This window comes from Chlamydotis macqueenii, chromosome 21 (assembly GCF_036417535.1).
Source record: "Chlamydotis macqueenii isolate bChlMac1 chromosome 21, bChlMac1.mat, whole genome shotgun sequence".
In the NCBI taxonomy this organism is placed as follows: Eukaryota; Metazoa; Chordata; class Aves; order Otidiformes; family Otididae; genus Chlamydotis; species Chlamydotis macqueenii.
In genome coordinates, this window is record NC_141576.1 from 8,673,926 (window position 1) to 8,734,873 (window position 60,948).

The window sequence follows — 60,948 nt, forward strand, 5'->3', positions numbered from 1 at the left end:
CCTTGCGTTAGCACTCTGCTAACTCCCCTGATCCAGGGAGTTCCTGACTCTGCTTAGCATCACTGTCTCCTGTGCTCTCCTCTGCCCCACCCCAAGCACTGCTGACCAGGCTGTGGGGGTTGACTTTATCTCGGTGGGGAATGCATATCTCTTCCCTTGTTCCCGTGTCTAGAGCAGCGGTGGAGGACTTACTGGTGCCTGTTAGGAGGCATCAGCCTCACACTGGCTCTTGCTCTGCAGGTTTCCTACTCCTGGGGTTGCCATAGGAGTGGAGCATCCAGGTGGGAGGGTGAGGAGGGGAAAGCATCAATCACTGCGAGGTTCCCTTGGAGAGTAAGAGATCAGCATACGCCTCTGCTGTCCATCCTTCTACCTCAGGGAGGAGGTAAGCAAGTCTGCCCCGAAAGAGATGTAAGGATGCAGCAATAAAGCCAAGTCGGGCTGTCTCAGAGTGTAGCAATTTTCCTATCACTGAGACATTCAAGTTCAGATGATTTATTGTGAAAAAGACACGAGGCTGGACCCAGGGTGGGGATAAACTGAGGGACAGCCTGGCCTCCACTGTGCTGGAGGGTCCTCAAATCCATCAATGGATTCTTGCTGTGATTAATCCTCTGGATGATAACATCTCTTCCTCATTTCTAGTCAGATTTTACTAGGCTTCAATTTCAAGCTGCAAGGTCCTGTTATATCCTTTCTTTTTTTTTTTCTTTTTTTTTTCCCTACAGGATTAAACAATCATCCTCCAGCAGGAATCTTTTCCCCTTGGAAGTATGACATGAATTTCAGAGACGTAGTTCTCAAACAGCTCTTGCTGCAAAAGGGCTCGTACTGCTGTTTGGAGGCCTCCTTTTGGGAGGTGGCAGTGGCACCGCTGGCACCCACAGCTCTCCCATTGGCAGAGCATACCAAAGCAGCAGCCGTCTCCTCTCCAGTTCTCTGCTTGGACCCCTGGGGCTCCTGAACCCATCTGGGGCTGCTCATCCACCCACACTTGGTGCTTCCCCAAAGACATATGAGGGGCTTCCCTATAGCAGGTCGCTGTACATGCTCTTTCTGTGGCTTGGCCATCCCTCCCTCCCTCATCAACACCCGGTCAGTCCATTTGCCTTTGGAAAAGATAAACCCTTTCTTTTCCCTTCACAGACCATCCCTACTGCTTTAACAGTTACTTTTCCAGAGATGTTGAGCAAAGCTCTGGTTAGTGGAGAACATGATCATTTTTAGGAAGGTCCCAATAATCTGCAGCAACTCTTCACTCTGTCTTCAGGCACAGGAGTGAGATCTCACTCTCATTTAGCAAGCACATGAGCTCAGCTGGCTTCTGGAGGGCTTATTCCACCCTGCTCAGTCGGGGGACATTTCTCACATCCCTGTGATTTGGCGTTTTAACAAAATCCTATTACTTTTGTCTACTCCACACTTTTCTGTTTCTCCTTATCCTACGGGTGACTGTGCTTAGGACTCCTTGGGTCTTCACATCTTCCTAGCAGGATGAAGAGGCACTGGATGCCAGGCAATGAATGGTGCCCACAGGCCACTAAATAGATCCATCCTCACCTCCCTGTCAGCTGGGACCTCAGCGGTCATGTCCAAGGACTGGGACTGGTGACTCAGTCAAGTGATCTCAAGTGTTCCCAGAGATACTCAAGTCTACTGGGCCACAGGGATGCCCTCTGTTCCCAGTTGCCCCAGGGATATTAAAATGTGTGCCAGACAGCAACAGAGGAAGCTGATGGTGGCAGCTCAGCGATTTCCACTGAAGACTTCTTTGCATTGAGATGACACCAAGCCCAGCTGTCTTCATGAGTCCTTGTAGCTGATACCTGCTCAGAATGTGATGAAACTCCTTCTAAGAAAGAGTTTGAGCCTTATATGTTGACTCTGGAGCACTGCTTCCATGGTGTAGTTCTCAGTGGGGATGAGCATGCCTAACACTCTCAACAAGAACAGCAGAAGAGAAATTACCTGAGCCCACAGATTACAACATGAGCAGGCTCACCTTGCAGAGATGAGCCAGTATTTGGGGCAGACCATGTAGGGAGGCTGGTGAGACTGTGATGGGCAGGCTGGGAGCACACCTGGGAGTTTGCATGAGTGAGACGTGCATGCACGGGGAGGGACGCAGATGTGTCCCAGGCCAGTGGGGTATACATGGCAAAGATCATGTGCATGAGATCGCACATCAGTGGGCTGCACATAAATTGTGTTAGACCACAGGGACAGACGTGCAAGAAGTGCACGGCCCCACAGTAACCTGGGTGAGCGTCGTGTGGGGCATCACATATGCCTCAGGATACAGAGGTGCGGGACACGCGTGGAGGGGCAAGTGTCCAGGAGAGTTGTGACAGTGTGCGTTTGTCAGGCAGGACGTGATCACACATGAGTGAGCTGAGTATGGGGGCACACATGTGGGGGCAGGCGGGGAGAGGAAGAGGATGCCGCACACAGATAGCGCTCGGAGACACTGTGGATTACTGCTGCTAATACCTCTAGTAAGAACAGAAGTCTGCTGGCTGGGAGCGGGAGCTGAAAGCTGAGCCCCTTGTTATGTTTCCCTGTTCCCGCCTGCACTAATCCCTTTGAGCCCCAGGAAAAAACTGCAGAGAAATCAAACGGGCTGTTCATGCCACCCCAGCATCCCTGGGATTAATTAATTTGGGATTTGTGGGGAGTCAGAAGGTCACACTCCCCCCACTGGCAGAGCTGGCTCTGCAAGGCGATGGCAGGGCTGGGCTCCAAGTCTCCCCGTCTGGGGGAAATGCCCCATCGTGCCATGGTCTGGAGCAGGTCCCTTAGACGGCCGCCCTGGGAAGATGCTGACCTGGGGTGCCAGGGCATGGAGAAACACTGGGACAGACAAGCAAGAGTGTCTCCACATCCCGCAGAGATCAGCCTCCAGCCAGAGGCAGCCACGAGGATGGGATCTTGCCTGGATCTGGCCAGGTGCTCCTTGTCTCATCACCAATATGCATGTCCTCCTGTTTGGGCCAGCACAAAAGCAGAAGCACATCAAAGAAGAACAGGCACTCCAAAGAGATGGCTTCAGCCTGGTTTTTATCCTTGACATCCTATGGGACAAGAGGATGGGGTGAGAGGGGTTGAGGACCAGGTCTGGAGTGAGGAAGGCTGTTTGCCCCGCTCATCCCTTCCAAGCAGGGAGCTCTGATTGCCTTTTGAAGATAGTGTCTCGGATGCCAGGTCTCCAGCTCCCACCATTAGTGGTTACTTAAATGATTCAGAAATTTGTTTTCAGGGAGCAGTTGAGCTTACAATGTGGGTTTTCTGAGTGTTTGCCTAGGAAAGCTCATTCTCAAGAGAGCACATTGGTGCAAATGCATTTCGAACTGTAATTGAATATTTGTGGTCTTTTGTTTTGGGCAATATCTGCCCAGCATTTGCAGGGAGACTTCGTTCATTGCCACCCAAAAGTATTTTGGGATCCAGGACCAGCATTTGTCCCAGCTATGTTGAGGATTACGCTTAGATCTGGATGCTTTGCAGCCTCTTGGTACCAGGAAGGCACAGAGATATGAGCATTGAGCCCATGGCCATGAAAGGACCATGAAGGAAGGAAAAGAATGTGATTTCTAGCACCTACAAAGAGAATTGATAAGCCTGGGGACTTCCTTTGGTCCCAGGGTTGGAGGGATCATTAACTCAGCCCTTCAACTGCTAACACCCAAATGAAGAGCACAAACGAGTATCATGAGCAGGAACTAAAACTGGTCCAGCAGCCAAACCTGGTCCTCAACCCATAGTGAACAGCTGTTGCCACAGTAGCACTGAATTTGCTTCAGCAACTTCCTCCTGAAGATTTCAAGCCCTCGAAGCAAATCACTGGCTGGTGCTGCCAGGCTGAAGAGCTCTGCAGAAACATGAACCAAACCAAGACACCCAGCCTTGCAATCACCCTGGCTCCCAGGTGTATGCTTCCTTCTGTCCCACCTCTGCTCCAAGCCTCCATGAAGCAGCTCAAAACTCATTATCAGCCATGCATAGGCAGCCTAAGTCCGGCTACGTGGACAGGATGGAAGCTTCTTGCCCAACTCCGAGGAGTTTTGAGTCAGGGATGGCTCTGGTAGCAGGGGAAAGCCCTCCTCAAACAATGACACAGTCTCTGATCAATGAGATCCTTGACCTTCAGTCCCCTTCCAGCCTGGCAGCACACCAGCCATGATGACTGTGGCCATCCGACCACTCCTTGGGGTTACTCCAAAGTAAAATGGTGCTGTATGGTGGTATTGGAAAAATCAGCCAGTACCTGGTGCAGACAGCAGCTCTTCTGTTTAGGGTCAATACAGATGGATAACCCTCTGGGACAGAGGCATATCAGCTTTCCCCTACCTGTCTCTCCCCTGCTTTGATGCAATGTGTCTTCCTAAAACCAAAGATCTTGCTTTCCAGTGGTCACAGAGATTGGTCTTCTCTCTCATCTGGTTAAGCTGGAGTCAAAGCTGAGAACATGAAGACGAACAAACTGGTGTGTCCCACACCTGGGTGGAGCTGGCGATATATACAGCCAATGCTTTCTGCTTGGCATGGGCAACTCCCATGGGAAACAGTCTGCCTGGAAGCAGAAGAGGTTGCCCAAAGCGCAGACAGAGAGACAGCAGCTCTGGAACCCAGATCTCAGTGAGCCACAAATTCAGTCCTCAGCTCCATATCAGCTTGCTTACAAGGTGTACATGGTGCACCATGGTCTGGGTCTCCAAGTCTGGGACCAGCTAGCAAAATTAATTATTTGTGCAACTTGTTCACGTGAAATGGATGAGGGGCTCAGGATATGAGGAGTGCTTGCAGGTAACTCCACCCTAGTGACCAGTCTGGGGGTGATGGGGAGTCACGGAAGTCTGAAGTAACAAAATATTCAGTTCAAGGTGCCAGGCTCCCCACGCTGGTGTCGCCTCGTGCTGCCGATCCCCATCTCTGATTATACTCAGCACATTTCTCTAGGCCTTTTCTGGTTCTCCTCCATGCTTTCTGAAACAAAACAATCAACACCATACATGGCAATAGTGGATTTTATGCAGGGCTGTAATACATCCCTTTTATTAAGTACCATTCACTGCACGATGTCATCAACCAGCTCATTCAAACCTGAAGCCATCCCTCCTGAGCTTGCCAGGACAAATGCTAAGTGTTGTATGAAGGGTCTTGTGCAGTATCTAAAGGCAAAGCGTGAGATCTGGTGGAGTTATAAGCCATGACACCACCAGGCACGCTCCCCGCTGCTCCGGCCTCGGCAGAAATCTGGGCTCACACGGGCTGCGCATTGAACGTGGCCAAACGCCTCCAGGCAGGACGCCTGGGGGGGTCACACTTACAAGACGGGGTCTTTTCCCTCGGAAAGCAGCAGCACTGAAAGGGCCTTAGGCGACTGTGGAAACAACATGAGCTGAGCATAAGCTCCCAGGACAAAAGGGGGCTTAGCTGGCAAACAGCCTTACGGGCTTTGGCGGAGGGGCAGTGAATAGAGGGGAAGCGGCCATCTCCGTCCATGGCAGGAGCAAGTCCGTCACTGCGACATGGGCATGGCTCTGCTGTCTGCCTTTCAAAGCAGTTGCTGATAAGGTGGAGGAAATGTAGGACGGGGCACAGGCACAATCCAAGGTCTAGAAAAGCTGCCTCCAAGCCAAGGGTGGCAGCGGCTTTGGGCGGTCAGAGAGATGCTCGCGGTGCAGCTCAACCTGCACAGGCGCAAGGAGGTCTTTGAGAGCAGAGGGGTTTTGGTTCCGCAGAGACCAGACAGATGGTGTGACCTGCGGACCTGGTTGCTCACTGCTTCTCTGGACTCAAGGCTGGCCATCTCGCTTTCAAAGCCCTGTTCTGGGTTTGGCCGTGGATCTGGGCTGGACACACTTCTTCAGCGAAGTTCTGGCGGGACGGGAGCCCAGAGCCTGTTTTTCCGTGCCATGCTCTCTGCCTTGCACTGCTGAGGGGAACAGAAAGCTCAGGAGGGTATGCAAGGCACACTCATTTTTTTGGACAGAGCCTTAGATAAAGAGCAGGGCCAGGATTAACGCAGCTGCTGCCCCCAGGCCAACTGCTTTACAAGCTTGTCTGCCGGAGCAGAGCGGGGTGAAGCTCTCGAACCTGCCCACCTTTGTCTGCCAACTGATCCTGGGGCTCGTCCCTCCCCAGATACGTGCCTCCCCCACCCCCCCCTCCCCGGCCTGGCCTGCTTGCATGTCTTCTCCAGCGCCTGTTTTTCAGCTGAGCATGTCTCTGACGGCTGGTTTTGGGTGTCTGGAAGCCCTGATGATATGGGCAGGGGCTGGGACTGGTATTCTGACCCTGCAGCCATCTCCCTGATCCTGTTATCAACCCAGAGTGGCCTCAGGTTTCGTGGGGGCCAGTGCTGTCCATCAGGGTTTGCTAGGGAAGGAATTGCTGGGGCAGCAGCATTGCGAGGAGCATCCATCCTCCAGGACATCCTTCCTTGCCCCCATGGGACCCCCAGACCTTTGGGGGCCGAACCACAGCATTGTCACTCTTGAGCTCTTCCAGAGGCTCTATGAGGACCACACCAGCCTGCTCCTGTCATCTCCCCATGCGCATTCCCTGCCCTGACCCACAGCCCCGCCAGTGTGCAGGACCGCTCAAGTGGCACAGGGATGCCCCTGCATCCAGCCACGGGCTTAGGCATGAGCGAAATAGGTCTTTGAGAAAGACATGCCAAGAAAAGCCCAAGGAACATCAGATTACAACTGTTGAGGTGGGGAGGACACAAAGAAAAATCAAGCTCACTTATCCCATCCCACCCCTTCACAGATGTGATACGGGTCAGCACAAATCGCAGGAATTGAAATACACGTCCCGACTGTGCTTCAGATACCTCCCAGCTGACAGAGGGTGGATGTTGGATGGATCTGTCCTCCATGGCTTTATCTGTTTGCTTTTCAGAGCCTTCAATGCACTTGGCCTTCACGAGCACTGCATGACAGTGAGGGCCACTGTTTAGCTACACACCATAGGAAAATACTTCCTTTAGCCAGATTTAAACCTGGCAGCACCTCCCCTTTGCAAAGTCTGCTTCTTCACCCTTTCCTAACACATGAAATTACATTCTTGCTCAGACTGTGACAAAATAAGACCTTTTAATGATGGAGCTTGTCAGGAGCTTTTGGAAAATCAAGCACACTTTTTCAAGAACTCTCCCTGATTTACACACTCATTTCTTCCTTCAGCTAGCTGCACTGCAGAGGCACCACCTCCACAGCAAGAATCTTCCTCTAGGCTAACGTGCACATGTCTATTCATTTGGTCTTTCATTGTAACATTGATAGTTCGCTCAGTGCAGAAGTCAGATTCATTGACCTTTAGTTTCCTAGGTCATTCTTTCAAAAACTGGTATCATATTTACCAGCTTCCAGTCTTCTGGGACAGAAATTTAGACAGCAGGTCCCACAAAACAACTGACTTGGCTGCAACCCGGCTGCATACACCTTGTACACCCCCGTACGCCCTGGTGATAGTTTCTGTCCAGTTTCTCAGTTCATTTTGCAGCTTTCCAGTTTGTCTCCTTGGCACCAGGCAAGTTCTCAGCTCTTTTTCCTGGGCAGCAATGCTGCACGCTCCAGGGGCAGGCAGGGGTTTCTCACACCACTGTGCTCACCTCTTCCAGTGGTGGTCACAGGGCACCTCCCTGCCCAGCCCGCAGGTGTCCTGCATCACTTCTGGGATGCCTAGTACCCACATTCTTGGGGACGGAGCCCCAGCCCCTCCTTAGATCTACTTTGGGACCAGGTGCCATCCCCCAGGGCAGGGGCTGGGGCACGCAACCCAGGTCCCTGCCTAGTCTCAGGGAGCAAGATAAAACCCAGCAAAGAAAAAAGGGGATTTTCCAGGTGCAGATTTCAGCATTTCCCCTGCTCGTGCCTGCAGAGGCAGTGTATGTGTTGTGTCCCTACCCCATCCCACCATGCAGCCCTCTGCTTTTCACATCTCTGCTGGCTGCGATGTTTCGGGGCAGTGAGGCAAGAGCACATCCGTGTACGCGCCTGACCCTGCAGACGCATCTGGGTGTGCAAGGTGTATGCAGGACCCATCATACATGGATTTCCTACCTCTCACTGATTCAGGCAGGGAGTTATCCAGGTAAAGCCCCTGCTCTCACCTCTCCATGGCTATTACCAAAGCAGAAGTGAGTTTCTCCCATGCCAGGACCAGCGTTAGCCTGCAGAAAGCCCTTCCTGTTCTTCCCACTGGCAGGGGTTTAGCACTGGCCCACCAGCTCCCTGGGAGTAGGGCAGGTGAAGCCAAATACTTTTGCTAATCCCAGCTCCGAAGAGCTGCTCTCAGGTTACAGACGATGTGAATAGGATCTATGTTCCAGGGTGATCAGACTTCCTGGAATTTCTGCAGGACCAGTTATCTGTTCCTGTAACCATCTGCAGCTGAATGTGCTGGTATGGCCCAAGTCCAACATGCCCCCATCTCTTCAGAGCCTGATCTAATGTCTTTGGGTGAAGGACGGCTGGCAGCAGGAAAACTACCCTGCAGCTTCACACATGGGTCTCCCATACTGAACTGCCCAGAGCACCTCAGAAACCTGATCTCCACAGCCTTCAACTGCCCAGACGAGAAGAGACAAAGAGCCCCTTGGCCACCGGACGTGCTGAATGTGACTCCCGAACCTAGATCCAGCCACAACCTGACACTGCCCTTGCGGATTCATTTAGGGTTGACTCAGCTCTCCAGCATCACCAAGAGCTTGCAGCACTCCTGAAATGTCCCCATGCCATCCCTGTCCCTGGAGGAGTGTCTCAGATGAGGAGGAATCCTCACGTTGCAGCCCCCTCCTCTCCTAGTAGGTCTGATGCCTCTTTTTGGATGTCAGTAGGTCTACATGGCTGGGCTGATGGTGGGATATTGTCCCTTGCTCAGGGCAAAGTGAGCAAAAGGCTCAGGTCACTCCAATCCAGCCAGCGAATTTCTCTCCACGCACCTTGCAGAAGATGCTACTGCCTGGCACTGCAGTGCGGAGCACAAGGTTTCCTCCCCATCGCTACCTGCATTGTCATCACTGCAGGACATGGGGGCCACGCAGACTGGCACGTACACCCTGTGCTGCCGATCAGGCAGCTTGCAAGCCTCTGAGCACCTCCCTGTTCCACGGCCATCTGCGTTACAGCCACGGACCCGAGCAGAGGTGTGGCGCATCACCCAGCTGTGCTCGCTGGAGATCAGCGGATGCAGTTCTGCCAGTTGGACGGCACCATCGCACCCACGTGAAAAATGCATCACGCAGCCCATGTGTCCAGACTTGGGCCTGACAAAAACAGCAACCCAAGGGCAGGAGGACAGAGATGAGCAGTCGCAGTTCATGGGATGACCTCATCCCTGCTCCTATTGCAGTCGCTAACACTGGTACAGCGGGCAGCACAGCACTGCTGACCCTGACCTGGGAAGGTGGTGTGCATCCTTTCTGCCACCAGTTGCTTCCATGAGAGCCCCAGTGCTACTTCATTTGCAGGTCCTCTTATTTCATTCCCTGCCCAGCTCATAGCTGGCCACTCATAGGTCTTGTAGTTACGTCCTCACTAGGGTCTCTGCTTGCTCATGAACTTGCTTCTCCCCTTTCCAGCCTGAGACACCACAAGTAGAAAGAGCTGCCAGGGAACCATGGCGCAAATGTCCTCTACCCCATTTCCCACCGTCCTACAGCCGTGATGCTGCACTTCTCCAGCCTCTGCAGCCATCATGTACGTAGTGATACGCATCCCCAGGGACACCTCTGGGTATCCACAGGTCAGCCTTAGTAGCTGCCTGACAGCACATCAAGCTAAGCAGCCTGTCCTCTCACGGCAACTGCTGCCCACAGCTTCGCACATTAATGCACAGCAATTAACCAGGTGAAAAATAACAGAGAAGTCTGCGGAGCGAGTGTTGCTTTGATCTGCACTTCCTGCTCCTTAGCAAAGCGCGTTCCTTGCCAGGCTTTGCAGGGGAGAAAACACTTCTGTGTGGGAGAAGCTGTGTCTGGCAATAGCAGCCTCAGCAGCATGAGACACACAAATCTGATGGGAGAGCATCCTTAGCCAGACCACACCTTCCTGCGAGGGCTCTGTCTGCTGCACCAGGGACAAAACCCCACGGAATGAGCTGGAAACAGCTCATCCAGAGGATCCCAAGCAGAAAAGGGGAAGATCCAGCTCAGCCACCAGGAAGCCCAAATCCTGGTGCCACTCCAGACCCTCAGTCCGGGGAAGATGGACAGAGTTGCAGCGTCCAAGCGGGGTTTCCAGGAGAGCTCCATCCTCGCCACTGCAATCCGGCTCCCTGGGAGCAGGCTGTGTCCTGAGGAATGTGGCTCTTGAACTGAACTCCAAAGGCTTTTGCAAGCCTTTCAATCCCAAACACAGAGGCTGAAAAGGCACAAGTGCCCCCGCGGAGGGGAGAGCGGTGGGGTGGGATTAGAGCCGGCACTAACGCCCGGCTCTCAGCAGTGGCGTCTGAGCAGCGCGGGGAGAGGTCAGGATTAGGGGAAATCCTTTCAGACCAAAGGGGAGTTAAGCAGCTCTCCCCTTGCACGCACAGAGGGGACACCCCCGAATCTCTCCCTGCAAAAGGCTGTGCTGGGGGCAGGAGGCAAGGGGCAGCCTTTGTCCCTTGCATTCAAAGCAGAGGGCAATTAGGTGATGGACTTAGAGCCCGGGGAGCACCACTCCCCACCTCCGCAGGGATCTCTCCCTCTTTCTCTGCTTTCTTTCATCCTCCACCCCAGCTCCTAAATCCATCTGCACTAGGCCTTTAATTGAATTAGCCCAGCACCTTTCACTGGGAACAAGTTAAGACGATTTCAATACAGTGTGATTGCTTTTTACAGCCCTGGGCGGGTTTGACAGCGACCGTGGGGCTGAGTCTAACACGAGGCCGTTTATCCCGAGTGCCTCTTGCACCTGAAGTACTGTAGGTATTCTTAAAACCCAGCCTCTGGAGCTCTGCAACAGCCTGGAATCACAGTTTTCATGAAAAAAAAAACCCAAACAAACAAACAAACATATTTCTGGACTTGGTGAGAAGACAGAGCTTGAAAATAGGAATCTCAAAGGGACAACCCGGAGCCTCTGGCCTCTGCAACTCTGAGGACTGGATCATGGCTGACTTTTGCAACACTGAACTTCATTACAGGTCACTTGGACACAGCTTTGAAGACCATGGCACCACCTTGAGCTCCAGAGGCACGGCCAAGGCAGCCCCTTGGGTGACAGGGAAGGTGCTGCTGCTGCCCCTGTAGCCTCCTCCGTTTCCCCTCCTGTGGTGGTTCCCTCACCCCCGCAGAGATGCAGGCACCAACCACTGCCAGGTCTTTCCTGCTCACCTAGCTCCTCTTTGATGTATCCACATAAGATGCTCTGGAAGTGCCTCTGTTAACACCCCATATTTTTAAGTGAAATCAATTTCCAGCAGGATAAGCCTCTCTAGATGGGTCCTTTCAGTCCACAGGTGCTTTGAAGAGGAATTTCTCTTGCATACATGTGCACATCACGAGGGAGGGAGGCCAAGGGTGTATCAGTATGTGCTACATCTCCATGTCTATGTCTGCATGCTGCCTGCCATGCAAGATGGCTAAGCTCCCACCTCTCACCCCTCTAGGAGGGACTGTCCTGAGCAAAGAGAGATGGATTTCAAACCAGCCAGACCCACACGTTGCAACAACACGCAAGACTTCTGTCTTCCTACAGGCTCGTGATTTCGGGGTATGTTACAGAGGCGTTGAGAGAGGTGTGCTAGCAATCCCTGCGGAGACAGCTGGTGAGGAGGAGGGCTGTGAATGAGGCTGTCTGGATGGGTTCGCATGAAGATCTGGGCTGTTCCAAGCCCATCCACTCAAAGACAAGCCTGAGGAGACAGCCTCTAAATCACAAACACCCCTACCCTGACCGACGTGCTGCCATGGGGGATTTGTGCAGCCACATTACCAAAGGGAAGATGATATCATCAAACCAGCCTCACACTGCCTCCTCCTCCCTATTTCCCATGTTCCTCGCCTGGCAGCATTTAATAACGAATGCATCAGAACCTGGGATGGACACGGGGTGCTCAGCCCATGGTCTCCTCAGATCCCAGTCTCTGCTCTAATTCGGTCAAGGACAGGAGGCATCCCACTGTCTGGGAATGGCCACAGACCTGCTCTGTGCCCACCTCTGATGCCAGCCCAGCTCTGAGGGGCCAGGAGCTCAGAGGGGCAGGGGAAGTCACTCCAAATGGCCCAGGAGAAGCAGTCTGGTCTTTGCCGAGAGATTTCACCCCCAGCACTGCCTTCATGCTTCAGGCATCCCATGAGCAGGTGACATGGAAGCACCCAAGGTATTTTTAACAAAAAGAGAGCAAGGAGCAGGTAGACAGAACTGTGTAATTAATCATCCTTTTCACAGGCTGAAAACAGCTCTTTCTTTATCCCAGCTCAGAGCCATTTGTTATAAAAGTCTTTCATCTCTGCTCAGGCTCAGCTGCGTGGTCCTGTGCCCCGCGCCCTCGTCCCGGCATCCCTGGGGAGGGGGCAGTGCCGGAAGGTGGGTGGCTCTAATAAGATTTGGGAGCATCTGCAAGCTGTACAGATGCTATAATGGGGAATGATGCATGGGTCGTTTGCATTTCAGGATGGAGAAGATCCCCCCCACCCAGTCCTTCCTTTTCGTACAGCTACATGAGTGCCACAAGCAAGCAGACCTTGGAGGAAATGGAGAAGACATGGCAGACTTCAAGGGATTTCACTCTCATCCTTCCAAAGGGTTGTCTCTATGTTTCCTCTGAGGCCAAGACGCGCAGTGCAACATCTGTCCTGCCACCCAGGAGAGTGCAGTGCCATCTCACCCGCCTCCTTCCAGCACCATGGTGCACTGGTGGGTTTGGCTGGAGGCTGAAGGTGAAGAGTAGAAATGCTGAAGCGCAGGAGAGGCAGCCTGACAGGCTTTCCCTTACGACAAACCAACATTTGCAGGGGTGGAGGTATAGCTGATGCACATGAAAAATCAATCACTACTTGACCAGTCTGGGGGAAAAATGTCCAGATATGCCCTCCACGGTATAGGCTGAAAGGCCGTGGAACAGGCCAGATTCATTATGGATATATTAGTCACAGGAAGGTTATAAGAGCTATAGGATCTCCATCTTACACAAAGACGAGGCATCGTTTCACTCCCTGTCCCCCTGTGCGTGTTCACAGCTGCTGTAGAATCTCACCCATGTGAAGCAGAGCACTGCTTAGGTACAACCTTCTCTCTGTACTGGAGAGATGAGGAAGATTTGTGTCTCCTGATGCTCCCACAATACTTTTTCCAGTCCCTACTGTGCAAAAAAAAAAAATCCAGGCCTCACTTTACTAGGTGCTGGAAATGCACTTACAGTCAGTGTAGGGTAAAAAGTATTATTACCTAGAAACTTCTCCAGAATCCCTCAGGGAACAAATTACAAGCTCAGGAACTGAATTAAGCTGTAGGGCACTCCTGCTTAATACCTCAGCTCCAGCCCATTTTCCCGCCCCTGCTATCTTTCATTTAATGCACACCTTGGAGCTGCACTGAGTAACTACAGATGTTCTGAAGAAACCTGCAGGTTACAGCTCTAACTGCACGGCTTGTGATTTGCAAGGCAGAATGTGTACAAGTGAAGATACCATGGAAGAAGCAATTTGCAAATCATTGTACATGATGAATTATAGAAATGAACAAAAATGTAGGTCAGATGGGACCTCTGGAGGTCTCTCACCCAACCCCCTGCTGAACACAGGGCTAAATTTGAATTGAGATCTGATCGCTCAGGACCTTGTCTAGTTGAGTGCTGAAAATCTCTAAGGATGGAGGAGTTTTTTGGCCACAGCCTCTCAATGCCCCTGTTCCAGTGCTTGGTCACTTCCAGGATGAAGAAATTTTTCCTTATGTCCCATCAGAATTTCTGATGGTGCAACATGTTCCCATTGCCATTGTCCTTTCTCTATGCACCTGAGCTGGCTTTTTCTTCTGTACAGTCGCCTTTAGGTAGCGGCATCCGCAGTCAGATCCCATCAGGCTCCTCTTCTCCGTGCCCAAGAAACTTGGTTCTTCCACCTCTGCTCAGACATCACATTCTCCAGCCTCTGAACACCTCTGTGGCTCTCAGCTGGACCTACTCCACTTTGCAGACACCTTTCTTCCATGGAAGAGCACAAAACAGGGCACAGGATCCCAATTTGTCCTTCCCAGCATCCTGTTGCATGAGGTTAATCCACCCCAGGTGCCAGGATCTGCACTTGCCCCAAACGTCAGAAATTTCCTGCCAGCCCTCTGAGCATGTTGAGGTTCCTCTGTACAACAGCTCTGGCCTTCAACATATTGACAACTTCCCTCAGCTTGGTGTCACCCTCAAACTTGCTGAGGTTGCATTCCCTCCTCTCATTTAGGACACAGCAATCAAGGGTATCTTCGTTTTATCCTCCTAAACAGAAAAACTAGATGTTTACAAAGAAAAAAGGCCTGTGATTCTGAACAGGCAGAGTGCTGGTCAGTGCGATGCCCAGCCACATCTTTGGAGAGCAGGGATGGGATGGTTTCAAAGAGCAGTGGGACCAGTCTGCCCTCCACCAACAGAAACCATGGGATTAAACTTCTCACCAAGCAGGAAGTCCACAAGCTCCTAAGAGGCTGCTGCAAAGAAAATAAATCCTCCTCCAGGGGCACAACACGGGGCATAAATTGCAGCAAGGGATATTGGCGGGCGAAATGCTCAGGGAAACGTTTAGCAGGAGAGTAGGAGTGGAAGGGCAGAAGCTTGCTGGCTGATCTTTCAGATCATGGTGACCTTCTCAGCAGGAGACCTGGATCATGCACTTCTTGACAGGTCTCAGCTTGGCTTCACCTCTGAGGAGCTGATGTTGTCCAAGGCATCCAAGAAAGTGAAGGGCTGTAGCCATCCCTGCTGGGGCAGGCTGGCCAGCTTCTCTGGTAGGAAGATCAAGGGCTGGAGGGTGGGAGGAGGACAACAGTCCATTTTGGGGATGAGCAGGAAGGGTCTTTTGGAGGAGAGAGGCTGAGCAACAGAGGACAGAGCCTGCTGGAGGAGGAGGTTTTGCAGGTGGAAAGAGCCTGCATGGTGCAATGAGAGATGCCTCGTGATGCATGGGGAATCTGGGCTCTTCTGTGCTGGGCTGGACCACTGCAGGACACATCTGCCTTCCCACAGATGCTCGGGACAGGGCAACATGAGGCACTGAAACCCTTTTGTGCCATGCCAGGATGTTGGGCAGGGCGGGACCCTAGTGAGCCCAGGGCTGGCCAGGGCTGACTCCGCAAATAACCTCAGAAACCTCAGAAAGGAGGCAGCCAAAACGTGTCTCGTAATAGAAGATAAACACATAATCTACTCAGGTTACACTGGGGGGAGACCACAAACCACAAGCAGACAGGAGAGGAGAGAAACAACAAGCAAAAAGGAGAAAGGAAAATCCACCAAGAGAGACGGAAGCAAGTCAGTAAATCACAGAGGCTGCTGCTCTTCTCTTGACCTTCTCCTTGTCTTCCCAGCCCAGGAAATTTCATCCTTGCAAATTTTGCAAGGAGGAGCTGACAAACTGGGAGTATGAAGCTCAGGCAGGAGCCTCTCCAAGAGTCTGCATCTCTGTCGGACATCTCCGCCAAGGTACATGGAGAAGTGCATGGATATTTGCCGCTGGGTCCAGGCACAGGGCAACAGGGATGGTGGCCAAGCTCTGCACTCCAGCAACAGGCTCTGCAGCTCCCTCCAGCTCCAAGAAACCAAAGATCTTGGAAATACTTTGGAAATAGCCATACTGGTGGAGAAGGTCAGTTCCTGCTGCAAAGCCCAGTTCCCACAGGAAAGAATAAGGGAGAATGCCGTGAGCCAGGCTGGATGGAGACAACCACTCTCATCCAGGGAAAACTTTTCAGAGAGCATTGGACTGAAGATGTGCAGATGGTCTGGAGTAAGAAAACTGCAGGCATTTCCTCCTTTCCTGCCAGCGCCTCCTGACCAGCCCCGCGCTGGACTGTCGGAGCAGATTCACAGATGAGTGCAGGCACAGGAATGCAGTGGGAGTAGAGGCTCCTTTGAACATCCCGGCCATGGCACGGCACGGTGGGAACGCGTAGCCAGAGAGGCAAAGCTGGGAGATAGCCACTGCTATGAGATCTGCCGTGAAATCGGTTCCCGGGAACGTTCTGCCAACCAGCCACGGCTTTCCCGGCAGTGGTAAACATCCACCAAAACAAAAGATTTTGCTTTTCTGAGATGGGGAAGTAAATGCAATCCAAAGAACATCTTCGCCCTTTGCGCTCCTGCCCCAGTCCTCCAAGGACTGGGTGAGTTTCAGCACGTCCTGGCAGGGTGGATGTTGGGCATTGCTTGCTGGTAGAGAGTCCTTCCCAAAAAAAAGAGGAGCACCTGGCATGAAAGACCCCACCAGCACTGTTGCCATGCCCTTGCCTTTGGGTTCCCTGAGCTCTTTCTGCAGTGCAGGGGTGTCTGGGATGCCCACACGTTGCATTACCCTGACAGTAACACCGAAGTGGAACCTGTCACCGTTCACCCTTCTCCAGTACCTGGCAGCATTACCGAAGTGCTGGCAAGCTGAAGGGCTAGGATTAGACTTTTAGGGACCAATCTGAGACCAAAAGGTGACAAGTAAAAACATGTGACGTTCCTTCCAGCACTTGCAGACCAACCACCTGCCCAGATGTGCCCCATCCAGCTGCAGCCCAGACACCAGCACAGGGGGCTCAGCACTGAGGACAAAGCACGCTCCCACCCTGGAAAGCCAGGCAGGGCTCTGGTCTGGCCACAGGGTCCCTCTACATGCCAGTGTGGACTGCCTCTCCATTCCAATGCTATGTCCCAGGCACTCCAGAGGAAGCCAGGACTTTCCCTGCCTCAAGGCAATGGATGGCCTGCGTAGGAGTAAGTGATGCTCTTCTGGAGCCCGGCGCCGGGGCTGTAGGAGGGGTGTCCAGACCCAGCTTCTCTGCCGTGGTAACAGGTATAAAAAAAAACCAAAAACAACAGAATACACAAAATATTCCCCAGCCATCAGCCAAACATCCCTCCTGCTAAACGCATGACCTCTCTGCATTACCAGCTTTCTGTAGAGACCACACATAATGCCCGTGGATAAATCTCCCCTCTCCGGTTTCCATCTCCATGAGGCCAAACTGCTGGCTCACACCTTCCTTCACTCTTCACGGGGCATCATGCCCTGAGCGAGAAAAAACACCTGCTGCTTCGCTTCCCTCCCAAGACACCCACAAGGGACCACAGCCCCAGCCCCCACCATGTCCCCCTGCAACCCAGGCAGTGCTTAAGAAACTCCACCAGTCCAGGCTGAGGGATACTGCGAGCAGCAGCATGGGAAGGATGCTTGTGAGAGCAGAGGCGCTTTTGCCTGCCCGTGGAGGAGACAGGAAAAGTGCAGCAGGTACAACCCACAAGTGAGGACTCCTCCTCCTTTTCCCAACGGCTCGCGTGACCTCCAGCCCAGGTGTAGCCATCCACGGGGCAGGAGATTGGACTAGACAGCAAGACCACCCCAGGTGAGTTTGAACCCTATGGGAAATGGAGCGCAATTGGTAAGGAAGGAGGATGTGGAAGGATGTCAGATACGGGGTTGAGTGAACCTGGGCAGATAACTGGGGATGGGGGCAGAGCTGTGTGGGTGGGCTGGGACTCCAGAACTCAGAGAAGGAGAGAGATGGAGTGAACATGGGAGTCCCTGGCTGGCACAGGACAGGAGGTGGCTGATGGGTTCCCTGTGCAATGGGAGGTGGTGGCGGATGGGGTGGGAGAGTGTCCCACCAGAGTCTGTGGCTAGAAGCAGGGCTGCCATGTCCCCAGTTCACGGGAGGGCAGGCAGCCCCCAACTACACGAGCAGAGGTGCAGGATGACGCTGGAATATCTCCTGAATGAAGGCCGAATGCCAGGGAGAGCCCAGCTTCCTTTCTTCACTACTGGCCTTAGCCGAGCTGCTCAGAAATGGATGCAACACACCTTCAAATAACCAGGCTAAGCATCTTTGCAGCTTAAACCCTGCCCAGAGGGGCTGCAGAGACCATGAGTCAGCTCTGTATTAATAGCCAAGCAGAAGGCAGGCAGGTGTCAGGGGCCAACAAGGGCACGACAAACACCACACTCCTCTAGCCTGAGAAGTTATTATTCCTCCAAGGAGTGAATATTTCCCGTGCTCCAGCCGTTCCCCGCCTCCCTCCTTCCTTCCCAAGGGGCTGGATGGCTCTCGCTGTCCCCACCAGCTCCTATCTGGATGGATGCACTGGATGGATGTGTTTTCCCACCAGAGGGACCCAACACTGCTGGCAGCATCCCAGGCAGCGGAGCTGTTTGAGGAGGGGTGCAGAGCTCGGTCCCAAAATGATCCCTGGGGCAGGGGAGCCCCCAGCCTGCCCCATCCATCCCGTGGCGGGGCACGTCCCTCAGCGGCTCCCGGCACGCTGTCCTGGAGGGCTGGGAAAGCCGCGGCTCACACATGCCGCCTGGAGCAGACTCCCAGCTCACTTCCACCTGTTTCCGATAAGCTCGCTAATCCATCCCCATAATGATTCTTTATTAATGGGTGCTGTTGTCTTCATTACATGCCTTAATTAGTGTTTTGTGAGCAAATTCGAGGGGATAAGAAGCGTGTCACATTTTCCAATAGGAGGTTTGCGCACAGCTACCAAAATAACTTTGTCTGTGAAGCTGGAGTTCCTGTCTCACCCTGCCCATGAGCCATCGTGGCGAGAGCTGTTTCTGCCTAATCCGGCAGGCAGGGCGAGCTGAGCTGCTGCCCGCTGCCCGGCCTCCCCTCCCTTCATCCCTGGCTGGCCTCACCGAGCTCCTGCAAGCCAAGATGAATTTCAGTCATGCACAGACTTGAAGAGATTTGTCGCTGGGAATCCAAAAATCCTGTAAAAGTCGAGACCACTTCCCCACTGCTCACTGGACTGCCCTCCCCGTGCCACGCCGTCTGTCTGGGGATGTGGGTGGAGGGCACTTGGGGCTGCTGTGGTCCCTGCTGACCGATGCTGTTCCAGCTGGTCACTCCAGCTTGAAGTATGAGGACATTTTCTAAGATAAGCCGAGAGTCCTTGGGGAAATGGCAAAATCCCATCAGAGTTTGCTTTTTCCCAGCCCAGGGGCGGGAGTGACCTGGGATGGCTCTGGCACAAGAGGATGCATGGAGCCACATCCATAGCAGGAGCGGTGCCAGCCATCACCAGCCTTCCTGGGCAGAGGGAGACCAGCAGGAGCCGGTCCTACGCAGGCAGCGCCACTGGGATGGGACCTGGCCCGGCCAGCCCACAGCTCCACCCAAAAGGGAAAAAAGCCAAGGCAGCTTGTTAATGTCACCAGCACGGCTCCTGCCCCAGGCAGGAGGTGTCCTCCCTTGGCACAGGCTGTTCTGCACCCTCCTGAAGCCAGCATGGTCCCTGGCACCCATGGGTGCTTTGGGACCAGCCCCTGCCCTTCGCACAGGTGAGACCATGAGCAGGGACACGGCAGAGGTGCTCTGGTCATTCTGACCCCTTCCATGGGGCTGGCCATCATCCCACCATCCCAGTAGAGCAGGTCTGGAGATCCACGGCTTCACGTGGCCCTAATCCAGGACTGCAAACCCTCTTTATCTCAATCCCACAGGTGCACTGATGCCAGGTCTTGGTGTCAGCAATTTCCTAAAAATCTCATTTAATCCTGCCATCATGCCCGAGCTGTTCAGAGTAGGAGCCTGAGGCTCCTCCTGGCTTGTGCCTGATCTGAGGGTCCTTATGCCAGAATAAGGAGGAGGAACCCAGCACTAAGGGAAACTCTCCTGCACGAAGCAAGCGGGGATGCCGACTCCCAGCACACACCAGCCCAGGCTTCATCACACAGAGGCTCAGCACAGTGGGCATGAAGAGGGATCATCTCCCCAGGTGCTGCAGTCGCTCCTTCCACATTAACCCCCTGACATCCCCGCCAACACATTTCGGTTTCCATTAGGGCTTTTCCCACTTTCCCCGAGAGTGAAATGAACCAAAACTTGTCCCTTCATCATGGCTCTGAGGAGAATTTAATTCCAAGGTTCAAAGCTTTCCCCATCCCTTCCCAGATAAAAGGGTGATCAGCGAAAGGGGATGAGCTGGTTAATAAAAGCCAAAGAAGAAAGCAGGACAGAAGGGCTGCGCCTACAGAGCACAACCCAGCAGGAGAGAAGCAGCTTTTCCGCACAAGCCTTTCCCCGGTTAATAATTACAAGCCAGGTCCGCCAGTTCCAACCCACTGCTCCGCAAGAAAAGGCAATTAATTTAAGACTAATAGGATTTTAAATTCAAAACAATCCCGAGCAGGTTTGTATGGTGGGCTGTGAATGCGCCGGAGAGCCAGCCAGCAGCAGGCGGGGTGGAGGCTGGGTTTGGCAGAGCGGCTGGAGGAATTAAGGGCGAGGAGATGAAATCTCGTCTCCTGCAGCCGCCAAGCTGGTGATGGCAGCTCCTCATTCACCAGGCAGCTCGGCGGGGAGCTCTCCTCAATGGGAGGATGGCGAGCAGGCATTTCATTGAGCTCACGCCAGTGGCAGCGGCTGGACACAAAGAGGAGCCGCTAGCCCATGCCGAGCCCAGACCACCTCTGACGCTGGGGCCAAGAATGTCCACAGCCCATTCCCACCAGAGATAGTCCTGCATTCACCCAGCAACCATAACCATCCCCCAGCTCCTCAGAGCAGGTCCTCCGTGAAGTGTAAACATGCCCATCCTGCCTCTGACCTGGCATGGAGACCTGCAGTCCTGTGAAGGTGAAGGTGGGCCTGGGGCTCTCCAAGGACCTGTGTTTCAGCCCAAAATGGCAGAGATGCTCTCAGCTCCTGCAGACAACTCATGGCTGCCTTTCCACCTCCCATCCCAGATGGGCCGGTACAAAATTTCCTCCCAGTCCCTGGAGGACTCTCCATCAGCACCCAGACAGGCTGAGCTCAGAAAAAGGGAGCGATGCCAGCCCATGTCCTAGGAGAGGACTGGGAGGGCAGGGGACTCATCTGTCATGGGAGTTGGATGGTGACGGCGGGGAGGGGACAGTCACAGGGGCCCTACCCTCATTCCCTCCTTGGCAGCCAGAGCCCCGCCGACTCACCAGCATCTGCTGGGAGATGCCGCAGCGGGAGTCCATGTGGAGCCACCCAGCACCGGAAGAGTGTGCAGAAACAAGAGAGCAAAGAAAATAATAAAGTGCTCTGCTGTGCTGACAGGGATCTGCAGACTCGCTGACCACAGTTGTGAACAGGGCTTGAGCCCGTGCTTCCTCCCTCTTCGCACTGCAACCCTGCAAGGTCTGGATTTACCATTGCTGCAAGGAAAGGGTCCTCTATGACTGACTCAAACTGCCTCTCACAAAGTATTTTAACATGAAGGCATCTTCATTTCGCTCCAGAGCAGTTGGAGATGTGGGCTCAGACTCACATGGGGACCCAAATACCCTCATGAATCTGAGTTTTTGGTAGTTGGTGTCACTCGAGCAATTTCCTGCTGTGTCTGCAGGGACCCCCGAGGACACAGGGACCATCCCGTGCATCTTTGGTGCCATGAGTCATCATGGAAGCATCTGCCCCTCACAACACATGGGCAAGGCAGGAAAAGGGAGGCCACATTTAGGAACATACAGCTCTTACACGAATGCTTGAAGAGCATTTTATGAAGGTCCCCATGCAAGACAAAGGGATTGGTGTTAAGCCCTTTCAAGATCCCAGGGAGCTCAGCCTGGTAAAAAAGGGACTCTTGGTGTCTGTGCAGCATCTTGCACCAACCTCAGTCCCTCTGGGCTATGGAGAACCACTCGTGCTGAACCACAGCGACCCTGTCCTCTGCCAGGTCCCCGAGGAAGCACTGTGCAGACTAGGGGCTGAGGTCACGTCTCACACATCGTATCTGTCTCCAAGGCAAGACAGACGGTAAAGATGGCCCTTGGCCAGGCACGGGAAACGTTCAAGAGGGTGAAGAAAAGTTTCCCAACACCAGACTGTTCCTCCACCAAACTTTCCACACCCAGAGGCACCAAGCCTATTCATAACCTGGGCCACACAGTGCATTTCTCCTGGCCTTATTTTGAGAGATCATTTTTACCAAATTTACCACTTTCTATAGCAAAACAAACCCCAAACACCAGCCTGGAGGACAACTCCAGCTTCGGCTATGAGAGTTGGCAGAGTTGTGAAGCACTCAACATTGAGTCTTTCATTGTGTGAAACACTGAGCGACCTACGTATAATGGGTGGAGTTTCTCCAGGCAAACAGGAGGAACTTATGGACCTGGCAACAGGCTGGGGGAAAACTCCCATGAAATGTTTTTGTCACTCGCCACAGGAAGGACATGGCCTGTAGTGCTGCCCTCATGGGCCAAGGATCTGCATGAAGCAGGGGGCTGGTCCTCCATAGGGATCCCACATGTATGAGATGAAAAGTCAGGGAGGTCCATCCAGCTGCTAACATCAAATGAGTTCCATCTGGACGCACTTAACAGGGAGATGTAGGGGTGGAGAAGAGTGAGACCCCAAACACACAAGACTGTGATTATGGATGGAGGAAGATGAAGGTAGGCTGGTATTTTCCTTCACTGTAAAAAGTTGCTTGTTCTTGCAAAGCTGAAAAAGGAAGCTGTCAAGAAAGTAGGGCAGCAGATGAGGAGGCACGGTGGAGGAACAAATGAAGAGAGATGCCAGAGGCCTGAGAACAGTCATTGCCAAGGCTCCCCAAAATCTTGCTACATCCTCCCATGTGAAAGTGGGATGATAAAAATCCAATGGCTTGCGAGATGGTCAAGAGGTCCTAGAAAAATGGCAATGTCATTCTAGCATAGGAAGGAAAATAAAGTGTTTCTTTGCTGCAGGTATTGGTGAAGAGAGAGTGGAGCACCGTTCCATTAATCCAACATCAAGAGCCAAACAAGGGACCTCTGATTTGGTTGGACATTGATGGGACAACAACCAGCTGCTTTTCCTCCACAAGTGAAGCTTTGTCCTGGCTGGACATCATGGTGAGAGAGACACCACCCAAAGACAAGCAGGGTCTTGCTCTGCTCAAACGATGGCATGCAGAGGGTAGGGAAGCCGCACAAGCCTGGGCCTGGATGCAAAGGAAGCCAGAGGAAAACACAGATGCAACATTTATTGGAGCAGGAGGAGGACCTCACACCCCTGGTGCAGAGACAGGCCAAAGCATTATTAGAAAGCATCACCCAGCAGAGAACAGCCACTCTGTGGAGAAGGAGTTCTTCCTAGCTGTGGCTTATGCCACTGTAGGGAAAACTAAAAGCTAGCAAGAAAGGCAGAAGGAAAACACATGGTTGTTCCAAGAGCAAAAGCAGCGAAGGCTCATGGCTGGTGGAGGAGAAGCCTGTCAGGACGTGAGGCAGAGCTCTGCCACTGACGTGGGGTCAGCCCAGCTGAGAAGCAGCCTGTTCTCCTGGGTCAATAATGTCGATTGGGTTTGGGATGCTCAGAGGACCACTGACAAATGCTGGCCACCAGCCATTCAAATAAACAGTAGGCAGCCAGCTGGCCAGTGGCCACTCAAATAACCAGCCCCAAGCTAAAAAAATACAGTAAGCTAGTAAATTTAGTAACCTAAAGAGAAACATTCCTCTAACAACCAGCATGCAAATAAGGCAGAAGGGGATATAGAGCTGACACAGTCCCCTGTTCGGCTTTTGATATTTGGTGGCCCTTATCCAACTGGCTGCCAGTTGGTTATTTGCATTGGAACAGGAAACAAATTTTTCTCCTATTTATACTGCTTACCTCAGGAATAAACTAATTACTGTTATAAAATCCCATTCCCACAGTGTCCAGCACACATCTGTAACCTCTGGAAGGGACAAACGTGCACAACTTGCCAGCTGGACTGTCCCATCGAAACAGCCAAATCGCAACTTGCTTTTTCACTGGCTCTCCCCACTGGGTGATGAAGCAAAGCCTTCACTGCAAATACCCCTGCTGCATCAGCTGTTTACCTTGCTCGTAAACAGATCGCTGCTACAAAACGCTCTTCCAAAACTGCCCAGCGCATGGCAAGACAGCCTGGGAATGGGGAAGAGGAGCAGGAGGAGGTTCCTGTGGCCAAGGACAGGCCAGCTGGTTGCTCCAAGTGTCCAGGCTGTGGAGCGGCTGGGATGGAGGCGGTCTGGCCATGCCGAGGCCCAGACATGCCACTAGATGGAGTTCAACAGCGAAAAGGCCCTGCATCCCTGTCCAGATGCGAAGATGGTCTCCAGTGGAGATGGTCTCTGGCTGCGCTGGGAGAAGAGCATTTCTGAGGTCCAGCACCGGCAAAGGACTCCAAGCCCCACCACGGTGGAAGCCATCCCATCCTCATGCACACATGCTTTTGGTGGGGAGACCTTGCAATGCCTGACGCCTTTCCTCGCGTGGAAATCCCACCTGGTACCTTCCCACAAGTTCAAACACAAAAGGAAGCTCCAACATCAAACCACTGCCCCGTGTGAGACCCAACAGCCGTGGCCATGCTGAGACCCTAGTCTGGATGGGCCATGCCACGCCCAGCATTGTAGCAAGAGACCAGGCTTCCAAGGACACTGCGGTCTGGGCAACTCTCAGCACACATTTTGCAAGATTCACTGTTTCCTTCAAGACTCAGCTGCTGGAGTCAGGGGATTAATGAAGAAAGGCTGCGTTCCTCCTCTTCGTCCTCGTCTGTAAAGACTTCCTTGTAGCGTGCCACTTGCAGATGGCATCTAAGGAGCAGAGTGCATGCTTTGCGTTCATCTCGTTTTTAAAGCCAGAATTGTGACTTGCCAGGTCCTGACCCATGAACACTTTGCAAACTCATTTTAGAGCGACTTGCCTCGCTGAAAATTCCCTGCTGCCTTCGGCTCCCTCCCCACACGGGCTCTGCTCCGCTTGGCGGAGGGAAGACGCGCTGTGGTCCCCTCTTGCCAGAGCCCCGCTCACCTGAGCCAGCAGACTCCCTGATCTTTGCACAGTGCCATGCCATGGCATCCCCTCCGCAGAGCCCGGCTGGGCTGCACTTGGCTTCCTGGATTTGGAGGCCAGAAAGAAGTGATGGGTGATACCCAGTCCCCTGCCTGAGCTGCCTGCAGGTTCGGGCAGATGTGGCCATGTGCACCAGACACGGGTTGAAGAGTCACTCCACAGGGCTGAGAACTGGTGTAACGAAGTGCAAGCAGCAGGGAGGCAGGCTCACAAGGCATCCTTAGCTGTATCTTACCTGGGATGCAGGAGTGTTTGTCTGTCTGCCTGCTGTCTGCACATCCCAATCCCAAGTACATTCACCCTCCTGCTCCCATTGCTCAGAATCAGAGAAACTCGTCCAGTTTGGATGAAATACCAGTTATGACCCATACCAGTGACCCTGGTCTGGATAAACCCCGAGTTCTTCTGTGACTCTGTCATAACAGTCCACAGTCAGCCCAGGAAGGTGGTCTTTGCTGTGGACTTCAGATCCAGAAGAAGTCTTGGGCAATGTATTTCTGAAGGATCTTTCCTGCTTCACCTAAGGAGGGTTTAGGACCCATGAAGGGTCCTGGAGAGCAGCTTTAAGTGTCAGGGGCCTTGTGAGAAGGGAAGATGCCACACGGGTGCAGCTCATCACCCAGCCCTTGCTGAAGGTCCCATGAAGATTGTTGCCCACTAAAGCCCAGCATCTACCCAGGGAGAGACTCCAAGGGCAGGGTGCTGGAAGGGCTTGGAGCTAGTCTCCCACATTTCTGATCTGCATTTAGACTGGCCAGCCCCCAGGGAGAAACCATTATCTTGAACATCACTGGGGCTTGTGACAAGGGCCAGACTTGTCTCTAGGACCAGCCCAAGCCATCCCTGCATGGGACAGCTCAGGCAAAGAGCGTCTCTGCTGGAGCAGCATCATTAACCCAGGAAAACAGCCGTAGAACATTCAGGGGGCCATGAGGCCCTGCTGGCTGCCGTAATTGGGCCACAACGCCTGTTCAGGTACCAGGCATCCAGACAGAAGTAGTAAAAGGAGCTGTAAAGAGACTCAGACAGAGAAATCCAGCCCAAACGGCTTGCTGAGCTGACAGGCAGGCCCTGGCAGAAAGCAAGGCTGACAAGGGCTGATGGGACTGTCCTGGTCTTCCTCGGAGCTGTCGGCTTTGCAAGAGGCTGGGAATGAGAGCAGAGCTCACGGCTGCAGGGCAAAGCCGCTCCTTGCAGATGGGAGAGAGAGCAAGCAGGGCGCCAGCAGCAGGAGAGGTGAGGTGTTGGAGCAAGAGCAACCCGTACCAGGCAAGGGAGGCAGGAGAGGAAGGGCACACGGGATGGAGCCAGCTGAAGATGGCCTTCAGGAAATATAGAGATTTGCCATTGCAGGTGCACGCCTGGCCTTGCAGGAGGCAAGTCATAGATTAAGATGGAGTCAGGATGGATGATGGATGAGCTTCCTGGGTCCATTTCCCAGTGATGTGCTCTCCTATCATCCCTCCGACCCCATGTTCACCATGATATGCTTTCCTATCATAGGTGAGAAAGGTCCCTCCCATGACCCCAGGCATGGCTGAAGGGTCTCTGTCACACAGGGCAGTCATGCATCGAGTCAGGAGGTTCCCTGAGCTCCAACAGCAGCTTGGAAACTCTGTGCTGCAAGATTTGAGCTATTTCTGAGCTGGCAAGCCCAACCCAGCAGAATGCCAAATCCCCCTCCCCACCTGCAAATCCCAAATCCAGACACCTTCCCTAGGACCTGAGTAGACACAGCATTTCCCCAAGGCCTGGACTCCACCCAAGATGGAGAAAGAACCTCTGAGGTTGAGGGGAAGCCAGTGGTGCCCCCAGGGACGTTTCCACTGGGCTCCTGGTGCAGCACCACAGCCAACTTCTTCACGTTCTTCTCTCCACAGTGATGCTCTCCTGAGAGGGCCCTGAACATCCCCCGGGATAACTCAAGAGAGTCAGATGGACTCAGACTCAGAGCTCCAGGCCCTCTCAGATAGTCCTAAACAAAGAGATAGAAAGCTGAAAACCTGGGAAGGGAGTTTGCATTTGAAGACATCCCTGGTTAGAAGGGCCATGGACAAGATGTAGAAGAGCCTTTCCTCTGTCCTGCGGGGAAGACACCACACTGAGGAGAAAGCAAAGCCTACAGATCTGCCAAAAGCCCTTTTTGGAAGAGGGCTTCTGCAGGGGGCTGGCAGAGTTAGAAGACCTAAGTGGCCCGCAGCAAGAGGAACATAAAAAGGGGAACTGGTGTGACCAGGTCAGAAAGTGCTCAGAGGGCCAGCTCGATCTTGAGGATATCTGATGGCTCTGTGAAGTCAGCCCTGAACAAAGCAGAGTTGCTGGTGGAAAAAGGTTTCTCCTCCGCTTTGGCTATGGGGTGGTCATTCAACATACCTGGTGAATGGGGCTGAGAAGTCCACACAAGGCCATCCAGAGCCTCCTGTAATCACCTTGGCCCTGCCATAGCTCACCAAAGACCTCAGACCTCCTACTCTCTGTAGATCACCTCTGTTCTTACTCTCGTGCCCCACGGCCATCGTCATGGTCTTGGAGATGGTGGTGTGTGTGACCTGGTCCCTTCCCACTCATGATTTCAGCCTTGCGTCACACCTTCCCCATCCATGCTGGTGCAAGGCTGCTGCCACCCAAGCCTGTGACCTTTGCTTTGGATCAGCCTACCCCAGCAGCAGCACCATCACCAGTCCCCTGTTTCCAACTCCTGCCATTTGCTTTATCGGCCAAGTGTCCGACATCTCCTCACACATATCTGGAGGCAAGTCACCACCACGTGGAGCAGGCAGAGCCCAGGACAGAGAGCACTCAGATTTGAGATCGGGTTAATTGCGCCCTTCCATCATTTGTTTGGCTTGGGATAGGTCCAAAGCATATGAATGAAATCCCCCCATGCACGCTACGCTGCTGACAAGCGGATATTGCATCTGGTTTGAATATGGCAAGTGGCTGCAGAGGCAGAGACAGTGTGGAGCTGCTTGAAATACAGCACACGCCTCCTCACGCTCCTGGCCCCCCTGGACCATGTGCCCTGCAGTTACGTTATACTGCAAGTCCCCACCCTGCATCCTTAAAGTTCTGCCACCATCTCCGCACACCATTGTCTCGGGCCACCGCCACCGTAGTCCCGTGCCACTGACACTGGCGGGCAGTTTGTACCTCTGGCCAAAAGGCAGGAGGAGGTAGAGGAGGAGGAGAACCCCTTGGACCCCTTGGACCTGCAGTAATGTTCATGGGGTCAGCTGCAGTGGCCAGGATGGCTGCGGACGACACAGATGAAGTGGCAATGTTCCCTGGCTTTGGGAGAGGGTGGGAGGGGAGATGCAGAAGGAGAAGAAAGCAGGGTGGATGCCAAGGGTTTCTGTCTCTAACCCCCTCCAGAGCCCCCCGTCAGCTGCAGCACAGAGGACGTGAAAGGACCGGGCCGTGCTGGCCCCAGGGTGCTGAGGCTGGCTCAGGGGGAGGTGGAGCCGATGCCAGGAGAATTTCAGCAGAGGAAAGTAACCTTTAGTCTAACACCACCGGCTGCAGGGTGCGAGGTGCCGCGAGCAGCCTCTGAGGCAGCGGCACCGGCGGCACCGGGTGCTGGTGTGGCAGGAGAGCACAGGATGCCCTTGTGTTCCCACAGGTCAGGGACTTTGCAGGGACTTTCCCTGGCAGAGGGAAGCACAAGCTAGGGAAGGTATAGGCTTGAAAACTGCTTTTTCTCAAGGTGACTGTCCCCTGGAAATAAAATAAAAAAAAAGGGACGTCTGGTTCGGCATCAGGGCTTGGCAAAATAGTTTTTGCTCAGGAGTAACCCACAAGTTCATGTATAAACTGAAAGTAAGCCCAAAGATGGACCTACATTAAGGTATTCCCCACACATTCTCGTTTTGGTTTGTCTCTTGGGGAAATGTGCCCCTGAAGTGCGGTGGGGACTTTGTTGGTCCCTGCAGCAGCACCATGCCCGGAGGAGCAGAGCGGAAGCAGGATCCAGCCATGGAGATGATGGATGTGCACCACTTTCCCCCGGTCCATCCCTGCCCCAGAGCTTAGCTCCCTCCTTTCACCTGCTCTCACTGTGAGCACCCGCAGAATTGGGAGATGGGGAAGCCAGGAGCTTCCCACAGGGGTGTGTGGTCCCCAGCCACCGCCTGGAGGGCAAAGGGATTCCTCTGCTGCCACCAGCACCTCGTCATAGGTTTGCTCCAGCTCCCGCCATGGCACAGAGGAATGGCAATGTCCACACCAGGAGAGCCACGTAGGACCCTTCCTCCTCCTCGCAGCACACCTGAGCCCTGCTTTGCGCAGGTGTTGAGCACCCTCCATCTCCGGCAGCCCTCAGGGCTGTCACAATCACTCAGCACCTCCCAGGATCTGGCCTTTTTTCCCCTGTTCTTTTATGAAGACGTTATTTTATGGCTTGTTAATTCGTACTTTTTCGAGCTTTTTAACAGGGAGCAGGGGCCAAGTCCCCAGGCAGCCCATTGGCCGTGAGAAATCCCATTTGGTATGATATAAATTATTGCAGATATTACTAATATTGCGTCTATTGTGTAAATACTGACTAAATGTTTGAAAAACACAAATAAATACGAGCTGAGCTGATGGCTGGAGCAGCTGCCTATGAGCCATTCTGGGCCCCCGAGGGAAAGAATCCACATTTTAAACTAATGTGTAAATATGTAACCTGCCTCCATCCCCCGCCAGATCGGCGTGAGCAGTCCTTGGAAGCGGCCCAGTCCCTCAGCTGCATGACTATGATTTAACAACAGCTATAAATACATCTCATCCGCCGGGCAACTGCACAAACAAGGGCTCACCTGGCAGTAAGGGGTCATCGAAGAGCCTCCCACCTGAGATCCCTGCTCACGGAGGGGTGCGCACTGGTGGGAGATGCTCGGGGCTGCTTGGTCCTTAAAGCCTCCCTGGGGTCCTGGATGTCATCATCCCAGCCTAGCAGAGCCCAGTGCTGCACTTTGCGGCCAGGTACGAGCTGATGGACCGCTGACAACTGGTGGGCCACCAGGATTAACGAGGATGCTGCCTTCAAGCCAGGCAAGCATCCCTTGTTGGGACAGGTGCTCTCCCTCACTTGCAAGCTCTTTCCCCCATTCCCTTTTGTTGCAAGAAAGCCGCAGAGTCCTCCAAAGTCCCAGAGCAACACACCCCTTGCCAGAGGACAGAAGGACCGGTCACATCCCACTGCCTCCCAGCCTCAGATGCTGGAAGCTTTTAGCCCCTTCTCATGAGGCTCCAGTTCCCTCCCATCACCCAGGGCTGGCTCTGGATGGGATGAAGAACTCCCTTATCCCCTTCCCCACCCAAACCAGGGGTACTGCAAATTGTCCTCTTGGTGCAGCAGATGGAGGGCTGGGCTGCAGACAAGGGAGAGGAGACAGCCTGCATCCCTGAGCCTTGCCTTTGCTGGACGTGGGATGATGCTGGGTTTTACCCAGCCTTTTTTTCTGTGACCTTCCCAATCTTTTCCATCAAATTTAACCCATGGCCACTACTCAGTTGGGTACAAACACCTCTGGGTTTGCCCAGAGCCACAGAGCTCCTGCAGAGGATGAGAGCTGCTGGGTTGGCTACCGGCAACAGTGTGGGGCAGACTTGCTCCTTAGCTGATGGACGGCAGCACAGCGAAGGTGGTGCCAGGCTGCATAATGGGTCCTATCACCCGGGACTGCAGAGGGAGGTGTTGGCAGCCACAGGGCCCCCAGCACCCTGCCAGAAGGAGGGCAGCGCAGGCAGAGAGCGAAAGGAGAAGCCGGGCCAGGAAGATGTGAGTCAGGCCAATAAGGTCATTGCAGTGGGAGCCACTTGAAACACTTCTGGGTGGATGCCTATGCCCTGAGGCAAAATATGGGATTTAATGCCATTTCTCTTGAGAAAGGTGAAGATCATGGTACGGGTTCCCATTTCCAAAGCTGCAGGGATTTTTCAGGCGTGGGGTGCCAGCTCTCATCTTGGCCGTTGATGACAAAGACTAAACCCGCAGGATCTTCACAGGACCAAACACTGCAGGAAGACTTTCCCCGACTTCTTCTGCCTCCTACCCCTCTCTGGGACAGCCAGAGAGTTGTTTCCCCACTGATTTTCTTAGTGGCTCCCAAGTCCTGGGGGTCAGCCCAGTGCAGCATCTGCTTATGAGCTTGGACCCTCCCAGGGGCCACCATGGCCACAGACTCCTCCAAAACCCAGCCTGGCTCCTCCAAGACCCTGTAGTTGCTGTAGGTGCTCGGGTGCCCAGACTTGGTCTAACAAGAGCCAATTCCCTTCCCAAAACTACCCTTTTGGTTCCTACATGTTACATCTGAGCCCTTATATAGGTCCAGGCGTGGGTCCTTGGCCAAATGCATCAAATGGAGCCATACAGGGTGAGGGACCAGAGGAAGGACAGCACAGGATTGGGCTGTGCATCAGGGCTCAGCTCTTCCCCTGTAACTACAGATTAAAATAATAAACTCAAAGAGATTCAGCATTTGGCAGGGCCTACGAAGAACTGATGTTTGACTGGCCCTCAGCTCATAGGCACACCCAAATAAATAGCATTGTTTATAAGGACTGAAAATTAAAAATTAAAGGCTGCGATTTTCAAAGCTCCCTGAGGAGCCCTGGCATTGAACTCCCATAAAAATTAACGGCATGAAATCCCATGTCTACATTTCTCTGGAGTGATAAAAAGAGCTGTTCATTGTGCAATCAATTGCAGAAATTCATAATAATTTATACTAAAGAAATCCTAAGTAATTTCACTGCTATGGAGGGTTTCAGTTAGCAATAAATCTGGTAAATAAAGTACCTACCATTGGAGTAGGAGAAATCACTGTAAGATTCAGCAAATTAGCTAACAAAATGCAAAGTAATTTCACTTCTTGTTATCTGCTGGGAATTGCAAGCCACCAGTTTAAATTCATTTACTCTGGCTTGAATTTTAAGTCATTTTTGCCTTCAAATGAAAAGCAAAATTTCCATGGCTGATTGAAAAACGTTGAAGGAAAACGTGGGGTTTTGCATGTTTTTTGACAAAATCATAGAATCATCGAATGGTTTGGGTTGGAAGGGACCTTTAGAGCCCATCCAGTCCAACCCCCCTGCAAGGAGCAGGGACATCTCCAACCAGATCAGGTTGCTCAGTGCCTCATCCAGCCTGACCTTGAACATTTCCAGGGATGGGGCTTCCACCACCTCTCTGGGCAAGCTGGGACAGTGTTCCATAACCCTCAGTGTAGAAAATTTTTTCCTAGTGTCTAACCTGAATCTCCCGCCCTCTAGTTTAAAACCATCACCCCTCATCCTGTCACAACAGGCCCTACTGAACAGCTTCTCCCCATCTTTCCTGCAGCCCCCTTTAGGCACTGGGAGGCCGCTCTAAGGTCTCCCCAGAGCCTCCTCTTCTCCAGATTGAACAGCCCCAACTCTCTCAGCCTGGCCTCACAGCAGAGCTGCTCCAGCTCATGAGAGCTCATGATCTGTCAATCAAACTGCATGGACCACTGCTTTTTGTAACAGCCTCCATTTTGTTCAGAGAAAAACATAACCAGGGAAGATTTTGATGCAGAGACTTTGGCCTTCCCTAGACATCTCTGCTGAGTTTCTGTATATTTGCATACAACTGCAGGTACCAGGATCCCCTACCCGGGAACCCCGGATCCCCGAGAACCGTTCAGTTAGGTATCAGACCTTTTGTGTGGTCTGCTGAGGATGAGGTAGATGGTGCACAGAATGGTGCCACATGAAACTCCATTGCTGGAGATGTGTCGTGGAGTCAGTTGTTCCCATCCAAACACACACGCACAAACACACACGTGATCTTCGAGTCCCACATCCACCCAGACCACCCATGTCCGTACTGCCGGCATACAATAGGCGGTCACCAAAGCCACATGTGCCTACTGACACTCACAAACAGCCGGCAGGGACAATCCTCCTCGCCCCATCTTTGGACATCACCTGTGCTGAACGAGCACGTGAAATGCAGCCAGGGCATCAAATGCCATGGTTGGACCCTTCATCCCTCTCTGAACACTGTGGTCCTCTCTCCACCAAGTGTCACACCTCTATCTTCACTCAGCAGATGGATCTTGTAGCCACACAAACAGCTACCTCGCTTCCAGATGAACAGAAGATCAGCAGCATCATTCACACCCAGGTATAACCCTTTTTTAGGGAATTTGATCCACAAAATGGTAGCTTTCAAGGTTGAATAAAGAGTTAAGCATTGATGCCATTACATTTTAGTAGGAATCATGTCCCATCCTCCTTCAGGTTCCTCCAAAACCCTGCCCTACCTTCAGGTCTCTATGTAGGTGTACATCCAAGATCAAACAAGCTGTACCACTCAAAGTCACTGCAGCTAAGAGTCCCCAAGAAAAGGTCTGTAAGAAAAGAGAAGTAGGAGGCTGCAGGTCACGACACCACACATGCACATAGCCTGATCATCCCTAATTAGTGATCTCTTTTTAAAGAGATGCCACAGTAAAGGGAAAGATGAAACAGAAAACTCTTTGAAGTCTTCCTCTCATTTGAGTCATTTTTGGGTCTTCCCCACAGGTCACATCCCACCATGACACATGCCCAGTCCAAACACTGAGCAGACCCAGCTTTCCAGGATTTTCAGACCTGGAAAATGCCAGCCAACCTCCAGAGACAAACCAATGATGAATGGGAAGAGTGAAGAGTGAAGTCTATTCCGCCCCACACCACAGCCATTGGCTTCACCATCAACCAAAGGACTAGAAAGTTTCACATCCGCGTTGCCTTCCTGTGGCTGGGTATGAGCTGGCTTACAGCACCATGGGCGATCAAGGTCCTGAAGGTCTGAGACGGCAATGGCTCACATTGGCCACTCAGTCACTGGGCCACTGAGTCTGCCCCACAGGTCCACGCTCGTGGCCGGTGGCCACGTCCCATTACACGTGGCTGTGTCCCCCTCTAGTGGCGTGTCCCAGCCAGAACGCTCCTGGCCACTGCGGTGAGCCAGCTGCACTCATCTTTGGCATGGCCACCATGAATTCTGGTCTTGGCACTTCTTCAGTGGTCCTGTGCTGGGTGGCAGCATGGTCAGATCTGTGATGCACAAAGAGGACCACCAAGAAAAAGTGCTGCTACTGTCCCATATTGAGCGCCAGCCTCCATCGGTCATGGCAGGGCAAGGTGTTCCTGTATGGAAGGGCGGGTCCGCCAAGGCAAGCAGGACATTCCTAGTCCCCCAAACCTCTTCAGTAGCTAAACTAGGAAGGGATGGAGGATAGCTTGGCCAAGCAGGACAATGTTACAGCCAGTCAGAGGTACCAGTGTGTAATGGCTCATCTGCCTCATATGAAAGGGTTTTTTGAGAGGGCTGGGAGCATTAAGAGGAATTCTCTTCTGGCAGCTGCTACCTGCAGATAAAGATATTATTATGGCCGTCCAGGCTGCGAAGCTAGCAAGATGCCTCCTCACCACAACTAGGATGTTGCACTCTGCATCACTGTTGACCTGGACTTCCTTAACGGTTCTGGCTTCATGTTCCCCCCATCCGTAGCATCACCACAGGATTGAAACTTGTTTCCTTGCTGCATTTATGGTTGAAGATTGTGTTTGGTCCTGAAAAACGCAGCAGGTCAGGCTCCCTGTTAGCTATGTGTGAGCCATGGGACATAGCTGTTCTTTCTTTCCTAAACATTTAGTGTTTGTTTTGCTGGCTGATTCTCTTAAGCAACCGTAATTGTTTCACAGCTTTGTGTTTCCATATATCCTGGTAGAGTAAGCAATGCAAACTGCCCTGTCTTGCTCAAGAGAGAGGAACAGTGGTGAAACAGCACGGCATTTCCTCTGGTGGGAGGACAGATTCCCCTCTTGATTTTGAAAGAGTGCTAAAGCAGGTGACCATAAGAACTCTAAGAGATGATGGGACATCCTGGGAATCTGCTGAGCACGCTGGGATTGGGCCAGATCCTTAAAAGTGCATCTCACCAAAGTGCGTCCCAATCTCTTTCTAAATTGGTGTCCCCGAACTAGGCGCCCTTGTACACTTAGCATCAGCGTGCCCACTGAAAAGGATGCTGTGAGTGCTGCTGGCTCTGCTAGCATTCACTGTGAGGCTCTTGCCATCATCTCCTGCACCTCTGGAGAAGAACTGCTTAGAAATCAGCACTCTAAATATTTCCCAGTTTTCTTGAAAACTAGGAATTTCCCCAAGCGACAGAAGTCAGTGATCTGAAAAATGAAGAAATGACCAAAAAAAAAAATGCACTTTGAAAGGAAAAAGATAAAAATGAAAACTTTTGTGTATTTTTCTACTCATTTCGGCAGGCCTGGGTTCACGCACACTGGCCACTCTGTACTGCTCATCTCAGCTTGGTAGAAAGCCAGAGAGATGGTTAAACATCTTCCCTTTGGCTTTCCCTCGATGCCAGACATGCCCCAAGGTATTTCCTGAATCATGCAACATTTTTGGGCTGTATGAAGTCTGTCACTTTGTACAGTGTTTCTAGGATGGAAGATGACCCATCTATCAATGTCAGCATTTACAACTGGGAGTCCTTTGAGACCCCTGAGTCACCTACGACTGCACTTATGAATTCTGGTGTCTGTGACAGCATCTCTCCAGGCCTGGGTAGGCTGACTTGCTGCTGTAATTTCCCCTTCAGGGACACTTGGGGAAAATGCCTCAAATCAGCAAGCGGTTCACAAATTTCATTTCTGAGTTCTCCTTATATGGGCTGCCAGGGATGAATTCATTTCACCCGCTCACCCCCTAAAAAAGTCCAGTCTTGAGAACTTACACGGGCTTCTCTACAGCTTCACCAAGCATTGCCACAGGCTCTGCAAGAATGACCCACTGGGGAGAGATGGGGTGAATGTCTGCTGGAGAGGCCAGCATTTCTCTACAGACTAAGGGGACCTTGGCTGGCACTCATTTTTCAGATGGTTGCACTTAAGGAAGATGTGTTGAACCCTTTGTGGTGGACTGCCATGCATGAGCTCCCCGCAGTGTGCTGGGTATCTGGCTTTTGTGGGATGGTGCATCCTGCAAATCACAGCAGAGGACCTGTCTGAGGACATCAAAGGGGTCTAGCAGGCCAGGCCCTCAGGTGTTTCAGAGACCACCGTAGTGTGTTATGTACCTCAACATGGCATCCCCACCCAAAACCTCAGCATCCCCAAGGCCTTCCTTCCCCCATGGTTTCTGCTATTTCTCCCTCCCCAGTGGAGGAATAGGGTCATACGGGGGGAAGAAATCTGCCATTGTCCAAGTCAGAGGACATTGAAGAAACCCTTGGGAGGAGGAATGTGGCTGACCTCTCAGCTTCAGTCTCAAAGTTGCTTACTGCCTGGAGGGTCTTGACATAGCACAATTCCCTTGATGCTGAGCATCCGCTTTGGAAAATATTTGTGTTAGGGAGCTCCTGTACCCGTAACATCCCGCTTCCCTGAGGCACTGCTTGCCCAGACACCCAGGGCTGGTGGGAAGCCCTGCATTCTCCATCTCCACTGCTGGGTTTCTGTGCTGTGCCTTCCTGCTCCTAGCATCTCTTCCTCATCGGCTGTGACTCAAGAGCACCTCAGCTAGTGTGTTCCTGGTAGGTAGCCCCAGAGCACTCTTCTTCTGGGTCTGCCTTGCTAACACCATCCTGGCAGGGCTTCTGCATCTCAGCACTCCATGGTCCACCCTGCGGCTGGACTCTCTTGTGATCCTGGTAGCCCACAGTGCTCTTTGTGTGTCCAGGCCACAAAGACCAAGTGTTACCCCTTTCATGGGAGAGGACATTGGGTGTAGCAGCCCTGGAAACACTCCTTAGCTCCCCCTCACCTCCCAGCAGCCATCCCTTCACTCCTTTGCCCAGAAATCCCTCAGAAGTTACTCTAGAGGTGCAACAACTCCCCTCTTCAGGGAGACAAGATGTTGCTCCGTTATCCATCACCATCTGATTACTGAGTACAAGAAATGTAGATACATGGACAACACAACCTATCACTTTAATTTCCTCTCCACTATTTAGCCTTTTCCAAGGCGTCCTGGCTTCTTCCACCCATCCGTAGCTTGTCCCTCAGACCTGTGGAGCTTCCCCTCTCTTTCCTCCAGCCATTTCATTGTTTCTCACTAACCTGCATGAAACTGTCAACATGTGCCTTTCCGATCCCGTCTCCTCCCCAAATTTCCTGTGTCTGAGCCCCTCTGCATTTCCCCCATTTCCCTGGCTTTGTGGTATTTATGACCTATCTCTTTGTTCTGCTCTGGGGAAATCCCAGCGCTGCAGACTCAGCTGGCCGGCTCCCCAGACTGCAGCCACCTCCTTGTCCCCAGGAGCTTTCCCGTGAACGGGGGACAGGCGATGGATGCAGCGCTGCCAGTGCAGGACTGATTTCCCATCTCCTAACCCATGCAACATTTTCCTGACTTCAAGCCGAATTCACAGATCAAAATAAATATATATACGTATTCACAGATCAAAATAAATATATATACATATTCACAGGTCAAACATATGCACGTATCCACAGCCATCACTTGCTTCAGCAGTCCCATTCTTGGTGACTTCTGTTAAGAGGTTTCCTGGAGCACATCTGCCCCAAGACTCAGGAACCCCTCTAAATTCAATAGGCAGAACAATTCAAGTCTAACTGATTGACTATCTCCCACATATCTCTTGGATGTGCACTTTTGAACCTCTGATCTGCAAATCCCTACTTATGCAGGGTCCACAGAAAGTAACTCATCAACCTGGAGTCTGTTATCAGTACAGTTAAGTTGCTTTAGAAGGGGCTGCATTGCCACGGGAAAATTTTTCAGACTCAGCAAACCGAGCAGGTTGAAAACCTGTGACTGCAGGTTTGGGGATTCTGGGGAACGTCTAAGACAATTCAGAGGCTCTGCACTCCTACAGCTGAAATGTTAATAAAAAACCATTGACTTCTTTAGTTGTGAAGAACAGTGCTATATTGACATGAGAAGAAAGTACCAACCTAGAAAAAAACCAAAGTCAATATTTGTCAGGTGGGATAATAAATCTTGATTTATGATCAATGCAAAACGCGTTGCTATATACAGTCCATCAGGTAAACCAAGCCACTGCATTTCCTTTATTTCAATTAGCAACAAGTAATTCGCTGAGATATTCAGGGTAATGTGTAACCGAGATGTTCTAAGGGCCGTTCCCAGCCTACAGCTAAATAACCTGACACCTCCAAGTGATGTGGAACATTTTTAGTCCTTGCTGGAGGCAAAACCGAAAGTTAGACAGTGCCACCCTAATTCTTCCCCAGATTGCTGGGATGGTTTCTGCTGGGTCCCTGCCCCACAGCCGCGCAGGCTGGGTGGGAGTCGGGGGTAAGGAGGCTGCCCGAACACCCTGAGGGAAGTTGGGTGCAAGGGAGATCCCACGCTACAGCTCCTCCCAGCCTTTGCAGCCAACCCTGGCAAAAGTCAGCCCACTTCAGCACGGAAAATTCACCCCCTTGTCTCTGACCACGAAGTGACTTTTAGCAGACGGGAGATCAGCAGTTGCCTTCCTCCATATGCGTTAGGCGGCTTTTTTGTCCGGTCTTCCGTACACCTCCGCAGAGCCATAAAACTCTGCCTTTCTTCCCTGCCTCAGATGTTTCAAGCTTCAGTGATTAGGTTTGCATTGTATGTAGCTAGCTATTAAAGCCAAGCATTTATGGTCCTTCCAGTTTTGCAGGATAATTTCAGAAGCAACAGCCCCAAAATAGTCCTTTGCTGTAGTTGAATGACCTGATTTGTACAAATATTTTAGAAAAAATCTGGACTATTCTGATTTCTACATGGCTTCTTTCCCTTCCCAAGAATAATTGCGCCAAATCCTCTATGACACAGGATAAACACAGTGGTTTCACTTTATTATAACAAAGTATAGATTTTTCACTGCTGCGTCACCAGGTCTCTCACTCGCTTTTGTCTCCAAAAGGTTTTATTTTCATCATTTTACCACCATATTTACGTAGAAATGCGCTGGACAGCTGAGGGGATTTTACTGTCTCTTACATTTCCTGTTCTGTTGTTTAATTAGTCACTTCTGAAAAGAACGTTACTTGAAATAAGAAGTTTCCTGCTACAAGAGAAAATTAAGTTGAAGAGCCCCAGACAGCCTGACGCTGCTGTGCAAGCTTCATTCCTGATGTGCTTCAGAAGAAATAAGGATTGAGATAAGGAATCAGATTCAATTACCAATTGCACATTGGCAAAGCAGTTGATGAGTGCAGGAACGTGTCCCTCAGTTATCTCCCAAAGCCCAGCCCTGCATCTTCCTCCTAAGCAGGAGACAATGCCCTGTCCATGCGCCTTCATCAGACACCAGCACGAAGAAGTTGTAAAGTCGCAGCCAATGCTTTGCTCCATGTGCATCTGAGAGGCCCCATCAAGCAAAGGACCAGCTCTCCAGAAGATGCTGCTCAGATCTCAGGTTCCCGTTTCCTCCGCTTTGTGGATGCAGACGGTAGAGTGAGTCAACAGAAGAGAGAGTTCAGCACAAACATGGAGACCTCCTGGAGATGGGTGTGGAGGGGAACTGCTGTCCTCATCTAGAATATTCAGGGAAGGGGAAGACAGGTTGTTGTCCTCCAAACACAGCCGTGCTGTGCCGCAAGGCCGGTGTCTTGTCATTTGTTTGACAGTTAAAGACAGAAAAAGCTCTGTTCCTCACAGATACTCCATACAATCTTCAAAAGGCTTTGCCAAGGCAGCTCTTTGCTGAAGAAAAAAAGGGGAATTTATGCATGGAGAAGGCAGACACCTTGGGCAAGACGCAGCAGAGGACTTTGGTCCTGGACTTCTCCACCGGCACAAACAAGCTCACTTGTCTCTGCCCTTATCCCAGGAGAAAGCTTGGAGGCTCTTTCCAGGCTCTAGAGCACAGTTCTTTTCTTGCTGCCTGAGATTTAGAGGATTTTCTCCAGCAGCATTTTATTCATCATCAGTAGACCCAATATCCCAATCAGCATCTCCCTTTTCCTTGATTTTCTTCTGTTCCTTCCCACCACTGGGTTTGTGTCCCCAAAACGCTATGTCTGCACAACTAAGCAAAACAGGCCAGGGAACCTTAAACAGTACGGACCTGCCAGGGACCATGTAGCTAAGCCTAAAACAAAGCCGCCTCGTTGATCCCGTTCCTTGGGACAAGACCTTCCTTGAACTTTGTCTAGCCATTGCCTGGCAGGGTGCAAGTCAGCTGGGCCAAAACCACACCGGCGAGAGCACCGGCAGTTCGGTGGTGCCAGGAGAGAGCTGGAGCAAGACACGTCCCCACAACCTCCTTTGAAAATGGTCACACGCAGGAAGAGAGACATGGACATCACTTAAGCTGAGCGCCTCGGCATTGGCAACACCACCTGTTTGCAGGAGTAGGTCTCATCCGCAATGTGCCGAATGTGAAGACAATGCAGAGACAACTCCACCACAAGTCATGAATGGCCAGAGGTGTTCATCCCTGCCCAGTCCCCTCCCAGCCATCACCAGCCTGGAAGACCCTTTGCCATCCTGGCAGCCGCCATCCCTCCTCCCACCCTGCTCAGCTGAGCGTGGCTCCCCGCCGGCTCCTGCGACGGGGGATGAAGTCTCCTGAACGCCTGGAAGTATAATAAGCGCTGAAGAGGAGTTGATCACGGTGTAATGTATCCGACCAGCCTGCAATCTCGTTTTTCTGCCTGGGCAGGGTGAGTAGGGCAAAGGTTGCAGGAGCTGGCTGTCACTCCGACGCTGGCTCGCTGCACGTGCACTGTTGTTCATGGCCACTTGTCCGGCATCTGGATCGAGATTTGTTTCAGCAGTGCTAAAATCTGTTTGGTTTGGACGGCACCTGGGTGAGCGGTGAAGTCACTTGTGATATATTTTAAACCCCGGAGCCCGGAGTCGTGATACAATCTCCTTTGAAGATACCGGGGGACAATTCATTCACAGCCGTCTGAAAGAGGTTATATCTGGCTGGTGGAAAATCTGGTTCTTTCTGCAATGGCATGGTTTGAGAGCATTCACCATATTCAGGGATGCTCTTAGGTTTCTGCATGGACAGCGCCCACAAATCTAGGGTTTGTTGAAGATGTCCCTAGTTGAAGATGTCCCTGCTTCTTCCAGGGGGGTTGCACTAGATGACCCTTCCAACCCTAACCGTTGTATGATTCCATGATAAATGCACCACAGACACTGCCTTTTCCCAGATAAACTTCCATGGCATGTTCAGAGGTGATACCCAAAAGCAAAGACCTTAAATCCCAAGCCACTCCGCTTTTTTTTTCAATGCCACACTTGACAATAAACTCAGAGGAGTGAATTTCTCCAGCCTCGGTGCCGGATTTCAGGTGACAGCACGGCAGACTCGTTAGGCCTGAACGCCCGTGCCTGTGGGTTCTGAAGACTCTCAAAAGTAAACGCGCATCCCCAAACCGCGCATGCTGAAGTGCTCTGCAACCCACACGGAGCTCAAAGCTTCCTGCTGCAGCTCAGAAAGAGCCAGCTTGATTTTCTGGTGGCCACCGCGTTGTGTTTGGTCGACCAGGTGAGCACGGGTTACAGCAACCGCTCGCGTTCTGTTTATAATGCCCTGGACACAGTTCTTTTGTCAGAGCAATTTTCATCTTTGCAAAGCTGCTTCTGTTTGTGAACTGCACGGCTATACAGCACCTTCTCTGAGCAGTCATCAGCGCCGCTCTGAAATGTTTGGATAGTTTGAAATAAATTTCATCAGAAAAACCACAGGTTTCTATAAAGGAGTACAATTGTCCTGTGTTTTCTGGTATGGAGGCTCTCAGAACAGCTTCTCCTTTCTCCAGGACAGGATTAATACATGTACTGTTACTAAGTGTCCGATATTTATGTGCCATTAAGTTCAAAACAGAATTTATTCCTATTCAGCGTCAACCCCCGCAGCCCCAGATTCACCCATGAGTTTTGCCTCCCTCTTTCTCGCAGCTCCTCTCCCCCTCGCATGGCTGAGACCACCGTCCACACTGCAGACTGCCTCGCTGTCAATCTCATTCAGCAAGCCCCAGGGGCATCAGAAAATCGAAAGGAACCTGTAAAACATCTCCCACAACCTCCCTGTGACTAATAGCACTGGTCAGATCCAGAAACTGAGCAAGAATGCTATTTGCCGGCACTTACTCTTCGGAGGCGTTGTACTTACAGCCTGGCTGCATCTTTGCATGGTCGTTCACAAGCTCTGTGCTTTCATGTTGGTCACAGAGTTGGAAACCCCCTTTCTGCTACCACCTTCTCCTCGCCTTTGATACGGCAATGGCAATTTCTCTGCGGCCTTTGAATAGAGAAGCACCTGGGCAGGCCTGTGAAACACTCCTCAGGTGCATTTTATTCCTCTTCTCATCCACTGAAATATTTACACATCAAAGAGCGTCCTCCTCTAGTGGGGTTTTGATGTTCACTAAAGCAACATGTGGGCGGTCATAAAGAGCGATGCTCGGCGGAGCTGGGGTCGTCAGCCAGTGCCGAGCTCCAAGCCGCACTGGGGCTGACAAGGGCCCTTCGCCACCGGCCGCTGTCCTGAGACGGCGGCAAAGGAGGGTTCCACCGTGCAGGATGCTCTGCACCAACGCGTGAGGCCAGGAGCCCTGGTACCTCCCTCAAACGCTCTGCTGGGTCTGGGCCTTCCTCTCTTTCAAATCAGCAACCGGCATCTTCTGAGTAAGAGCCCAAAAGAATTTAGCTTGCAGAAAGCACCCAGGCTGCAGGTAAGGACTGAGCATTGTCTCAGGGGCATCTCTGAGAAGGCCAAGGGCCCCCCCTCTCCTGGTGAGTGCCCATTTCCATGTTCTGTCCATTTGCACTCATCATCTCCTCCACCGCAGAGGCTGTAAAATAAACAACCCTCCTGCCCTGCTGCGCTGTTATCATCTCCACCGACAGCTCACGCCACACTTCCCTCCAGGGTGACTCGCTCCAGATGTGTCTGCATCTGCCTTCCCTCTGGCATGGGGCTCCCACCCCACCGACGACCTAGCGTCCCACGGTCACGATCCCAACCTGTGACCACTGCAAATGGCCTGGCATTCATGCACTCTGCGTCTATTTGCCTGTCTCCCGGCTAAGTTGGGATGTTCCCCTCTGCTCTGCCTGCTAGGCTGGAGACAGCGGCTTGAACCTGCTGCAGAAGCGGAGGAATCTGCCTTCCCAAACACCTCCTTGACCCAGCTTAATGTGCCCTTGAGACAGGGCCAGCGAAAGGAGTCTGGAGCCAGGTGCCAGGAGGGGACATCACAGGGCAGAGAAGCATCTTGCATCACCCAGAACACACAGGGCCCATACAAAGTGCCCTGGGAAATCAAACTGTGGCATCTCACAGAGGTCTCCCAGCTGCTGTCAGATGCTCGCCACACCACGCGACCCCGACAAGAGCCCTGAGCCTGACGGCAGCACTGCCAGCCCCAGCACCGGCAGCATCTCGGTTGGGGATGCTCCTCGGGCTGCAGGTGTCCGCACTAGCCCGCGTGACCCATGCAGAAATCTGGGACCATGCCCATCCCTCTGCCTTGCATGGAACTATCAGTTGTTTCTCCTTGCGGGGGGAACAAACACATCCAAGGCCCAAAAATATGCCGTTCCCGTGGACTCACGTGGCTCTGGACAGATAGCCACAGCCCTCTAACCCCTCATTCCCCTTAGCCTTTCAATTAGCTCTTGCCTTCCTGACGACTTCACTCAACACCCAAAGCGATTAGAAGCCAGAGGAAGGCCACGGCTTTGTCTCGAACGATGAGGCAGATTAATCAGCTCCAGTTGCACTGAATTACCCAGTCGGGCTCGCAGCAACAACCTCCGATTCACCGGCAAAGCAGCCAGCATCCCACTTTCAACTGGGATAATCAGCAAGGACGGGAAAGCCAGATGAATGACTAGGTGAGGGTGGGCTGCCGCCTGTCAGGAGCTGGAATATAAGTCAAAGCGCTTTGAAATTAAATCCTCGCTTTGACAGGGAACTAATGCGGAGATTTTAAAGTAGGTGTAATACACTTAGACAGGCATGCGTGCAGCCCGGTGCAAGTTGCTGTGCTTTGAATGAGCGTGTCCCAGCTACACTGAGAGCAGGAAAATGGAGTTGAAAACACAAAGGGAATTTTGAATAGCTCCAAACCAGCTCAGCAAGATTTTAGAGATGGTAGTGAGAGGTTTTAGTAACGGACCCAACTAATAACACTGTCAGAAGGAGATTTGGCGCACGTTGTTGGCTGCCTGGGATCTCGGAATTCGCACCAAGCAGCCATCTCGTGTCACTCCTGGCTTTAAATTAAGTCACTTGTGGCACGTGGATCAATGGAGGCATGGTGGATGGGGGAGGAATGGGGACCCCCCCTGCATCGCTTGGCCTCCGGGGTGGGCAAGCCATGCTGCTAGTAGCTCCTGGGATTCCCAAGAACTGGGAAGAGTTGGCCTTTCTAGAGAGCCTCAGGGGTGGATTTAAGCCTCGACACCTGGTCCAGCATCACCCTCCCGACGTGGACTCTGCTCCCCACGGCGGCATCCCTGCGCAGACACCAAGAAGGTCGGCAATTCGTCCCTGTCGCTGCATCCCCTCCTGAGAGAGAACCCCCCCCAAACCTCTCTCCTCACTTGCGGATTTTAAAAAGCCGATAAATTTGGCATTTGCAGCCAACTTTCCGAAACCGAGATTTGGGGCAGCCCTCCCGCTCGCTTCCAGGGAGAAGCAACCTCCTCCTCACTGCCCCACCGCGCCCACCAAACCCATCCAGGGGGTCGGCGTGGGGGGGGGGGGTATCAGATCACCCCCGCTGCCCCCTCCGCCCCCCCGCCGCCCCGCCCCCGGGGGTGTCCCCGGCCACCGGTCCCGCCCAGGCAGCGGCGGAGCCGGGGCGGCCCCCAGGGCTGCCCCCGCCCCCTGGCCCGCCCCCGGGCCCGCCGCTCCATCCCGGGATGGGCCGGCCGAGCTGACAGTCGGGGCTGGGCGGCCGCCGCGGCCGCATCCACCGGGCAGCGCCCGCCGCCGCTCCTGCCCGGTGCCCCCCTGCCCCGGGAGGGCGGGCGGGCGGGTGAGGGGAGGGGGCTGCCGCCGCCGGCCCCGCTCGCTCTGCCACCCGCCTGCCCTCCAGGATGAGCCCGGAGTATTCCCTGCGCTCCTTGCTGCTCATCATCCTCGCCACCTTCTCGGCCAACGCCAGCAACTGGCTGTGAGTAGCCGCGGGGCAAGGAGTTGGGGGGGAAGAATTGGGGGGGAACACACACTTGTTGGTACCCCTCGGGGGTGGCGGAGCAGGTGCCGCTCAGGCTCGACGCCCCACACCGATGCTGCTCGGCACCCGCTGTCGGATCAGGCTCCCGTCCCCATCGCACCGGTACCTGCTGTCCCTGCTGACCCCCCAAACCAGTGGTGGCGGGGGTAACAACCGGCATCCCTGGGCAGGTGGGCTGCGGGGGGTGCCCACCCTCCCCAGCCACTCGGGTCTGGTGCATTTTTGAGGCTGGGTGGATAGCAGCTGGTTATCGCACGCCCATCCCCTTTTCGTCCTTAAGTTATGAATCCGGACCACGCTGGTGGAGGACGGAGGTCGGGGCATCGGGTCAGAGCGGGGCCCGGGGGTTGGCAAGGCGCCGTGTGAAGGCCAGCGGTCCCGGGAAGGATTTGGCAGGGCTGGGGCAGCCGAGCGCGCCAGCCTCAGGGATTTGCGGTGGGCAGGGCTGCCCACGCCTCGGACCCCCGTTCCTGGTGGGAGGACGGGTGGCGGGGGGCTGTCACACACTGCAGAGGAGCCCGGTGACATTGGGAACCCGCTGAACAAACACTGAAATAATGCGTAAGGTAAACAGGGGCGGAAATCGTTCTGGAAAATTCCTGTGTGTTTGCCAAGGCGGTGGGACTGTCTTCTGGGGAGACCCCCCCGCCTCTGGGGCAGAGGGGATGGAGCACGATGGCACCTTCCCACCTAACTTTGAACGAAGGCGCTGGTTCCTCCTAATTAATCTTGTCTGGTGGGAGACGGCGCTTCCTCTGCTCCCAGCGTCGTCGGCTGCCGTGAGCCGCTTAGCTCCCAGCGCACGCACCCAGCAAAGCTGCTCTCAGGCTGGGAACGTGAGCCATCTCCATCTCACTTCCCCAGGGTCTCAGTCGGCAGAGGCGGGTATGCTGCAGCACGCGGGCAGGGAGTTCCTGGGGCCATCTGCATGAAAGGTCCCGGGTGGCTTGCGCCTCTTCCAACACCTGCACCCAGGTGGACGCAGTCCCACCAGTACATCCCTTGCATGAGGAGAACCCTCTGTGTCCAGATACAACTCCTGTCTCCTGGCTTGCTGGAGGCTTGGAGGAGGTGGGTGGGTTTTGGAAGATGCTCCCTCCGCCCTGGGGAAAGCGCCGGGTCAGCGGCATTCTCCAAGTGTCGTGCTTGTGGGAAAAGGTGCTCGCCCATCGGTAGCTGCCAGAGATGCGTTAGCACTTCGTCCTCCTCCCCTCCTCCTTCACCAGATGGAGCGACTTGCGCGCCACGCGTCTCTGGCAAGTGGTGGGTGGATGAGAGCAGCTATCAAGGTGGTCTTTTAAGCTGTCGCGCTTCTGCGATGGTATATTGGGAACTGTGGGAGTGTTTTTCCTGCAGGGAGAACGTCCTGCTGAGGAAGCCCTGCGGGATGGTGGCAGGTCCTCGGAGAGGAGCAGCCTCGGCTGCCCCAGGACGGAAACGGGGAAGCGTCTGGCAAAGGGGGATTTCATGAGCAATGTTGACAAGCCGCCCAGCGCGGATGCGCAGAGATGGGACACCCCCCCCGCCCCGGTCCCCGCACACAGCTGGGATTGTATTTGGGAAGCCAAGGCAAAGGGGTGGTTCACCGCAATAGTCGGGGAGGGCTGCGTGCAGCCGTCCGTGCTGGCAAAGCGCGGGGTGGGCGCGGGGGGCTCGGCAGCGGGAGAGCGGAGGGCTCATTCCTGCCAACAGGGGAGGAAAAGCAGACACATTTCAGTGCGTTTGAAAGGAAGGAGGTCAACTTTTTTTGATGTTGCAAATGTATCGTGATAAAAGGATCATCCCCCGCTCAGTGCTTTTGATTCTTTGCCTTTAGGATTAAGACAATTCCCATTGTTTATCTTCTCACATCAGAAACAAAGGCTGCCGGAGGCAATAAACAGAGTTAGAAGGATCCTAGGAGTTATCAGATATTCGAGGAATGAGTGTGCCTTGTACGTCTTCACGAAGCCTCGCGCGTGTGGGCTCCGGTGTGCTCTGCTTTATCACAGAGCCGCGCGGGCGCTGCCAGCCCGCGCCCAGCACGCTGGGGCCAGATCCGGCCTTGCCGGGCGCATATTTCTGCACATAGGTGTGTGCGCTGGGTGGCAGCGTGCAGTGAAGTTTGCTTTTCCAGAAACCTGCTGGATTAGTGATTAAGCTCAGTTGCGACTTTTTTTTTTTTTTTTTTCCTCCCCTAAAGCTTCTTTCAACCTGTCCGGACTCGCATTCCCCTGGTGCTTCGGAGAGACGCCACTTGCAACGCTTGAGCTGAAGGTTTTCTGTAAGCCTGGCTTTGTGGGGAAGGGCTCGTTTTGGCCATGCGAATGGTGTCCTCTGAGCCACCCCATCCCATAGGAACGGGAGACGGCATAGCTATCTCTTGGCAGGATCGCTCTGCTACCAGCGCTCATTGAGCTGGGAGAGACTTTGCCAAATCTTTTCATTAAACAGACCAAGCTACTTTCTCTCTGGTTAGGAGGCAAACCTCAGGTGTGTTTTCTCAGTGTCTTGAGTTTTGGGAGTCACTGCTTGGCTTTCTGCCTATCCAGAAAACCTCTGTTCTCCAAATCTGAAGAGATGCTCTGTTCCCCCTTCTCATGAAAGCCTCAGGCTTGCTATTCCTCCTGCCTTTGAAGAGTTTTAAGGCTTTTCCTCCTGCCTTTTCAGGCACAGAATTGTAAAAGTAAATCGAGGGCTGGAGTTAGTGCCTTTTAGATCTAGCTGGTTGTGCATGGGAAAGCCCCTCTGGCTCCTATTTTATCTCTGGAGGAGCCCAGGGACGTGCCTTATACAGGGGAAACAGCCAAAGCAACTCGCATTTCCCAGACTCGATTCAGCTCCTGAACCTGCACGGGCAGCAATGTGGTTGAATTTGGAAGCACGTTCTCTCAGCGGTCCCAAACCCATCCCCATGCTGGGGGTGTTTCGTAGAGGGCTTCAGCCAAACAAGCTGGCATGGGAGCATCTGGCTCCGGTTTCAAGTGGGAGGCAAGGAGCGAGCAGTCATGTAGGGTTTGGTGGTTGGCTTTTTTTCCATTTATTTCTTTATTTTGGAGGGAGGGAAGCCCACCTGAAGAGGTGAACTAGAAAATGTGCACAGTGAGGTGTGGATGTGAGCCTCTGCTGACTGCACATGGACCCGGGGCTGCTGTGATCTGCTGCCGTTTGGGTGGTTTGAATGATGAGAACCAATTCTGGTGCCTGGAAAGCATCGGATACAACAGGACAGGGGTCCTTTATGGGTGAGACCCCTGGTTATCAAGCTATCTGGGAATCATTACGGCCTCTCTCCATTCTCTTGCAGCTAAAACTGGCTTTGGAGGAGGCTCTCTCTACATACGCCGGATAGCCTGAGATGCGGTTACGCCGCTACAGAGCAGGGTGTGCCACCAGCAGCTCGTCTACCCACTATTTACAGGGGTTTAAAACATCTCTCTGGGCTTGAGACTTGGCTTACAGGGCCCAGAGCACAGATGAACTTTTAAGCACTTTAAAAAAATTTAATTCTGGGAAAACCTGAAGACCCTCAAGCATCCAAAGAAGCCTGGCTAAGCAGCTGCTCTCTAATAGTAACCATTTTTGAGGGCTGGAGAGGGAGGGATAAAAGGACTTCGGGTTCTTCTGTCCCACTTTCATCTGAACATCACAAGGTGCTTTGCAGATGTAGGGCCCGATTCTCCGTGCTCACCCCTGCCAGCTTTGAGGTGGGGGTGTTGAAAGAGCAGCCAGAACACTCATTTTGTGCCACTTTGGGTCATTGTGCAATGGAGAGGGTTTGGGAAGAAGCATGCCTGGGTCCTACACTTGCATCCCTCTGTTTTTAAACCAGACTTGATTTTTTTTATAAGGTGAGTCTCCCCAGATTTGGCAGCCAGGAAAGCTTGCTTCGCCTCGTGCCTGGCTTGGTTTAATTTTGTATGAGATTCTTTGCATTGTTGGTGTGACCCTCCCATTTTCCACCTGGCGAGGAACCGGTCCAGCATTTTCCCGGAGGATGCCGCACTGCCGCAGCACGGATTCGGCAGGTGCAGCTAGCTGCAGGGCAGAGCAGCTTCTGCCGAGCCCCACTCCCCTCCCTGCGCTCTGGTTTCTTGGGGCGAAGGGGTCGAGAAGGTTCCCCAAGTCATGTCCGCTCTAGCAGCCGGGATGGTGGGTTGCACCGATTGGGTTTGACAGGAGAATTTCCTTGCTTTGAGGGCTGCTGTGGGTTGGACGAGCAGCTCTCCGCTTCTGGGGTGCCTGGAGCTCCTTTGCATTGCTCTGGGGATCCCACCGGGTCCGTGAGTTTGGTGCCTGCAACCAGTGACACCCATTCCTCAAGGGCATGGCGGGGGGAGGAGAGTGAAACCAGGAGCCACCACTGGAAATATTTGTTAATTTTTATTATTTACTTATTGATAAGCCTTGCTACTTTTGGCAAAGCCAGCTAATTTTAGGTCAGAGATGAAAACAGACTGGCTTTAAGGGCTGCGTCCTGCAAAGGCGAGAGACCCTTGCCAGTCTTGGTACTGGACTTGTAACCAGTTTGGCTTGTCTCTGAGCCCTGGTCCTGTCTGGCAGGAAGACTGGAGGGCTGTGTTGGCCAGGGTGTAGGAGGTATCTATGCTCTCTGGCTCCTCAGTGGTGATGGGCATTTTTGTCTTTTCCTAAGGAAGCTTCAAATAAAATTGCATCTCAATCTTTAGCAGCCAGAGCCTTATTCTAGGGAGGATGGACATAAGTGAGATAAAACCACCCTGCACCCCAGGTTGTGCAGAATCAGCGCAGCTCCAAGTACAAGCAACAGCAAGAAGCAGATTTCTTTTCTGCAATGGTTTGCTCTGACTCCATGAGTCAGAACTGGACTTTTGCATTGAAGCAAAAAAAAATGTTTATGTTACTCTGCTGGGAGCTGCTGTCCCCTCAATTAATTCATCCCTGCAGATGGAGAGAAATGCATTAGAGTCATTTATTTGGTCTTTCTTAAAATGATGAAATTGATGAGCAATCCTGGAGGTTAACAGTTTCCAGGAGGTTCTTCCATATTTCCTTACAAGTGCAACAACGCTGACTCTTACAATACTTGGTGATTTTTTTTCTTAAAGCTTGAAAGCCATGCGAATCCACAAAAACCTCAGTCATCCAAGGCTGCTTGAATGGCAGACTCTGCTCTGGACACAAACCACAGGTTACCTTTGTTTGGGGTGTCTGCCCCCCATGCCTGTGGGTGATCCCCAACAGCATCCCCTGGGCTCTCCAGGAGCTGCTGCCTTGGGCTGGTGCGGTTTGCAGCCGGGAAGGTGGCGTGTGGGATCTGGCTGGCTCAGCAGAACTGGAGCCAGTATTGTGCTTTCATGAAATTACTCGGGGAAAATATTAATTGAGGATCTTGGCCGATGGAGAGCAGCCTGGGGTCTGTTGCAAGTTGGGCGAGATCAAACTAATCCTGCAGAAGGCTTCTCTCGCCACATATTTGCAAATTCTGATTGAAACTAAAAACTCATCAGATTTTCTCCAATCAGGTCTAACGTGAAGCACTGTGTGAGGGGAATTCCCACAGAGCTCAGCCCGGTGGCCTGCGCTTGCCTCCTCTTGCAACAAGGCATTGCTGTTGTACTCAAGCCCAGGAGTAGCTTCTGTTGACTGATAAAGGAAGATGCACTAAAGGACGTTCCCTACACATCCAAAGCAGATTTCCAAAGTGGATGCTGCTCTCAGGGTCTTCCCAGCTCCCATCCAGGTCCTCCCAGATTGCAACTTGATCTTCCCCATCACGTGGAGATGTTGCCCCTGGACGCTGGGAAAACCAAGAAGCAGCACTGGCTTGTTACCGGCAGCCGGGCCATCCCACTGTCCCCAGAGACTTGCAATGGGGGAGGCAGGCCACCACTGATGGCTGGTAGATGGGTGTTTGCTAGGTGCCCGTGGCTTTAGGTGCAGGGTCCAAGGTTGGGGGGGGTGGGGGGTGGGGAACAGGACTTTTGCTGTAGGTTCACCTTTGGGCTCAGGCAGTGGAGCAGCACATTCAGGTCTGCAGGCAGGCAATGCCTCCTCCTGGGAGACTGTTTGGGCAGCTGTTAATTGGGGAGGGGATTAGGTGTGAAAAGCACGATTTCAACCAAGAGATGAAACGCATAATAACTGTGACAGGAAGGACTGAGCCAGAGAGCTGCGTTTCTTCCAGGGAAGAAACCAGACAGGCTGCCAAATGATGACTTTGTAAATCATGGTTTACACTTGGAAGGGGTGGAAAGGCAAGATATCTAATCCTGGGAGGGGGATGTCTAGTCTCTGGGAGGGACATGTCCTGCTGCAGAGCCATCAGCTGGGTAAGGGCAACCTTGTAGGTTGCCGGTCTCCAGCAGATCCTGCCAGGAACATGCCCAAGTTGGCAGACCTGCTGAACCACGCCGAGGATGTGGGTGGTAGCTAGGAGCTCAGCCATGCTGGTGCAGGGGAAGTGGCACTGTGCCCCATGCAGAATGCCACAAGAAAGCCTGTGGGCTCTCCGGCCCACCTGGAGCGTCCTTTGACCGGCCAATCCTGGGATGTGTCCTCATGCCTTCTCTTTGCTTCGAAGGGGAAAGCAACGAGGAAAGGACAATTCCCTTCTCCACAGCCGCAGGATGGCTCCTTGCAGGACCTGGTCCCTGCATGCATCTATCTGTCCATCTTCAGACACTTTTGTTTTTTTTCTATCCTAAACAAGCCTTTTCTTCTTCCTCAGAGGAAACCTCACTGCACAAGGCGGTCTCAATCCTAAGTACAACCCCGAGTCGCTGTCTGACCATACACCCAGCTACATTAGCTGCTGATGCAGACTGATTTTGTTGCTCTACGAGCAGGGAGGATGTTTGCAGAGGCTGCCTCTCAGAGCAGAGCAGAGCAGAGCTGAAGCATCTTTGCAATTCAAGACTTGAACAAGCCTTTTGTGGCCTTGGCCAGGCAGGTGCCCCAGGCAGGTTGGGTGTCTGCTGAACAGGGTGAAGCTTCTGAGCAGCTCTGACTTCTCAGCATCTCCAAGCAATATGTCAGTGATATCACTGGCTTGGGTCCAACTGTTACCATCTTCAGGGAACCATTCCCAAAATGAGACAATATTAGGAGTTCTCACACTTGAAACTCATTTGTTTCAATAAAAGAAACACGAGAGATTTCTGCATTCTCCAAGAGATTTGTTACATCTTCCCTGATCTCTGAGATCAGGGACTGATGATTTTGTCAGTGACTCAAATTTCCACACCTTCCTCAGCAGGGAGTCTCCTCCCCTCTCCTTCTGGCTCTGTCTGCCAACCGCTGTGGCTCTTTCAATGTCTTCTGGTCATTCCATCAGTTATTCTTCCTCCTGAAATTATTATCATCATTCTTATTTAAGAAGGGCTTTCCCTCCCCCCGGCCTTTTCAAAGCTCCCTGGCTTTGAGGTTTCCTTATTTACCATCTTGCAGGGTGGATCAACTGCAGCTGCTTAAATTACGGGGCTTCAGTCTTGATCTATCTACTGTGGATGGAAAAAAAAGGGACAGGCTTTCCATCAGTTTTGTGTTAAATCAGTGACTTTTATTAAAAGGGAGTTTGTTCTGTGAGTGACTCTTCTGAATTTGAAGGCAGGAGAAAGCAAACATAAATGCCACAATGAAGCAAGAAGACAAAACTTGAACGAATGGCTCGGGCAGCAGCTCACCCCTTGAAACATCCTTTGTCCAATCTTGGAAAAGAAAGAAAACATGCCATTATTGGTGTTTTTTTTTTTCCACAAGCAGAGCTGTTTTGAGGCCGCATGATAATCTAGCGCTCTGCACAGCAATGAAGATGCAGTATCAGGATGGAGATCAGCACCGAGACCTTGCAGAACGCAAGAATTGTTGGGTTTCCTCCTGTGGTGCCTGTCTTGCTGTGTGTGCAGGCAGACAAAGGCTTTGTCTGTGGTTTCTACCACCTCAGTTCAGGAAAACAAAGTTTGGAGCAAGGTCCTCATTAAGGACCAGGCGCAGTGCTAGAGCCAGGTTTCCATGGTGATCATGGGATGCTGCGGATGGGTTTGGCACCTTGCTTGGGCTCCAGAGCCCTGAGAAACACTCTGTGAGTTGCGAGGTGGAAGCATCTTTGAGTCCTGGAGAGGGCAGAGCACGTTTCCCAGCTTTTATCTTGCCCATCAGCTGCCCCAGAGAGAGGAAAGGGGCTGAGATGTTCCTGCCCAGTGGCCCAGAATGTGGCACGAAGAGATGCCGTGTGAAAGCCTGGAAGCTGCCTCACACTTTGACAAAGGTCCTTCCTTGCTCCTTTGCTCAACCTCTGTATCCCTCCTGGACCAGTCACCAGGATGGCAGCCTTCCCCCACAAAAAAAAAAATTCTTTTTTGGAATGCAGTGATGGTACTCAGGGGATGTAGGTGACTGGTAGTATGCTGGAAGTCTGATAGGGCCATGGCATTTTAGGTGTAGTTGCCTCCATCCCCAAGGAGGGGCAGACATGCACGGGCTGAGGAGGGACGATGGGACCTGTCATGGCGGAGAGAGGCCAGAGCACCGTTCTGGATAGCTTCATCTTATTTGCCCGCCTTGCAAAACAAATTACCAGACCTGTTCTTGGAGAGCTGTACCTATCTTTGAAGCATCCTTGGCCTTCGTTTTATCATCCTGAACAGCATTAAATACTTGTTGGGGAGGCATCTTATCTGGCACATCTACTTGGAAAGGCTTAAAAGGCTCTTGTCATGCTTTTCTTCATGTGTGCTTTGAATTTATAGCTCCTCATTGCCTGGAGAGAGCCACTGAGCTGGGAAATGCATTAGAAAAGGAGGCAATGCCCCCATCCTGAGCAGAGCTGATGTTAGTGTAGCTGTTGCACCCGCGGCACGGCTCTCTTCTACCAAGGTGCCCGCAGATGGACTAGGCACTGACTCATCGGCAGGACCTACCCTGCTGCTTTGCAGGAGCTGGTTCCCTGGTGTGATAAATGCTGCTTGAGTTGCAGGACAGGGGGAGAAAGCCAAATCGCACAAACTGGAAGCAGAGTCTGGTTCTCTTGGCTTCCAGGCTCAAAGCCGATCAACTGACCCACAGTGCCGTGGGATGGATCTCACTGCTTTGCAGTGTGTCAACTTCTCCATGCTCAAGCTGAAACCATGGCTGGACCTAGGAGCAGACAGCGCTGTCACAGTCACCCTGGGTTTGTGCAGCATCAAACATCCTTCAATCTCCCGAGGGTGGTTTTCTGCCTTCATCCTGGGTCAGCCGAGTGCAGTGAGATGAGGGAGCAGCAACTTGTGTCCAGGACCGCAGCACAGGTACCGGGACACTCATTGCATGGCGTGGGGGCCAGCAGAAAGGTGACGGCCCTGGCTTTAGCCGCGGTGGGCTTTCCAAGCCAGCTGTGTGCATCAGGGAGCCACGCAGCGGTCCTCCACAAACGGGGCTGTGCTCTTGGAGGAGTGGAAAGCCTTGGGCAAAGATGCTTAGCTGGTATAAAGGCTAGCAAAGAACTTGGCTCTGAAACCACGGCAGCCTGCCACTTCCCGCTTTCCGAGAGGCGTTGCATCAAGTGATCTCCACGCACAAGGAAAGCTGACTGCTTTTCACAGCTAGCCATGCAGACTCCCCACGGACGCTGTAAGCCAAGCAGCCTTTCTCACCATCTCCCACGGCCCCCTAGTTGTAAGCGTGAAACCAAGCTGGTAAATAATTCTGCTGATGCACAGAAGAGAAAATCCTGTTCTCTCCTCCTGGGGCAGACTGGCAGGGCTAATGGGAGGAAGAGGCTGTGACAACTGGATTTTGTAGCTGAAGTCAGCAGATCTGGCTCCTGGGACGCATGGGAACAGGCAGGGAGCAGGAGCCACTTTTACACAGTCACTTCTCGGAGGCAAGCAGGGCTTCAAAGGAAAAAAATCTTTACCAGGATGTCGCAACTTGGGAGGAGGAGGAAAAAAAAAACAAGCAAACAAAAAAACCCACAAGCTGTGTAGGGCTGGGAAATGCAGAGTCAAGGAATGAGCTTTGCAAAAAGCCTTTGCTCAGTACTCGCATCTCTTGGTGCAGACGACACAGCAACGTGAGCTGACGCAGGCAATTCCCGAGGATGCTAAAGCTCGGTGTGGTCAGCGGGTGTACGCTGGGTTTTGCCTGTCCAAGGCAGGGGATCTCCCTGCTCCATGGCAGGACGGGGCTCCACAGCGGCAGTGTCACATACAGCAGCCATGGGGAAGGAGGGAGCCTCAGCTGAGCGCGTGCAAGTACAGGCAGAGACAGAGGATCTGGGATTCTCCAACAGCCTGACCAATCTGTGTGGGTCTACCTCAAAATCCCGCTGGGATCCAGAGGCTGGGGCGGGAGGATGGACCTGGGAAACGGGCGAGCACGCACACATGGGTTGAGTTACTGGGATGTGCAGGAGGGACCATCGTGCCCACGTGCTCGGTGGGGAGATGCCAAGAGCTTGCGGGCTTGCCCCTTTCCTCCTAATGTCAACACTCAAGGGCAGCTCTGTAACTCCTTCTGCTGAGGATGGGGCGATGGAAAGCACCTCCACGCAAGGCCAGTCTTTTCCAGGTCAGCAAAGACCTCACGGCCATGTTCACGCGCATGGAGGAGGTGCCCAGTGTATGCAGTTTTGCCCACAGCAGCTCCCCACTTCAAGCCCTGCTTGAATCCCAAGTGAAGGGAAACCTGGCAGTTCCCAGAGGCCATCCTTGGCTGCTGGGGGCCAGGGAAGCTAAAAACAGGCTCCAGGAGGGAAGTGGTTTGGACGGTGATGTTTGTCAGTGATGAGCACACAGCCACGCTGCGGGAGCTGTGTGGCAGCTGGAGCTGGCAGCCAAGCGCCTGTCCTGCTTGTTTTGGCTGACTTCAGAGACCTCTGGCTTTTCCTAGTAGCACTTGGATGTGCCGGTACTCAGGAGACCTGACCGGGCACATTCAGACAACGCCGAAAATATCTTCCTTGCAGGCAACAGAGGCAAAGGGGAGCCAGCAGCTGGGCTCCTCGAGAGACAGGGGACCTGGCTGCAGAGGGATGGTTGTTTTGCTTGGGCTCACGCTCTGCCAGCCAAAAACACATCCTGTGGAGCCACTGCGGTGGCACATTTAAGGTGACCCCAGACAGGCACCAGGTCTCAGCTACGGAGGGGACTAGAGGCTACGTGTCCTCACTTTCTGTGGTGCAGGTTGCCCCAGCTGAACGTGGGTTTATGCTCCCCCAACCCCTGCCTCCTAACCAGTTGTGCTGGCTGTCGTGGCAGGTACCTGGCAAAGCTGTCTTCAGTGGGGAGCATCTCCGAGGAGGAGACCTGTGAGAAGCTGAAGGGCTTGATCCAGCGCCAGGTGCAGATGTGCAAGAGGAACCTGGAGGTGATGGACTCGGTGCGGCGCGGAGCCCAGCTGGCCATCGAGGAATGCCAGTACCAGTTCCGCAACCGCCGCTGGAACTGCTCCACGCTGGACACCCTGCCTGTCTTTGGCAAGGTGGTAACGCAAGGTGAGCCTGGAGGACGCGTGCCTGGGGTGCTGCTGCATGGGGGAATGCCTACGACAGCAGTCCGGTGGGCTGCAGGTGGCTTTTGCTCCTGAGATGTTGGCAGGGGAGAGAAGAGAATGACCCAGTGCTGGCTCCTGGGGCTGATTCCCTGGGCGTTTCAGGAGGGCTCTTCTGATTGTTGGGGCAGCATATCCAGACCCCTGCAGTTTCTCAGCTGCTGGGTGCTTCCTCTCCTGAGCCTCTTTCACACCGAGTGCGTGCCCATCACATGGAGGTACCAGCCCAGGGCATCCAGAGAGCCTGGTCCTTTTTACAAGGACATGCTAAGTTCAAGTGGGGCCCTAAAGACACCCTGAGGTCTAATCTCTACCCTGCGAAGCCCAGGAGCTTCACTCCGCAAAGCCGCAGCTGCGGCGCAATGCCGGACGTACTCGGTCTCTTCTCCAGGCAGCGTCCAAGTGGTGACGGCTGCCAGACTGGCCCACGGCTCTGGAGCAGAGCCGTCTGCGGGGAGGACAGCCCTCTGCCGCCTGATGGGAGTAAAACACACGGCAGCTGGGCCCTCCGAAGACAGCATCATCACCCACCACCACCACCCAGCTGCCAGCCTTCAGCGGGGATTTAGGGCCAGGGCAGCCCCCAGACCCTCCGATCCCAGCTGCACGCACACAGCCTGAGGAAAAGGGCTGGGATCAAACTGAGCAAGGACCCAGAGCATCGGGGTGAGGAGATGGAGGGGAAAGCCCCTCTGCAACCCCTGGAGACCACCGAAGCAGCCCTTGCCTCCCCTCGGGTGCCACTGCCATCTCTGATGCACCCTCTCGCTTCGCCTTCCAGGACCCATAGACTGAAGCCTCCCCCTCGGCTCCTTGTTTGACTTTCCTCCCCTCAACACAGGGGTGAAGATCTCTTCTTGCAAAGGTTCAGGGACTGGAAATACCAGAAATACCAGAAACTAAAAGTCTTCTCTTTTTAGGCAGCCACAGCACAAACCGACCAACACGATCCTACTATTAACCTCGATTAACTTGGAGGCCGTTCAGTCCCCACGCTGGCTGGGTTCTCCTCAGCCACTGCCGCCTGGGCCAGATTACAGCTGGGCCACCAAAGTCTGGGCTGCGACCACCAAAGTAGCTGCCCTCTGCCCGACCAGCAAGTCGGGGTGATGTCTGCTCGCCAGCCATACCCCCTCTACCCCTAGCACGGGACTACCCCAAATGCCAACCCTCCTTGCTCGGAGTCAGAGGGCCTGTGTCCTCAACCGTCCTCGGAGGACGGTGGGGATTTGGATGTTGCAAGAGCTGATCCCTGACCACACCACCCTGTGTGTTTATGCCCAGGGATGTCCCCTGACTTCCCAAACAAGCGCTCCTAACCGCGTAGCACCACAGAGACAGGCACAAGAGTGGGGAAGGGGCTGCACCCTGGGGAGCAGCGTGGTTTTTGCAAGGCGCTTTGGTACCGGCATGGGGTTTTGCAGGGTAGTTTGGGAGGTACTGGGAGGTACTGGGAGGTACTGGGAGCTACGGGCCCCTGCGTGTGAGATGATGGCAAGGATCTGCATCTGCAGAGGATGTTCCCGGATGTGGAAAGCAGCCAGCTATTTTGAATGCAGAAGGGATTTCGCAGCAGAGGTGTCCTGCAAGCATCAGGCAAGACAGTCTCCCGGGAGACCCTCCCTCCTCTCTCGGGAGAGCTCTCCTCACATTGACAAGACAACCTTCGCAGCTCCTTTGCTGCCAGGTCATAATTTGGCCATTGCATTCATGTTTTTAACCTTATGGGCCAGTCCCAGCTCCTCCACTAGTGCAAGACAGGGCTCTCACTGCTGCGAATGATCTCCCAGCTCTGAGGTGTCTCTGCTGAGACCCATCCAGGCTTGGCGCTAAACAACCGGCATCCCTGGGAGCGGGGAGGATGAGTGTCCTCATGGGGTACCCCCATCTTGGGAGGAAGAGGCAGAGCAAAGGGCTTGACTCGATAGCTCTGCATAGCGTATTTTGCAGAGCGCCAGTTTTCACACCGGCTTTTCGAGCGGGTTTACGTGCAAAACCAGCGTTAGGAGGGATGAGGAGCAGAGGCACATGCAACGGCCCACAAAGGGCCTTTGGGCACCTGGCTGCACCCCCTCCAGAAAGCCCCCTCACATGCCTCAGATGTGCTGTCACCATTCCCACCACCATTTGTGCTGTTGCAGGGACGCGGGAAGCAGCGTTCGTCTATGCCATCTCTTCGGCAGGGGTGGCCTTCGCAGTGACCCGGGCCTGCAGCAGCGGCGAGCTGGACAAGTGTGGATGTGACCGCACGGTGCAGGGGGGCAGCCCGCAGGGTGAGCACGCAAAGCGGGGCGGCCGATCACACAATGGTTTGGGTTGGAAGGGACCTTAAAGATCATCCAGTTCCAACCCCCTGCCATGGGCAGGGACACCTGCCACCAGACCAGGTCACCCAGAGCTCCATCCAACCTGGCCTTGAACACTTCCAGGGCTGGGGCATCCACAGCTTCTCTGGAAAAAGGCACCTGGGAGCATCACCCATGGGGCAGAGAAAGCATCTTGTCCACGGCCCCTCCAGGGCCACACTCCTCAGCTTCCCCAGTCCCCTAGGCAGCCCAGCGCAGTGGGTAGTGAGGCAGAAGCGGGGCGGGTCAGCTGTATTTTAGCAAAAGCAGGGCTGGAGAGGACAAGCAAGGCAGGCTGGCTGTAATCTGTCTCATCCGTGCTCTCTGCCTTAGGCTTCCAGTGGTCGGGCTGCTCCGACAACATCGCCTACGGCGTGGCCTTCTCGCAGTCCTTCGTCGACGTCCGCGAGAGGAGCAAAGGGGCTTCTTCCAACAGAGCGTTAATGAACCTCCACAACAACGAGGCAGGGAGGAAGGTAATGGTGAGGGGGGAACCAAGGCAGCCAGTGCGGTTCTGCAGCCTCCCGGCTGGGCTTTAAGCAATTGCTTGAGCCTTTTTGGCTTCATTTAATCCCATCAGCTCACACACATCCGTTTTGCTTTCTGCACAGCCCCTCCAGACCCCGCTCTGTTGCGCCCGTCCTGCCGTGTCCAGCCCCACCTGACAGTCCCATCTCATTTCTTGTCTCTGTTCCTCCAGGCGATCCTGAACAACATGCGGGTGGAGTGCAAGTGTCACGGCGTGTCAGGCTCATGTGAGTTCAAGACGTGCTGGAAAGCCATGCCCCCCTTCCGCAAAGTGGGCAACGTCCTGAAGGAGAAATTCGACGGTGCCACGGAGGTCGAGCAGAGCGAGATCGGATCCACCAAAGTGCTGGTGCCCAAAAACTCCCAGTTCAAGCCGCACACGGACGAGGACCTCGTCTACCTGGACTCCAGTCCCGACTTCTGTGACCACGACCTCAAGAACGGGGTGCTGGGCACAAGCGGCCGGCAGTGCAACAAGACCTCCAAGGCTATCGACGGCTGCGAGCTGATGTGCTGCGGCCGGGGCTTTCATACGGACGAAGTGGAGGTTGTGGAAAGGTGCAGCTGCAAATTCCACTGGTGCTGCTCCGTCAAGTGCAAACCCTGCCATCGGGTGGTGGAAATCCATACGTGCCGGTGATGCACGGAGGGCAGCACCCACCCGTCCCCCTCTCTAACTGACCCTGCTTCTCCCTTGCCCCGCGGCCAGGACTGAGGAAGTAACCCAGACACTGCAGGGAAAGCGCAGCTCTTTACAGAGACACAGCCCCAGACAGATTTTAAAGAAAAAAAATATTTAAAGTTTCAAAAAATTGATCATTGTTGGCTTTTTTTTTTTGTTTTGTTTTGTCTGCTTGCTTGATTTATTGCTGAAGCCAAAGCCCCCCAGTGTCCTGTGCCAGCAGGGATGCATCTGCTCTCGGCGGCTGGCTGGGGACCCGCGCCATGCCTGCTCCCCTCGGACGAGCGCCCGCTGACTCCGGAGCACTGCAAAGGGAGATGTTTAAGCCAAGGCTAGCGTTAGGCACTCGCTGTCTTCTATTGCGGTTATTTTTATTTGCGGAAGGCGTGCGCTGAGCATCCCAGAGCGCTGCTGGGTTTGACTGAGCCTCGGGAGGGGACGGGGCACGGCCCAGCGCGTGCAGCCAGGTGCGCTGCAGGGGATGGGCAGATGGAGATGGGGTGGCAAGGTCCCCGTGAGTTAAGCGCAATGTGGGGAGAGCCCCTCCAGGGCCATTCGTAAAGGAGGGGGACTGGGGACACCCTTGCATCCCCTGGTTGTGGGATGGCCTCCTGGGTGCTGGATGGATTTTGGAGCAGCTCCAGTGGCCACTGTGATTTACAGAAGCTCCTCAGCGGCTGCCTCAGGGCTGTCAGAGGATGCAATGTTCCCACCGTGCTCCCCTTCCCCTTGCAGGCCCCCTTCCCCCTCACTTCTCCAG

General features: G+C 53.3%; 1 protein-coding gene across 2 annotated transcripts; it reads left to right on the forward strand.

The window, feature by feature from the left end:
* Positions 1-44,875: 44,875 nt before the first annotated feature.
* On the forward strand, positions 44,876-60,318 carry WNT4 (Wnt family member 4). 2 transcript variants are annotated; one of them, XM_086764346.1, is made up of 5 exons: positions 44,876-45,080; positions 56,342-56,577; positions 58,775-58,906; positions 59,312-59,454; positions 59,679-60,318. In XM_086764346.1, the coding sequence occupies exons 1-5, from the start codon at positions 45,004-45,006 to the stop codon at positions 60,144-60,146; spliced, it is 1,056 nt and encodes a 351-aa protein (XP_086620472.1). In that variant the 5' UTR covers positions 44,876-45,003; the 3' UTR covers positions 60,147-60,318. The 2 variants fall into 2 exon arrangements, with proteins under 2 accessions (XP_086620472.1, XP_086620474.1); XM_086764348.1 differs by having other exon boundaries at positions 58,817-58,906.
* Positions 60,319-60,948: the final 630 nt, after the last annotated feature.

Coding starts and splice junctions, on each gene's coding strand:
- WNT4 (XM_086764346.1), top strand. CDS start 45,004: ATGAGCCCGGAGTATTCCCTGCGCTCCTTGCTGCTCATCATCCTCGCC. Junction 56,578..58,774: donor TGGCAAGGTGGTAACGCAAG/GTGAGCCTGGAG, acceptor GTGCTGTTGCAG/GGACGCGGGAAGCAGCGTTC. Junction 58,907..59,311: donor GCAGGGGGGCAGCCCGCAGG/GTGAGCACGCAA, acceptor TCTCTGCCTTAG/GCTTCCAGTGGTCGGGCTGC.